Raw genomic sequence first — 70,144 nt, 5'->3', positions numbered from 1 at the left:
CAGCTGGACATGGGAAGCTTTGCTTTTATTCTACCCATGCACAACTTCCTTACAGTGAACTGCTTGGGATTTGGAATGTAAAAATACAGCAGTAAGATCACTGCATTGTTGTGACATACTGCTGCTGATGCAAAATGCTCAGGCAAAGGAAAGAAGGCTTTGATGGGATAGTTCTGCATCCCAACATGATCTAGCTGTTGGATACTTCTCTGAGACAACAGAAACATGCTACTTTCTAATGAAGCTCACATCAGAGCCTGCTGGAAAAAAATTTGGGCAGGTCAGCTCAGAATCAGTAGATGCAGATGTTAATTTCAAGGATCAGTTTCAAGGCTAAACCCTCATCATTAGCCCACACCTCTACCCTTTCCACAGTGTCTATGCCAGACAGCCACATCTGAAACAAAAACATTTCGTTCCACTTAATATCCTGTGCTTTTCCCTATACAAGACATGGGTTTGCCACTCACATCCTCCATGTGCACTGCGCTGGAGAGACAGCATCTGGAACAGCAAGGAATATCAGTAGATGGACAACAACCAACACTTAACTGCTATGACTTACATTCTAATGAAAGAAAATCCAGGAACAACACTAATTCCCAGCTAGATAATACAGAAAAGCAGCAATTCTGGCCCTGAGCTGCTTTTAACTGACCTGGATCTCATGAAGGCAAGTGAAAACTCCCATTGGAGCATTTGACCCTCAGACAGGCTAATTCCAGTTGATTGTTCCCATTTTATTTAGTTATGAAACAAGCACCAAGTCGTACACTTAAGCTTTTATAAATAATATCCCTTCATCCCCAAAAAGCCCAGGTGAGAGCTTTAGTTTTGTGACCCTTATTCTTTCATAAGAAAAAGAAATAAGCAGAAATTAATGAATACATTTTGTTGTAAATACCAGTAGAACCTATTGCAATCAAACCCAGGAAGAGGTGGGGGAGCCCAGATGGAAGAAAAAGTTAGAGTCCTTCTGACACAAGTTCCTGTCAGTGACTTGGGAAACAAACTCATACACTCAAGGGACCCAAGAGTCAAGCTCTTCTCCTGGCAGGCTGGCCAGGCTTGTGTGCATCTTTCACAGGAGGGAGAAATCAAAGCAGCTTGATGATGCTTCCTTTGAAAGACTGCATTTCCTCTCCTCCCTACAGCCTCTTAACACATTTCTGCTAGAGGGATAAGAGTGGCTGGAAATATCCCAGTGAAGCATTTAGTCAGAAGACAGATATATAGAGAGACAGAAAGCTTTCTTTAACAATACCTTTATGAGTCTAAAATGTTTTGTTTGAAACAGCTCTATGTGAATGACCTTTGGAGAAGCCTGAGGCTTTAAGCCCACAACAGCTGCCCTGACAGAGAAGACACCAGACTTCCCTGACAGCTGTAGAGCCTGGGGAGCTTCTGGATTCCTAGAAATACTGACAAGTTGTCAATTCTATCCAGTTTTGACCACAGCCAAATTTCAAAATTCCTGAAAACTGGGAGCCTTTGCTTTTAACTACTTCAGGTCTGAACTTCTAGAGGCAAAACAAGGGTTGCGACATCACCATTTCCTGTCAAGTTCAAATATTAAAATAGTACAAATTAGTCCTTCTCAGAATTGTGAGCTTACCTTCAAATCATGACGCCTAAATGAACAGATGATCTTTTCTCTTGCCTTCTGATTTGCAGATCTTTACCGTGTCAGTGGTATTTTTTGTATTAACTCTGTAAAAACATTTAACTTTCTCTTACAAAAACAAGGCAAAACTGAAATTCCTGTGCAGTAGTCTTCTGAGCGTTTCAAAGGTTAAGGATAAAAGTAGCTGCACCACCATGCTACTTGCTTCTAGATGTGACATTTTAGAGCTACAGTCCTAGTGCCAGTAGCATAAAGGACAAGCCCTTAAGATGCAGCACTATGGAGCAGCGGGTGAGAAGGAGCACAGCTGCAAGGAACAGAACTGCAGAGCACATTCCAAAGGAGGTGCAGCTCAATACGGGACCTCAGGAGAGGTAGGGAGAACAGAGTCGGTTTCTCCTCAGAAAAAAAAGGCGATGAAAACAAGAAAGGACTAAGGAATCATAGTCTAACTGAAGACAGACCTGGACTTCTCAAAGTTTTTACCTTTCCAACTGGGACAAAACTCTCTCACAGGAAGTCAGATTCTGAAAGCCTCCAATTTGTCTGCAAATACCACGTGCAATAACCAGCAACTTTTGCATGTTTCTGCACAGTTCCACAGAAATTAAGTTTCAGAAAACTGCCATTTCCTCTTCAAATATACATGCAACAGGAGCCATAACTACGGGGACTGCTGGTCACTTCACATAGCCCTAATGTCAAGACTTCCCAAGTACTGTGCTATAGGGAGTTCTCTGAGCTCCAGGGATTTCTCATCAATTCAGACATGCTTTAAAACACTGCTGTAGGACACATGACAAAGCTGCTTCTGTGGTGTCACAAGGCTGTGGGGGTCCACCAGCAGCTCTGGAAGGTGCAGGCAGCAGGCTTACCAATTTGTGCTAATTGGTCTATCCATCTCTTTAGGCGAGATCCAGCAGCAGCAGCAGCCCTATAAAGCAGCACAGCTATAACTGCAAAGCTCTGTGCCTCAGGCTGTGTGCTCCCTGCAGACTTGGCTTAATTACAGCAATGTGACAGGCTTCAACCCTGCAGTTAAATCTCTGGTCTCTGGACTTGAAAGACCATTCAGGATGTTGTGTACAGTGTGTCCCTAACAAACACACTTAGAAGCATCTTCATTTTAATTAGGAGCACCTTCCTCTAGCCTCTGCCTGCCCGGCTCTAGTTACGAAAATTCTGTATTTGACTGTATGTATTACCATAAACTGCCTTCTGCACAGCAGCATTGTCTCCTCCCCACATACTGTTCGTTGAAGAGGGTCACTTTGATTATTTAGAAAGTGGAAATCCAAACAGATACCCTCCTGAGCAGTGAGAACACCCAGCCAGGTTCCTAACCTGACTCTTGGAAATTCAACTCAGAAGCCCAAGTCAGCGGAGTAAGACAGACAGACACTCCCACCTAGTGGGGAAGGCACAGCTCTGGGTCTCTGCGACTGGAGCTGTTTCAGCTCTGCAGACTCACACACTCCTACCACAGAACCCTTTGCTTTTTGAACCAACAAGAGTAACAGCTATGACGAAAAATGAGAGCATTACTTTTAATTATTAAACAGAGGAAAAAGGCAGGTTAAGCCTACTAAGTTACCGGTACTCTTATCTCTTTCAGTATTAGACATGACTGCAAACACAACTCTTTCACTTTATAGTAGTGTAATGAATAACTTCTGCAAGGTCAATCCAACAGGCATGTAAAATATTAGCAGAATGGCACAGTGGCATTTTAAACCCACTTTGCTACCTAGAGAGAACTAAATTCTTGAATGAAAAATAAAGACAAGTAAGTCTTCAGTAAATAAAGAGGCTTTAATGTCTAGGAGAGCTCACAAGTTGTGTCACTACCAGTATTTTCTGGAGACAGTTTAGGGGTTTACTACTTTTTGGGGTTTTTAATACATGCTGTAGATAAAGGTAAAATAAAAAAGTTGTAAGGTGGCAATTAGAAGCTGGAGGGGAGAAGCTTCTTCAATGTATTTCCATTTCTGCGTGCTCAGTAAAGAAACCCACAGACCCCTACTGTTTTCCAGCAGGATGAAGGTGCCATCCTGAGGGCTCACTGGGGCTGGCCCTGGCATCACCCCCATGGCCTGCCACAGGGGCTGGCAGAAAGGCTGCAAGAGCTTAGTTTGGCTGGCCTTGAATTACTTTAATCTGCTCTGGTACAGAATGAGATACACACACTTTGTGATTCATATTAGCCTTCAAATGTCTTTTTATGGATGAGCAAAAGTCACAAACGTGCACTGCCATTTACCAGCAGCGCACTGCCCTTTTGGACCCAACCGCATGTTTCTGAAAAACATTCAGCCACCAAAATCTGCAGTGTGCAAACCGAAGTCTCTGTGAGCACCTGCAAGTATTTATTATGGGATCACCCTGATGCACCCTGTTCTTTCAGCCCATGACACATTATCATTTCCCAAGATGTGGGTTAGGTACTGCACTTTGTTGCCCTCTTGAAAATTATTCCAAGTTTTTATTTTAACATAATGTGACCTACGCACAAATTAACTGTGTCTACAAGCACGGCATCTTCCTCAGCAATATGGCTAAGCCCTGGGGTCTGTCAGGATGCAATTTTGCACCTCTTCTGTTTGGTCCAGGTCAAAGACTAATCCAGCACTGAAATTTGCAAACTCATTGCTCCTGTCACGCAAATCAAGTCTGCAAATAATCCCATGCTCATTGATGATACTCTGCACAGTTCAGGTTGGAGATGACTTAACACACAAGAGCTATTTTTACCACTGAGGTTAGGAATAGACAGAACAAACTGTTAATTTCATGTTTGACTAATGGGTCTCAGACTTGTCCACAGAGGGCATTTGAGATCAGCTGTAAGGCTTTCCATTCCTGTTTCTCAATTCATGTAGGGAGAGACAGACCTGCCCACCTCCACAGCAACCACTGCAACACTAAGTGCTACTTCTCAGCAGCAACTCTGAGTTTACTGCCTAACACAGATCAGTAAGAGGTTTATGCACTTTTACTGCCCAGTCAACAGCTTTGCTAGCACACTTGCTAAATTACAGGCACATACTCCACCTCATAGTGCCACAAGAACCACTTTTTCCAGATTTCACAGCAGTATGGAATTGAGACAGTTTAAGCAAGCTGTTACTCCAAATGAACCAGGTAAGAAGTCTTTGTCCTTTCTGGTAGATGAGTTGTCCACCAGAACACACATTAAATACTTTTCACTGCTTCACTGTCCCTACTATTATGACCTCACATAAGAAATGCAGGAAGGGGTAGGGATGACTGAAGACAGTCAATTCAGGCAGGCACAGCAACACCTATTTCCCCTTTCATTTATCTTTTCAACCTCTATGAAAGCTCTGCAGCCTGTAATGCAAAAAATGACAGGCATTTTTCTCTTCCAACTGTTTTAAAATCAAGTAATTAGACCAGATATTACTAAAAATGAGTCTCTTGTAGACAGTTATAGAAGATTCTTCTTTTGAGTTTTATTTCTTTATAGTAACAGTAGCACATATTTCCACTTAGGTATTTTAGTGCAACAAGGAAATCCATAAAGCTTCAGCAAGGTGACCTATGTTTCTATATGCAATGGAACAGACTAAAGTGCCTCCCTTTGTTGCACAACAGTTTAAAGCTTCAGAACTCTAAGTAAATACCTTTCACAGAATTAAACAAGCAGACACTTTGCTTGATTATGAAATGCTTTTGTTGGATGAGTGAAGTGCTTTCTGCAGTAGAACAATTCATTTGTAAGCCACAGGCACTACTATAAGAGTGGTATCAGAGTAGAACTGGTGACATTTTAGTAGTCTGTGCAAGAATTCCACTCTACTTTTTGCAAGTTGCATATCTTGAAGATACATTCTCCCAGTTGATCACATTCCAGATGGCTTTCAAATAATCAGGTCGAACATTTTTATACTGAAGATAATAAGCATGTTCCCATACGTCAATGCCTAGCAAAGGAATGAGACCTGTGGAAAAAAGAGGATAAATTTTGTAAATATATGAAAACACACTTTACATGTAGAGTTTTATATTGCATCTTCAAGTTGTACCCAGTTTTTAAGTCTTAATCTGCAGGAAGACAAAGTGCTCTGCAGCACACCGGTCCTTATTGCAGTATTTTACAAAACTGTGCTCACACACACACACACACTGCATAAACTCAAAAGCGCTGGTTTGGGTAAACACATCTATAAGTATTCTGGAACTGTCTTGAAGACATACTCGAAACCAGATGAAGTCATTTTTGAAAGGTTTCTATCTTTTGCACACATATGCAAGCACTTTAATGAAAATTACATTATAAAGGTTTCTTGCTATGCCAGCTTGCTTCCAATATTTTAATTACAGGCTATTTGTTAAGTGCCTAATTACCTCCTTGCTTTTTTGCTATAATACCCTTGTCACTGAATTTTTAATGGTAAATTTTCACAGGAGGGAGGGTGAAATTCACCCCCATTACAATCTATGTCCCTATACTAAATCTTTAATTTATTTTCACCCTACTGATAGGCAATACACAGTCTGCTGGCAATAACATAAAATTCCTTGCCATTCTCTATGAATTCTGCAGAACATGTTTTAAAGGCATCTGCAAAATAATTTGGACAAACTGACACTACAGGCAGATTCTTACTGGTCATGAGCTCTTCTCTCTATGACGGGTGTCCAGCCTGCCGCTACCACTTCCATGTCTCTCTAAGGAAGTAAGAGTATCTCGGAGAGAGATCACTGCCAGTACTATGCTGCTTGTCCAGCTGTAACACTTAACTACATCATAGACTAATTTGGTTGACACTCATTATAAAGGAAGGGCAAAATTACTCTTATAAAGGAAGCAAATTATAAGACTCTATTTTAAACTCAGCCTAGATAGGAACAAGAGTTATGATGTTCATCTTCCCCTCTCCTGTTGTCTGGCCCCCACTGACAGTGCTGTGAATAGCTCCTCTGCCAGAGGAAAAAAAATCTGAAGGCAAGAGGCTTTAATGTTGCTTGATATGTGTAAGTTATTCCAGTTACTCGAAATTCCAAGGAAGCTGAAGCTAAAATATTCTGCAAGCAAAAAGCACTTTCACAATATGGCACATCTATCTTCCCTTGGACTAGAAGGACATTTAATCTCTCTGCTCTTCACACTTTTTAAGTCCTGCTTTACAAATGCTGCTCTAAAAACTAAGTTTTCACTTCTGCTAGAAGAGACATGTGGTTTTTCAGATCTATTTATCCATCAATCTCTTCTCAACATTGTCCACAAACCACTTTTCAGATGTCATACACTTGCCTATCAAAGCTACAGAAGCAATGGGGAAGGAAATAAACCTGACCTGTTGTTCCTTGCAAAGGGTCTTGATTTGCACAAGCTGCTATCTGTAGGCGCCCCTGCTCCTTGTTATAGCCAAGCCACCCCCAGCCTGATCCTTGAACACCAACTGATACAGCTGTCAGCTTCTCCTTGAAGTTTGCAAAGGAACCAAAGTCACGCTTGATGGCTTCCATCAATTCTCCTTTAACAGAAAAAAAAAGCACAGAAAGATCACAGGCATATAAACCTCAATCAAAACCTCCGAAGTTTATCACAACAGCTTTTGTAAGATCTGTACTAAAGGGCCTTTACCTTCAATTGCAGGTCACTTTAGGTAATCAGTACTCCAAGGGGATTCCTTCCTTTAGGCTTTAACTGCTAAACTATCCCTATCCAAACTGGAGTGTAACTCCAGCCACTAGGCTGAGTGGGTCTGCAGCACATTTCTTCCCTTTCTGTGAACCGAGTACACATGGCAATTTAATTAGCATGGCTTTGTACAACTATTTTCTCTTAAGAAGGTGGCAAGGGCATATACAGCAGTAGCCAGGTATTTTGCAGTGTATACATAATCAACTCTAGAAATTAAAAATACTTTGTACACTACTCATTTTTTTATCCTTTTGGCTTACATCCAAACCCCACCCCCCCACCGAATACCTCAGAATTTTGCTAATTGTGAAAAATAAAGATCCTTTAGACCCCTTCAAAGAGAGAAAAGATCATAAATTCTACCTGTTAATTAAAACTAATGCAATAAACCACTGTAACATGCACTAACCTTTAGGTTCCCCTCCTCCATTAGGAGAAAGGTTTGTCCAGAAGATGGTGTGATTGATATGACCCCCACCATTGAATTTCAGTGCAGGTTGAAGTGACACCTGAGTTGTAACATCACCTAAGGATACAGAAAACAAAAATACATAAATAAAAACATTATAATCACCACAACAGGCGGTAAGTTTCTACTAGGCCTCCACTGATATCCAGAATCTTTCTACAACATCTAACTTACAAATGGAAAACCTAAGGTTTGTACTATTATGCATGTTTTAGACAGTCACAGACAAACTCTGTTAAAGATTTGTTATCTTTGACCTTTTTTTATGCTGTAATAAGAAATCTGCAATATTGCAACTATCAGGCAGCCCATACTAGACAATTAAGACCTACTGCCATTCTACAGCAGAATAAAGCAACACGGACAGACAGAACTTTTTGAGGATGTAAACTTTTTGCACATGTAAATTTGCAAACTAAGCATTTTTAAACTTCTTAAAACAATTTACAGGGCAAATAGCTTCTGCTTGAAAAAAGCCATTAAGTACAGTGAGCACATACAAAAAATGTTCTTCTCCTTCCTATCTTTTGTTTCATTTGGGGTTTTTTTGGAGAGAGGTACTCACAGAAAAGTGATCCAAATCATTTTACTACACATGACAGAATTCTGCATCTGAAACCAAGATCGAACAGCTCTGTACTTCCTCTTGCTCCACAAAATGCTGTATTCCTGGAAGAAGTCACTGGTGTTTTGTGTCTCTGAACAGTGTTGCACCACTTCAATACAAGTCTTTTCATTACTATTTTGGCTTTTAAAAACACTGAAGCATTTAAAACATTTTTAAAGCTTTTTCCACCACTCCAATACATTCTTTAGTAAGAAATCAGTGGGGGACCTGTTTTCTCCACTCTCAAGACTGAGTGGTAGAAATCTTCTGAGTCACCTCAACAACACAGACATGAAGACAATCCTCAAAGAAGTAGTACACCTCAAAGCAGTAGCACATCTATTACTAGGGTTTTAATTCAGGATTCCATTTTCTCAGCATTTCCTCAAAACCTTCATAGAGGGGTGCAGCACTGAAACAAAGCATCCAATGCTGTGTTTGGAAAAACATTATTTGCTGGATTTAGGTATCAGATTAAGGATAAGAAGTCTCTCATGGCCACTCAGATGGCATCTTTGAGACATTTGCCCTGAATTTTGCATGCCTTAATGACACTTTAAAGTTCATCCAGAGCACACAACATATAGCAAGCCAGAAATCAAAAAGTAACTTAGAAAGCCTTTAATATGTTCATAACTCTTTACTCCACCACTTCTTAGAAGAACTCACTCCTCAGGACCACTAGAAACCAGAGATGGCATTTCACCATTGTCCTTAAACAGTATTTGTGCTGCTGAACTTTGCACTGGAAAAAAAAAAGGCAATTGAAAAGGAGTAACTTGCCCTTCAGCTACAGCAAAAGTATACTGGAATTTATTGGTATAGAATCCATGGACAATTCAGTAAACCAAGACAAGAAGCGCAAAGGTGCTCAAGAGAATAGTCAGCTCAGTTTCTCAGCTTAAGTAATTTGTTTCCTTGTAAGACTGCAATCACAGGTCACATGATGGTCAAAGGAGAGCAGGGAAAACTATGGTAAGTTTTCAATGAAAATAAGATTCAAGTTAATATACTTCAGTTAGCAAATCTTACACATTTTGATGGGCCAGTGTCAGGACCAGATTATGCTGAAACAAAGTCCTGCACTGTCACAGAAATGTATATTAATTTTCAAATGAACTGACAATGTAAGCCAACAGGATGGCTTTGAGTTTTCTACGCAAATATAGATTAATGAAGAACATGTTAAAGATAATCTGAAGAGAATACTTTACTTTCTGCTGCTGAACAAGAGACACTGACTAGGTTCTAGTCAGTGTCACTATTAGATAGTGATCAGATGTGCTGTGTAACCCAACACTGATACAGAGCCCAGGAAGATTTTTGACTGTGCTCAGTTTTAGCATGAAAAAATAACGACAATATTGACAGAATGAGGTGGCAGTTCTGACTTTGCCCTGGTCTTAGAATCTTTTCTAATGAGGGTGAAAATACTGCACATGGTATACTGAGATACCAATTAGGAAAAAACCAAATTCACAAACTGCACAATCACGAATATCCCAAGTACTTATTTGTCTGCTTTGGTGTGAATGACTACAACCAGTAGGTAATCCATTTGGAAAATAATCTCTGCAGAATCCTTAAGGAAAAATTAATCTCTACCTCCAAGTGATGAGATGCTATCAAAAGCTGTAATTCCTAAAAAATAACTCAAAGGATCCACAACACTGCAGATGCTTCTGATAACCATAAATTCTGCCTCCACTAGTGGCTGAAGCTTTTGTCATTTAACAGCATCAGTAACAGAAGCAGCAGACACACTATCTTCTTATACTTCAGGCTCCCTCCCCATTGTGTTTGCACTAATTACATCTCCAGAATACACCTTTCCTGGATCTGCTACTGGCAGGGAAAGGCAGCAGTCAGTCTTGATCACCAGATTCTTAATTGAATCTCATTAGTTCATTAATTCAGACTGTAAAACTTATTTTTAGGTTCACTGAGGTACTTGAAAAGCCCCATTCTCCATTCAAATACACTGGCAATTAATTATCAAGAGACAGGTGGTTCAGGTTTACTCAGTTATCAGCAATTCTCACTTTCACCCAAGTCCAAGCAGTTAAATTCCACTGTGAAACCACCCGGCAAGCAGACAGAAGTGAGTCTATACAGTAATTATTTCTTTGAGATAAATTGATACCTTTTAAGAAGGTCATCACAACAGCAAAAAAACCCAGAAAATATTCCACCTTATTAAAAAGAATACATGTTATTTCACACACCTTTATCAGTCCAACTGAAAGACTCAAAGTCTGGAAAAAACACGTCTCATGTTTCAACATAGCTCTGCTACACCTGCAAAGTTTTTGCAAAAGGCAGCGTATCTCAAATTTTGGGATCGTAACAAAAAAATCCATGATGGTTTCCTGCATATTTTCATGTCTCACATGGTCTTGTCACCTACAAAACCCCTAAATTTGACCCAGTGATATAACTGACACCCAAATTCAGGTCTCTGCACTGTGTTATATACATTAACTGCACGTTTGTCTTACCTCAACTTGTAGGCAACCGTGATTATTTAGCAAGACTGAGCAGAGCATCTGATGTGAAAACTATCACTGCATGCAAATTTCACTTTATCTAACTTTGCTAATAACCTTTTATTGCAAACTACTTGTTCAGCAAAATGACTGCAATTTCCTACAGACTCGGTCTTTGTTCGGTTCAAGTTACTAATGGAGTATGGACTAAATCCACAACAATCAATAAATCTTCTAGTTTTACAGCACTACAGAGAACAAAATTCATGCTTTTTACTTACATTTGATTTCCAATTATCAGCACCACTGAAGCTACAATAAAAGATTTTCCCCTAACAATATTGCAATGGCATAATCCAAAACTTTTAAAAGAACATATCTCACTTCTTTTTTTATTTTGTTCTTCTGAATCATCTACGCCAATTAGCTTCCATCTCACCTGCAGATTGCAGAGATACAAACCTTTTGCCAGTGCCTCTTTGTACTTCTCCTCGACAACGTTCAGGTTGTTCACGTAGGTGGCATGATGCTTGCTGTGGTGCAGCTGCATGATCTCTGCATTAATATGAGGTTCCAGAGCAGCATAGTCATATGGCAAATCAGGAAGAGTGTGCTTTTGCCTAGAAACCAAGCACCCCAAGGGTGCTACCCACTTGGCACTGCTTCTAGAAAACAAAACAAAACAAAAAAAAAACCAGAAGGAAATAGTCTTACTCAGTAAAATTTAGGCTTTACCAGTGAAATAGACTGCATACACTTCTATTCTGATCAGCTGTTTTAAGTACCTGGGGTGATATCTTAGCCAAAGTAATCAAATTTCCATTTCTCAAGAGTTCAAAGCAAGCATGCTTTGCAGCTTAACTGCAAAGATGAATTCACACAAAGGTCACATATACAGGGCTTTACACTGTGAAGCTGTTGCTTCTCAAGCCGAGCCTCCAGGCCACCGCAAAGACTCATGTATCCTCCCAAGCACGCACGGGAGGGAAAAACAGGAATAGCAATGAAAAGCCAGTAGTAACCTGATGGCATTCAAAGCTTCACCTAATCTTTATTGATTAAAACCAGAAGCAAAGACGTCGCCTAAGCGTCCTTCCCTCGCTATCGACAAGGTCCGTGCACTGTGAAGTAAAGACGCTAAAAAACCTGCACAGTCACCGGGTTCCCAGGACTGAATCTCTCCAGCATTTGCATGGACACGTGTTTCCCTATCCCCATAGGGGGTACCGGGAAACCACAAGGGGCGTCACAGCCGCGATGCCCCGATGGCACAGACAACGCGCAGGCTGCGTTACCCTTCCTAACACCTCGCACTTGTCATGCGACACGACAAGGGCCACGACGAGAGGAGAATCGCCGGGCCGGCAGGACGGTCAGCTCTGAGGCCCGCCGTCGTACTGCTGGTGACCTTGACCTAAGCCAGGGACACGCCGCGAGCAAAGCCCTGGGGACCCTGGAGAGCGGTCGAGTGCCGCGACCCCGGCCAGCAGAACCAAGAGGGTCTGGCAGCACCGTGTCAGGCCGCCAGAGCTCCTCGGCGGACGGCGCGGGCAGAACCTGCAAGCGCTCAAGGACGACCGCCAGGAGCCCCCGCAAGGGCGGCGCCGACCCGGCGGGGCAGCCGGCAGCAGCGCGACCTCCCTGCGTGCGAAATGGCGCGGGGCACACACCGAGGGGCGAGAAGACGACCCTCCCGCCGCCTCCTCCCCCGCTCCCGCCGTCCCGTCCCCGGCTCGGCGGCGGAGGGCGAGGGCGGTGCGGCCGCCGCCTCTCGGAGCGGGGCTCTGCCCAGCCCCGCGCCTTCCCCGGCGCGGCGCGGCTCTCACCTGCTCGCGGCGGCAAAGCGGCACAACATGGCGGCGTCTGCAGCCGGCGCGGCTCTCACGGCGCAGCCGCGGCCCCGGCCGCGGGGGCTGGGCCCGGCCCAGCCGCAGGTGACGCACCCCGCGCTCACGTCGGCCTTCGAACTGGGGCAAATGCCGCGTTTTAGCGATGGGAGTAGCTCGTCCTTAGGAACGGCACGGCTCTAGAATCGTTATCGTAAAACTCAGGCCCGCCGTAGCTCCAGCCGAGGCAAGGCTGCCTCGGCGCCCCGACGAAACAGATAAAATGCCGCCCGGTGCCTGTGCCCCCGCCAGGACACAGCGGCACGGCAGAGTTCGGCTTCGAAAGCCTGCCGCGCAATGACACCGTTCTGGCAGCATAGTGACGGCGCCGGCAGCACTGACGCTACTGTTTCAGCTTTTTGGTCTGCGACTTGCTTTTGTTGGTTCATTGCTGATCTTTTACCCATTTTTTGGGCATCTTGTTTTCCCCAAACACGAGCTTTCCTGCACGTAGCAATTCAGCGGCCTCTGTTGCTCGTGAAAATCCTCTACCCAATTCACTGCAAATGAGTCCAAAGACCCATTAAAAACTGGCTCCCCAGCGAGGTCAGGGAGAAGCCCGTCCCTCACAGTTAGGAGGCACTCTGCAGACAAGACAAATATTAGGTAAAATTTAAATTGTACGGGATTGATCTCTGCTACCACAAAACTTTTCGTTCTTCATACTTTGTCTTCCTAAATAAATACATCTAGCCTTAAGATCTTACAGCACCCACATTTACCAGGCTATAAAAATTCAAATGACAAAAATTCAGTGGGGGCTAAGCCTGAACACTTTTGTTGAGAATAAATAACCTCATCTTGACAGTTGTGAAGAACTCCACCTGGAAAGACCCACAAAGGGAATCCCAGCTCCCTGGAAGACACAGCGCTTCCATCCCTCACTTCTCCAGGCATCCTAGAAAGGAACAGTAATTTAGTTTCTCTGATGAGCCAGCGGTGCTCTTGCGGGAATCTGAGCGGTGAGAATAGCTGCTTTAGCAGCAGCTAAGATATAAGGCAAATTGTCCAAAATCAGCAAGTTGTGTCTTCATCCCCGACTACTGAAAATACATTCAGCAAGATATATACATTATATCTAATTTTAAAGATTAATATACTGTATTTACTGGATCAATGTCGTTTTTTGTTAAAACAAACCAACTACAAGTCAGGATTATTAAGTGTCATAATACACCCACCAACAGCCTGGCAAAACCAGGAATATTACAGGCTTTTTGTAATTAGTATTTGCATATGCAGTATTACACTGCAGTTCACTAATGCTTGTAGCAAGTGTTACATGAAAGCAAGTAAATTATGTAATTATATTATTAATTTTATTAAGTGGCACAGTTGCTGGGTTGCTTTCATTTCAGGGGGAAAAAAAAAATCATACAAAGTAATCCAGGCTGCTTATTTAGAAGACACCTTCTAAGCAGAGGATGACAAAGGGAATGGCTTGTCTTACACGATTTTTTTTTTCCTAAAAAATTAAGTTAAAGTCTGATGGTATAATTTGTATTTCTGATTTTGTTTTTTACTATTTAAAAGCAACATACCGCTCTTGAGAAAATAAAAACCTCTTGTAAAGATATTTTTAAAGTCATGAATGTCCTGTAATGTTTGACTGGTTTAAGTAAAAAGTCATCACCACCTGAGAACTATGCCTTTTAATGACCAGAGATTTCCTCACAAGGCTTTCTACCATCTGATCACATGAAGCCTGATTACTGTATTGTGTTATCAGCATTTGAAGCTTCTTACAAAATACTGCATTTTACCATGTACAGGATCCAGGATGGACATATATCTACATGCTACATAAGCAAGCAATATGATAAGATCAAATAAAATTCATCATCATCAGGGACTTCTGTGATCTAAAAATTCCTTTGGGTGCCAGATGCCAGTACCATTTCTGTATAGGTGTTTGTCACTTCCCTTTCATGCATTGAACCATTCAACTGCCATTTTTTCAGGCAATAAGGCCTGAAGCAACAATCAAAAAGCAACGAGGTATCACAATGGAATTTATACTTCCAGTGACCACTATCAAGTGATTTTAGAACATTGATGTGAATCCTATGAAATTAAAATAGTGGTGCTAGCTATGGACTAGCATGTTTCTAATACAGACAAGCATACCTGGTAGCATTTTAATTACATCCATTTGTCTTGGACAATATTACTGCAGATACTAATTTATGCCACTTAAAAATGCTACCACAGAAGCCCTTCTACAAGAACTTACTGTAACTGTAAATTTAAACAAAGTCAAGTGTGCTCTAGAACTTTTGAGAAATACTCCTTTCAAACAAGTCTGCTTCCACAGCAAATTGCAAAGCAGTTAAGCTATTTCTTATTTTAGTAGCTACATATGGATTCATTTTATTAGTCATCTGGTAATTACAAGACTCATAGGTAGAAAAATGTTTCAACTGGAATTAAGTCCACACTAAAATACACCACTAAGTACTTTTGTCTTACCTTGAATACTGCTTTTTCATCTTCTTGCTCATGTGCTACCAACACTAAACTAGTAAAGGGAAAATAAACACCAGAAATCCACAGCTCATTGCTACTGAGCAATAAAAGCATATTTAATTAAAGGCAATTCTTTCATTCTCCGCACCTGTTAAGAAATCAGTTTCCTCAGGCAGGCATTTAAAAACAAAGTTATCCTGTTCAAAAGGATGAACTGCTAATTCCTTATGTTTTTTAGTTTAATTTGTGCATTTACCTGTTAGGTACTTCAAGCTTTTGGATTTGGCTTGTTTTTTAGGTTTTTTTTGTGATCATTAATAAAACCAGGTAAACTCTACAGTTTACTTTTATTAACTTCTTTCCACCTTCCCCCCATCCCCACCCTTTTTCTGCCAATAAGGACAAAACCTTTGGAACAAGCACTATCAGGCAGTCTTGAAATTAGTACTAGTACACACCTACAACTTCATATATTGGGCATATGCTGTATCAGAGAGGAGTGACACAGATACAAACTCAACTCAAAAGCAAGGACTATAAATACACCGCATACAAATAAGCCGTGTAAGCCAATGCAGAACAATGAGGAAATTACATTATTAAAAGTTTTTATTTAGGTTTGGTCAGTACAGGTAAGATAATATTGGAGTCACAGAGCAATATGCATCAACAGGATACAACAGTTCTTAAAAACTGAGTAACTATGCACACAATTCATAAACATTCGGTCACCTAAGGAGAAAATGCACAGATGTATGGTGGGAAAAACTGTAATTAACACTGAAACTACTACAGGACTCCTTCAGTAAGTCCATCTTTTTAGTGATAAAACTACTGTACTGGGCAAACTTGGCAGTCAAACCCACAGCTATTATGACAAATCTTGAAGGTGGTGTTAAGTATAACAGTATGAGTAAGAATGCCCTTACACAGCACAGGTTTCTAGATATACACAGATTTGTACAGACATCATTTATGTTATACTTTATGGAAATAATTTCCATTTCAACTTCACATTAACTCATATAAAAATAACTTGAGCTACACAAACATCCTTTTAGCAACATTCAACGTAATTAACTGTTAAAATTTCCAAAGTGGCAGAGGTATTGAAGCAGAAAGAAACCCACAAAAAGGCAAAATTGTGACAAGTATGCACTAATTTAAACGGCTTCTGGACAGTATCCTCTCCCAAATTCAATGACACTGTATAAAAATTTTGCAGAAAAATGTTACAAAACTGAACCCTGCACATTTACACTGGAGTCCAAACCATTCTGGACATGACGAGAACCCACAGTTCTGTTACCTTTCATGCTCACTGTTTTCTCCTCTTGAGGATCATGATTGGAGTCTGTGTCATTTGAGTGGTGAGTGAGAGAGTTTTCACTGCCAGTGGGAGAGTCTACACTTTCATACCCAGTACTGAGCTGGTTTATGTAGCTACCACTTCCTCTACCAGTTCTATCTTCAGAGTGGTTGGATAGCTTATTACCATTCCCTGGAGAAGCCGGGAAGTCATCTTCCGTGCCGCTACCCTCCCTATAAAATCCAGGCCCAGACGTCCGCTGATGGGAGGAGCTGCCATTGCTTGGTCCGTTTGCCAGGCGGCTGCAGTCTTTGCCCGCAGCCTCTCCCTGCTCTGTGGGCTCAGAGGATGGAGTCCTGCTGGTGCCTGGGTTGGAGGCCTGGGACTGCTGCTGCTGGTACTGTGCCAACTGCTGGCGAGTCTCCTTCAACTGCTGCTGAAGAACTAGAATGGTACTCTGCATACCCTCTACCTCCTCATCAAGCTGGATGATGAAGTCATTCAATTCTATATAAAGAAAACACATTTGTTGCAAACACTTAATAGCCCATATTTTATATCTCAGACAAGAAATTAAAACCCCGTAACTCAACATTTTATGCGAAAATTTTTCAATGAACTATTTCTCAGCCATCAGGTATGCACTGGTTTTAATACTCTGCCTCTGAAGGAGAAAATGCTTAACAACTGTGGTATCTCCCTACTTTCTATACTGCCATTGAAAATATGGGAGAAAATTTAACTTCTGGGCAAGAAAGAAAGATATTCAGGAAAAAGCTCAATCGCAGTAATTAATATTTTGCAAGTATATCCTATTGTGTCTACTTTTACTCAAGTATTAATTGCTGGCAGAAATACCTTAAAAGTGACCATGAACCATATCCATATGTAACAAGTCTGAGTTACTGCAAAACTCAATTCAGTAGCCAAAAGTAGTAGTTTTTAAATCATATTTCAAGGAAGTTTCAATTCTTACTGTGTTTAATCCTTTAAATCCTCCAAGAGAGGACACAAAAAGACCTTCTTACCAACAGAGTATTAGCTAATTTCACTGCATGTTTTAATATTTATGTATCAGAAAAAGGTTTTTACAATTAGTATTGCATTCTGGAACAAAACAAATGTGACCCCAAAACAGTATAAGAAACACTGATTCAGTCTTCAGTTCAACTGCACCATCAGTATGCCAGAGGAAATAAAATGCAAACTGATTAATATTGACACAGTTTTTTTAAAAAGTGTTCTTGCTGCTACAGAAAACAATCATTAGGAAAACTCTCACTGCAGGAGTACCATCATCTTGATTCATATATGGGGAAGAAGCAACTCAGTGCTGGATATTACTACATTCAAAAGCAGTAATCTTTAATGAATGTCTACACTTGCTTCAATCATGTACTTGGTAAATTTTGCTGAAGTGCATTATCAAAACAGTAGTTACTATTCCCACAAAATGACACTATACTATCATTGACTTTAAGCGTTCTAGTTATTTTATACTGCTACTTTCTCAGAGAGATGGAAATATAACTGGGGGAAGATCTATTCTTAAAAATGCAGGACATCTCAGACTTAGATGGGATGCCATATCAAGTTTCTGGTATCCTACAATCTTCAGATGTAAAACAAACAAAAAGATATTCAGGTCTATGTGATGTCTATATAGGTTATATCCCCAAGGATAACCTATATAGGTTATATTCAGATAACCTAATCTAACATTCTATGAAGAGCCACTGACACTATGCAGAATTCAAGACTGAAGACTTTTAAACCTTCATTTTCCCCTCCATTTAAATTATGCAAGAGGTCAGAGTTTTTAGATCATTTCAATTTAGGTTTACAGTATCACAAAATTTTGACTATAAACATGATGAGACATGTTCATTCATCTGAGTTACCAAAGGAAAAAAAAATCAGATTTTCATATTCTTGGTTGATTTTTTCAAATAAATTCAAATGAGTCAGAGTTAACAAGAAGCTTTCTGTTCTCAGTGCATGCCTAGGCTTTATGTTAACAGCTTTCATCTTACCAATAATGTGTGCAGTCTGAACATTCGCTGTTAAATTGCAAGACTTACAGTACAAAAATCTCGATTTCAAACACTGCATGACTGGAGCTGCAAATCCCACCAGTTCCCCCAAAGTTAAAGTTTTTTTTTGTTTTTAACCAAGACTAATTACTATTGTCATATTTTACTCAATACTGCCCTTTCATTCTGGCAAAGGTGATTTTGTATTATGAGTATCATCACAAAATTCAACTTGCAGAAGTGCAAGGTAACTTCTATTTTTGTTAAAAAATCCCTTACCATCCTGACTGCTTTTAAGTTCCTCACTATATTTCTTCTGTAAAGCCAATTCTGCCTCAAGCTGTGCAATACGTCCTTGGGACAGCTGCCTTCCAAGCTCTTGATTCTCCTGGATAAGCATTCGACACTTCGCCATTAACTTTTTCCCTGTTTGGCTGCAAAGGAAAGAGCCATCTATCACAAAGTGAATATAAAGCCTTCAGTTATCTTCCTCAATCACAATTACAGACATAAAGGAGATATGATTTCTGCATGTCACAATTCAAGGAACATTATGCCTCAACATAATTGTCATAGCAGAAAGTCTCCCTATAGTTACCACGTGCTGTTCCAACGCCTGATGATCTTCTGTCGCTGTCCCACAAAGTGGAAGGCAAGTTTTATTACTGAAAATATGAATAAGCATATTGCACTTTTTTAATACCAACATCTGGATTATCAGTATGCACAATTTTGCATGTGCCAATTCCTAATGGAGTTAAATATTTGATTAAAGATGTGTTTTGCAATTCAAAAGATCAAGGACTGCATAGAAACTACACAAGCAAATTATAAGCAAAATCATTCCCCATTTGTTGTAGTAATGAAATTTAACAACTGAATTTGGCTGAAGAAAAGTTGCTTGGGGGAAATAATAAATCTAATGTTCATTTTTCATACTGATGACTGCTTTTCTTTAAGAGGTTTAAACATTCATTTAAATGCTGTCCAGGTACTCGTTTAAAAAATTAGATGTCTATTTTTCAACTCAACTTATATGTCTGACAGTCACATGCACAGTCTGCTTCATGATCTCTATGGTCAGCATTTCTTAAGTACATCTTGTATAGTGAAGAGGAATGAAAATGTAACTGAACACTGGAAGGACATCAAAGAAGGGGTATATTATCTATCTACTTCCTTTAAAATGACAGATTTCAGATCATAAGTAATGATGATTAGGACATTCAGTTTCTGAAAGAAATGTGAAACAGGTAGGAACTGACAAGATTTTCTTTACTAAATGGGTAGCATTGCACATCTTTAATCTTCATGATAAAAATCTCATTGTAAAGCATTATAGGAAGTAGTATGCAAATTAATATAGAGGCAATACAGCTGACTCCATGAAAGAAAAAAATTAAAGTCCTTTAGGACTCTTAAGTCTGCCAAGTCAGGATAGCATCCTCAAACAGTTCTCCTTTTAATAGGCTCAGCACCATAATGAAGCTGTCTTCTTTTCTACAGAAGTGTAACCTCTGCCAAAACCCCCAAACTTTAACAGTTTTATTGTTAATTCAATAGCAAGACTTGCATTACTTTTCAAGACCAAGGTGGTCATTTAATTTTTTGTATGCTTTTAAACAAGTGACAAATACTGAAAAAAACCTGAGGATTAAAAAAGTTGAGGAGGAAATATCTACTACAATCACAGCCACAGTTCTCTGCTGCAACCAAAATACAAGAATTTAAAACAGCAATTTCCTTATCAACTACCTTCTGAGCACTCAAGCTTTAAACAACTTTTAAGTTCTCTGCCAACTCTGCCCCATTTAACATTTTTCAACTGACTTTCCCAAATCTTTCAGATGGGCTGCTCCAGAAGGAATCTGGCTGTGTAAAGTCCTGGAGGCCTGAAAATCTGCTAAAGGCAGCAGCCTGTTTTCTTTCTTGATGTGATGTCCAATGCCAGGTCCTTGAAGTTTAAATTGTGCCAACCTAATACAGTCCAAGTCGCACATTTAAGATGCAAGTTTCCTTAGAGATGTTCATTCTGTGCAAAGCAGGACCACTTTGGAGATAACCAATGTGACAGATCCCAAAAGTTATTAGGCAGACATGATTTTTAGCCATTTGCAAATTCCTGTTACTGTATTCATCATCACTACAAATAGAAAAAGTTTACAATGCTTAAGTCATTAAAAGCTTTTCTCTTCACAAACCAACATCAACTGAAGAATCAGCAAGTTCTGGTTACCTTGAAATTGGGACAATTTTTAGAATCCCATTAATATCTTCAGGTTAACTCCTGCCAAAATGTAAAATATTTATTACCTGTATAGAAATTTGCATAGTTACCTATAATGCTATTTCTTTCCATCAAAATTTTTCCAGATGTTCTGAACTAGTAGAAAATAACCCTTGCAATTTACAAAAAAGACAACACATTCAAGAACATTAAATACATTAACTACTAAAATAATTCCTATGAACTGTAAAACTAAGTTTAGCATTGTTTTCACAAATCCTCTTGAACATACATGCAACAAAACCTGTAAGAATGTAAGTGGTTAAATTTCAGAAGACTAAAGTTTGTTGTACTAGGCTTACTGCAAAATGACATTTCAACTAATTATTATTCCAAGTTTATACTCTGCTTAATGATGATTAAAATGGCTTAGCATAGCCATTCCTTTGACTACATGCCCTTTTATTTCCCCCTCCAGAGATCAGCAATGTTTTTGCTGCACAGTCTTATCTACATTAAGGTCCAGAACTAGCTCTGCTTAGGGCTGCAGTTAATGTGTTAACCACCCCAAGAACATCAGTTTAAGATCTGAATAGGGCCATTGCCTCTTTCAAGAACTAGGCCAGATGCCATGAAATGAGTAGTTGTGTACAAGGATGGATAATTAAAACAACTGGGGGAGGGGGCCCAAGATGCAAAGGGAATGAAAAAAAAACCCTACAATATTTTACATGAGCCAATTTCTTCACCTTTCAAGAAATAAAAACCAGTAAAATCTTAACCCAGTTAACAAAGCCTCGATTATTTACCAGGAAATAACTCTAACTTCCTATATGCCAGCCACTGCATGTATAAATTATGCACATTCACACCACTGACTTAAAATTCTATGATGCAAATTAGGGTACGTTGTAGCTACAGAAATAACATTTTCATTTGACACTTGGGTTTGAAAGGAAGTGGCAAGTTACTTGTCTCTCCTCTGTTGTACTCACACGTTCAGAGGCTGAGGACTTCATAAAACACCCAACCTGTATCTAAATGTATTAAATAACTTTTTGAACGCCAAGTTAGAAACAAGCAATCTGCATGGCATGCTTCTTTCAACACATTGTAGTAAGCTTTACAAATGGCTTGGTAACACATTAACAATTTATTAATGTAAGTCTTACCTCTGTTTTGATGCTAGATCAATAAAATCTTAGATACTGCTATAGCAAAATCATTCCAGATGTATCACTTTTTAAAAGGTAAAGTTTTTCTGTGGATTTTTCTTTTGGTGTTAAGTCATTACTCATGCAAAAAAAAATAAACCTGCATAAGTATACTACTCTTTGATCGCGTATTAATCATCTGAAGCACAAACAGTTAAAGATACTTCCAAGTCAAAATTATGTAATGGCATCTTAAAGTCAGCAAAACTGTTAGAATACATCACCTCTGTGACAGCTGAATGTCTCTTTTTAGTTTAAAAAATTCATTTTTAAATTGAGTCATATAACGTTGCCCAAGTGTTTTGAAAAATCAACACCTCAGATTACTAAATAGAACACTGTTTGCTACGGGAAAAAACAAACACACAAATGCTACACCAAATCTACATTTTGCTTTACAGACCTTACACGTGTACTCCCAACTGTCCCAGATCGCTACTCTTACAAGTAACTTGGGACAACAGAACAGAGGCATCAAGAGAAGAGCAAAAACTCCTTCACTGAATCCACCAAAGAAAATGCATGCATTTAAGGGTGTTTTTTTTTTTTGTTAAAATACTGACTTCTTTTTCAGCGAAGGAGACAATGCAGAAATAACAACCTGTTCAATTTTTGTTCATCCCAGGAGTTTCACGATACAACAGTATAACCAGAAGTGTTCCTTGAACTAGGTATTACAACTATTTCAAGGCACATTTTATAGAGAAGCACAATACAAAAAACCCCAGGTGTACAACGGAATAAAAACACCCCACCAACACTGAAGACAGTTGCCATCATGTGCCTTCTGTATTAAGCATTTGAGATCAGTTCTTAGAATGAAGATCGAAAAATTCTCGTTTCTGCATGAAAACATGCAGTGAAATTCTTATCACAACCAGTTTTTCTTATACACGCTAGTTGTGATCAAATATATATTGCTTCAAACAATTTTAAACCTGCATTTAGATGGAACGTACATTTTTGTACAGTCCTAATTTTGAGGCGTCCACAGTATTACCAACCATCCAGAAAAACAGTTCATTATTTAGCAACAGTGACTTAAGGCTGCATCAAGTGCTAGAGCGCCCAAAGGCTAAACAGTCAAATATGTACACTACCACTGTTGTGATATCAAATAGCACTCTCATGGCTATTCAAAACGGGTTAGCAAGTAAACTCTTAAATGCAAAATTCACCTCATCGAGTTTTGACCCAGCAGTTCAGTGAACAAGCAGGAAGTCCACAGTCTTATTGGCAAAACTGACTTACAGTGTCTCTAAGTCACTAGGCTCAAGGTTAAGAGCGAAGCATATTCCACTTCTACATTTTACGGGAATTTTACATGTTCAATTCATGATTTATAATCTCTAGGTTCTCTCTCCTCCAAACTGTCTGTAGACACAGTGTGCCACAGACTTAAGACTTCTGTTTCTCCCTCTATTTTCTTCAAATAGAACAATTTTGCAAATGTCTACATGTTCTAGAAAAGATTTTTTTCGAAGATGGCCATTTCTTCAGAACAGTCCGACGCTGTCAGGCCTCTGAAGCAAAGGGGAGAAAAAAGCTGAAACACAAGGCTCATCTGGTAAGTTTTACATTAAGCATTACAAGCTGGACAGTATAAGAATGTGGCTTTTGCCTCAAAACGTCTGAGTCTTGGTGTGGAAACGAGTACTTGGCTGTCCCACCATAGCATTCTCGTAGTGGGACTGTCAGGGAAGTCTTGACTGGGGAGTATTTGTTTTGTTTACCTATCAGGCGTAAATTTCCAGGCACTCAGTTCATTTTGGGCTTGTTCCAGTTTGTCTTTAGTCTGTTCCAGTTCACCTTTCATTTTTAGGAAAAACAAGTTGATGGCTGGGTCTACCATTGTTGATCGCAGTTGGGCAACACTAGGCTGCTGGACTTGCTTGAGGTACTGAATCTGATTCTGCATAAAATAAGAAAAAAAGACTGTTATTCATACAATATTTAAGAAAAATTTTAAGTCATTTCAATACCAGTATTTACTCCAAAGTTAACATCAAGGCAGCTTGCCTTCTTTCAGACTGTAACCCAAAAAACACAGGATAAAAATCACTTGTGCACACAGATTGCCCTCCAGATGCCAAGATTATTTTCTACATGTCAATTTGTATTTGCCAGAGCAATATCTGGAGCATTAGAATGCTCCCTTTCTTTTGTATCTGCCTGCACTCCTTCTGGGGAACAAAGAGCATTCTTCAGGGAAAGAATTATCTGCTTAAAACAGACAGTTAATTCCCACTTAAGTTCAGTGGAAGTTATTAATGAACATTACAGTGAAACGTGACAAGAAATATTTACAAGCAAATAAAAAGGGTTTTAGAACCTTCTAAGGTTTTCTGCAACTGCAATAGTCACTTATGATGCAAGATTGTCTATCTCTAAAAAAAAAATTTAGAAATATTAACAGCAATTAAAACAGATTTTGGTTGGATTTTATTCTCTTTGCAAAAACCACAACCCAAAGGAGTTACAATTTTATATGTTTAAAACACTTGCAATAGTCAAAATTTCAGAAGTATTAACTGAGAGGTTTTCTTTTAAATATAGTATTGATTACTAAAAACAAATGTAAATTAATAGTATTAACTTTAAAAGTTTCTTCAATTTCAATCCCATCACAACAGATGTATCTTATATTTCACGAAAAGTATGTGTTTAGAACTCTGTTAATCACCAATACTGCATCAGCCTGCACAGAATGTGTTGATTTTTAAATTCAATTTATTATGCTCCCTTTATCACACACATTTCTTCATCAGCAAGAGGTGAACTGAATCACACGATGTTGAAAGACATTAACTGGAAGTCAGGTGCTTTGTTTCCCATGCAGGCAGTCCTACAATCAGACTTGAGAGCAGGAGTTTAATTGACAAACCCTAAAGGGAAAGAATCCCCCTGCACTCTCTCATTTCCTTGGGACACACAGCACCGCCAGCAGCACTGACAGCTTAACCGTGTTCCTGTACATGCAGTTACTCTCTTACAGGATCTATACACAACAGTGGTGAAGAGGAAGTACAGAAATCCTGTGTACATGCAGTGTGCAATAGCAATCTCAGTCACTTCTAAATTGAGTATAATATGTTTTAATTTATATACTGTTAAGTAGTAAAAAATTCTGGATTTTATTTCAAGTAAGTGCTTTCAAAGGTACTGGAATAACTGAAGTATTTCTTTGACAAATTTGATATTATAAAAATAAAATTACTTAGCTACTTAAAACTGTATCATCACACTTTAAATTTAAATAGACAAAGTTCTACGTACACAGAAAAAATATAAAGGGAATAAAGCACTGCATATAAATATTTTCAAGAAATAAAGAATTCAAGAACCCACATACAATGTGGGCAATGCAACTTGAAACAGGAAATCTCGATTTAAGGTTACGCTAACATTTCTTGGATGGCATTTTACCTCTCGGGTCCTTTGCCTCACTGAATGCAAAATATATCGCTCACTGAATAAAGACCAATTTTAGTCATTGTTATTGATGTATATTTTCTATCCACTCTGTTTTTTTATTCTTCTGCTACTGAAGTATTTCAACAACCTGTCAATTCTTTGTGATGAAGAGCTCATAGACAGTAAAATGGACAACTTCACCTCAACATATTTCAGAAATATAATCATAATACAGCAACATTGTTCCAAATCCATTTTTAAAGAGCCATCACTAACTGGGTGGGGGGAGGAAAAGGCCATATTCTTTGTCTTACCAAGGCCCATATTCCTTCCACTGTAAATCTAAAAACCGTAACAGATTCCCTGCATCACTAGTGCACACAATGGCTGCCGCTGCTCCTCAGTCACACCAGAAATGCACTCAGCCAATGCTGTGCAATGCCAGTTATTTGACAATCTCATTGGGGTCTCTCCAGCCCACACTCCTGAGCCCAGCAGATGGCACCTGCACAGGACTTCAGCTCAACCATCGTTTCTAAAGCAGTAATGCAGAAAAAAAAAAACTTACTTAATCTTAACAATCCTTGCTCATTCCCTCCCTAAACTTGAAAGACCATTCTTTCCCTCCACTTTTTCCAACTTATATCTTCTCAATTCCTCCACAAGTGCTTTCTCCAGTTGTTAACTCCAGAGTTCTCATCTGTCAGGCATTTCATCCATGAAGACCTAACAACCTCCTCCCAGTATGACCTGCTCCCAAAGCAAGCCCAAATGTCTTCCCCTTTCTGCCAATTTCCTATTACGTTTGTCTTTCTGCTCAGCCAGTCCAAACCTCACATTCTGGCTCCCTCTAATCACTTTCTGGTATGAGTCACCTCCCATTGATATTCCAGGTGGTAAGGGTTAGGGAGCAGGAGAGTTTGCCTACAGTCAGGACCAACTTCAGGCTACAGCTGAACATACAGGAATAGTCATGTCCAATGCCAGACCCCAGGGGAATGCCCACTCTAACACCTGAAATGCCTAGAGACTGTTCATATTCCCAAACATGAAAGCACACACCATCTGGTATTTTTCAAAAGCCCATCAGATGGACAACCAGAAGTAATTTTCACACAGAATAAAAATCTTGCTATCAGCTTTCTTCTCTGTTCTAACCCAAGGCAGGAGAGCACTGAAAGCAGTCTATTTAGAGGACATCAGGCTGTGTGAGGTTTTGTTCATGTGGATTTTTATTATTTTGTTAAAGACAGACAATAACATTTTCAATCCCCCTAGTTCTCACAGTCTTGGAAACAGCTGCATGCTTTCAGCTGAAATCATCCAAAGATAGCTACAAAGAACAGACACTCTAAACATGATGAATTTACAAAACAGATCACAGGTGCCTGAGAGAAAGTGTAAGCAACCTAAGTCAGATCAACTGTATATCCTACTTATAAGGAAGGAATAAAGTGCACAACTAAGAAGAGAAAAAACATAACAGAGCTGTAACCTAAACCACAAGAGTAATGACTACCTAGTGCTACAGTCCAATTGTACCCACAGAAAGTTCCACTCATTGTTATCTGTTCCATGAAAAACATATTTGAGCAGCAAGTATTTCCAAATGTCTACCCACTTATTGACTCTCCGTAACTGTGCAGTAGCCTGGAAGGAGGTTAAGGCCTTTCCCTGAAGTGGCATTAACTTGACCAGCACCTCTGTCAGAAATCAAGCTTTATGTAGAAACCATAGCCAGTACCTTAACCACACATCCCTAAGAACAGCAACCTCTTCTAGAGGGCTGCTCCTGGGGGAAGGTAGCTCGAGGCTGCTGCTGACAACAGGGCACACAGGATGTTAAATGCCTGAACTTCAAGGTAGCCCTTAGTGACCCTGAAACCACAGAGTAACTTTGCAGCACCTGCCACAGACTTATACTAAGCTGCTGGCACTGAAGAAATGCATGTATTCTCCTGCTAGACTCAGCACAGAGCACTAGAGAGAATGGAGCTATGCACTCCCCTCCCATCTTGTTTCTTCAAAAACAGCACTGACACACAATAAGGGCAACAATTCTGCTACTGCTACTCTGATATGCACACCTACACTTTCAAGATGACAACTGGTGACTTTCATAAGCTGAAAACACTCTAAAAAGCTACTATTTTAAAAAAGGGTGAAAATTAAAATACCAAAATAGATTTAATCACACCCTATTTTAAAACAGAGCTAGTGTACTTTAAGCAAGGTGTTCTACACAAGTGATCAGGAAACTCAGTCTTTGCCAACTATTAGCAGCTGAATATGGTATGGTATTAATTTTTTAACCATTTAAATTTGAAAGTGTTAAGTTTGTAAGAATAAAATGTCCCAAAAACACATCTGTAGTTTTTCAAGAAACTAGACACCATAAATACTCAGTCTTTCTAATTAAAATGTGACAGGAAACACTGAAGGCTTACATATAACTGTTACTGGTATATTTCACATGTAAGTGTGAATTATAAAAAATGGTTAACTATAATAAAAATATGGAAAAATTATTTTATGGATTAAAATCAGGCATGTCAAGTAACATCATATGATGAATACCTTATCAAATGATTTAGCAACCTGTAGCTTAGCTTTGCATCTTATCCAACATGACGTATTTTTCTACTGTTACTCTAGTGGAAAAAATACTCTCTAGTAATACAAAGCCAAGCAGTCCTTCAGACCTTCTTGAAACTATGCACATTTTTAAGCTTCAAAATACCTAACGGTGCCCATGTCTCCGTTATACACCTCCAGTGTATCCATTTTACAACTCTTCTTCAAGGATGCATCTTCCTACCTCCATATACTGTGGAGGTTACATCCTCAGTGTTATTCTTGAGTCAAGAGCAGAAGAAATATAAGCCACCTGAGTGTGTGGGCACGTGTCCATTTTTTTGTTTCTTTTTGGTAGGTTGTTAACCGCTCTTGTTTCTTTTTTAAAGTACACTGAAAATAAAAGCTCTTCAGAAGTTCTTCTAAACAGATGTTCTGGAAAGATTATGCAGCTATAAACATCTAACAAACTGCAGCCAAAACCCCTATAGTCTTCATGATATTCAAATCATTCATGATAGTCAAATTCAAAGCATTAAATACTTGAAGTTTGTAACTTCAAGGGAGGAAGAAAGGCAAATATAGTACACACAAATTTGGTTTTGGTGAAAAAATAATAGTTCTTTTTATTTATTTTCAGTATTTACTGCTTTAGCTATATGCTAAGAAGTTCAAAAGAAAAAAAAACTGTTATTACTGCTGTTCCACATAGCAGAATTTATCAGTAAAACTTCACAAGTGAAGCAGGACCAATACAGTAGCCTCACAACTAGGGAAGTGTTGCGGTACTGTACCAGAACAGATCTTCACTGGCATCGTGGCCTGCGTTAGCAGAGTGCTGCCAACAGGCTGAGGGAGGTGATCCTTCCTCTCACTTGACACTGGTGAGATATCTGGGGTACTGGGTCCAGATCTGGACACCTCAGTACAAGAGAGACACACACATATTAGGGTGAGCCCAATGAAGGGCTGTGAGGCTGATTAAGGGTTTGGAGAATGTGATACACAAGCAGAGGCTGAGAGTGTTAGGGCTGCTCAAATCTGGAAAAGACTCAGGAAATGTTACCAATGTGCATAAATACCTGATGGGGAGTAAAGAAAGCAAAGCCAATGCTTCTATGCTGAAAGCATAGAAGGTGATGGGCACAAAGTGAAACACAGAAGTTCCACTTAAACATAAGAACACACATTCTGCTGTGTCAGTGTCTCAACACTGGCAGAGGTCACCAAAGAGTTCAGCAGTCTTCATCTCAGGAGATGCTCAAAAGCCAGTAGTGTGCAGTCCTGAGTAACCTGGTCCAACTGACCCTGCTGTGAACAGGCAGGCTGGACTAGACTAGAAACTGCAAGTCTCTTCCAACCTCAATGTTTCTGGGCTTCGTTTTTTGGCACTGCAAAGTAAGGTTAATCCCCTTTATTTTTTTCCCATTTATAACACTGTGAACTGAAGTGATCTTATGGTCTTAAGAGCAGTGAAAACACTGTACAGAGTTCAGTCACACTACTATACCTGACTGCTCTGAAAAACTCCAGGCAAAAAATAAAGGAAGATTTAAAAAGCAAAGGAAAGCTACAAAACTAGTTATTAGTTTTGCACAGAGCTTGTATTTTTCATAAGAGAAGCTCTGAAGAGTATATTACCAAAACTAGCAATAAGCTTTTTACAACCCTTTCAGAAACTTCCAGATTCAAGCAGAATGAAACTTATGTTAAGAAGGTAATCCAATATGAGACAGTTTCCAAGAAACCAAAACTAAACACAGATGTAAAAGTCACAGAAATGAAGGAGCGAGAAACAAAGATAAACAAAATATGTATTCAGAACAGTAGAAATTAAGCATATCTGGCAAATTTCAAAAGAGCTTTGAATAAGTCAGTAGCAACTTCACCTATCCAGCCAAACAGAGGCTTATAAATAGGTTTACGTTGTTATCCAAATGCAATATAAGTGTCAGCCTAAAAACTCCTAAATGAAACCAAATAAATTCAATTGTATCCTTACATTTTCATTTGTTCCTGACTCTAATGATTCTCAGAAGTAGCATTTTTGTGCATATGCACCATAGATAAATGCCAGAAGAGAGTAAGCATGGCACATGCAAGAATTAGCTTGGTTTGAAGTAAACCAAGTTTCAATCAAAACTGCTGCTGAAAATGAACAGGAATAACTAATATTAAAAAAACCTCTGAACTTTTAAGATGTGATCTTTACTAATTCAATTAAACTACCCTGATGTGTCTTTAAACACAGAAAATGTGATGGTGTAGATACACAAAAAACACGTAGCATAGCACATAGGTACTGTCTCAACAGCTGATGTTGATGCAAAAGTTTGAACACACTTATCCTTTCTAAATACTTACAGTACACTCTTGCATCTCCTGTTCCTTAGTTGCCAGCCTCATGACCAGAATATTTTCTCTTCGGGCAGACTCTTGCTGTTGCTGTTTCAGCTTCTCTTCAGATTCTCTCAGCCCCGTCACATCATTAGCTAACACAAGCAACAACACAGAGAAAGCATGTTTTATAGTACCCTCTCATAGGAAGTTTTTAAAAGATAGCTAAAAGAATATAAAAACCAAATTAATAAACAGAAGTCAGTTACACTTTTTGCAGGCATGTTTAAAACTAGTATAAACAAAAAAATGTCTAAGTATTGGAAAAGCTAAACAACAGGTGGCTTTAAAACCGTATTCCTGGTCCTTCTTTTAAGACTTACTAAAATTTTCAACACGTTTCCATGTTTATATAGGAAATCACTTCGTGCTGCAAAAATCAATCTGTAGTCTGTAAAACACTGCTGTTTATGGGCAATCCTCAAATTGGCCTCACACTCCATGAGCAAACAGTAAAACGTTCAAGAACATTCTGTCACAACTAGAATTCTGATCCATGGGCATTTAAGAAAAATTATATATAAAATACGAGAGAAAGCAGCACATTTCCAAATTGCTCAAACAAAAACACATGCAAGCAACTCAATATCAACTGTATACATCCACTCTGCTACTTGTCATATGTAAGACAATTAAAAACTGGGAAAATTTAGATTTTAATTTTTTTCCTAATTTCAGGAGAATAATCAGCTGTAAATATAAACTGAACATCACAAATTGCTTCAGGACAATGATTTCTAAATAAATCTTTGCAGATAATTCATTAACACTGACTACTATGGCCTGTACTGTTTCCAAAACTGAGAAACTAGGAATGTTGAAACAACTTATTTATCTATGTTTAGACAGTTTGAGATGTGAATGGAATCACCTGTTTCCATTTGCTGTATTTTATTCTGTCCAAAATCCAAAATATTATGAGACAGCAGTAGAAGGAGGATGTAACAACAGCAAAAGAGAGGACATCCATTTGGACTGACAGAAAAATACCCTCCAAACTCAGCGGTACTACATCTTTAAGTATTTAGACTGAAAAGGTGACTGAAAACAGGAAATATACCATCTCTAGCTGGCAAGACAACTTAAAAGTGACTTAGGATTGGCTGTTTAGTCACTCCCAGAATGTACTCATATTTTATCATTTCACAGTAGGATGTTTTCCCCATATTAACTCCCAGAAGACCAAGTTTTAATGACCATGTAACAATGACAATCCAATTTGCCTAATCAGATCAAATAATCCTTGGGGACTCATTTTAGACATTTACCTCTAAACACTGGTCCCCCTCCCAGCCTTACCATCTTGTTAGACTACTAAAAGCACAGACATCCCTGGAGTATTTCGGTAGACAGAGTTTCCTTTTCTAATGGAAAAGTTCTAAAGTACACCTATTTATGGGGTTATGCTTTGAAGCTTTCCCTTGCCCAGCAGTCTGTATCCTATAGATGCAAAAATAAGTTTTAGATAGTGGGATAAATTTGCAAGTGGAAAAGAAGTTGGTATGAAAGCTGGGAGAGGCTTTCTTTTTACAGTAGAAAAAACAGAGGCTCTTTTCCTGACAAGTAACTGACATAACAGATTGTATCTTACTTCTAGCACTTCTCAAAAGCACACATATTACTTGATCACTCTGCTTTATACATTCTGATAATTTGCACCATTTTGAAACCTGGCAAACTTACAATTAAGGTCTGTGTACTTGCCCTCCAGAGCTTGCACGTATGCTTCATATTGTTTCCACCTGTTGCAGACATAAAGAGAAAAAAAAAGAATTTCTGAAGCTCTGTTTATTAAATCAAGGCATCTCTAAGCTTTCAGAGCACACATTGATACTATCATCAGAAAATGTCAAGGGGGAATTACACAACTGCACAAAAGACAAATTCAGTTTTTAAAAGAGAGCTTTTAATTGTGGAAATAGTTAAATCTGCTTTGTATCCCAGAGGAACAAAATGGTAGTTGTGCATTACAACACTTAAAAGTGACATCTTAAAAATCAGTATTTTAGAGAAACATTAGGATCAAACACTACTTGTTTTGTTATCTTTGTAAAGTACCCTTTATACATCTTATTCTCATAGCAGAGCAAATCAAACAAAATTCTGTAACAGCAACTGTGATACAAATACAACACTAAGTATGTTACCAAGTGAACAGAAGCAGAAGTTTATCATAACGCTAGAAATGGCAGTCTAGGTTAAGCAGTTGTATCAGCTCATTCAGGTTAAAACATTCTCTGGTTATATTCATCATCCATAAGCCAAATAGTTTAATAAGTCTTTGAAAATATGTTATTTAGGAAATTTATCTGCAGTCAAAAAACATCAGTTAAAAACAGCACCATATTTTATACAAACCATCAAATCTGTAGCAAATAAAGTCTGCTGTAAAGTTTAGCATGAAATGCTTTATGAAAAAGTTTGCAGCAAGGTGTTCTGGGATTTTTAAGTAGTATTCTGCCCCTAACTATGTGTGTTCCTCATGATGGTATAACTGTACATTATAAAGAAAATTTATCTAATAGCTTACCACTATAGAAGAAGGTGTCTGTTCCCTCCTCCCAATTACCTTCTCTCCCTGATGTGTATTTTATGCCAGACTCCTCACAACTGCTCCATTTTAACTCTAACCTACACTACTACTTTAATTGAAACTATAAAATTTACCTCTAGGTAATTTAGGCCATTTAGTGAAATCAAACATTAAAGGGTTTAAAAGCATCAGAGATCTGTAACAGCAAGCAAGACCACATCACTGGGAAAAGGAAAACAGAAGCACAAGATCTCTTCCTTCAACCAACAACAAAATTTTACATCTCTTCAGCTGAACATGGCAACAGTATGAACAAACTTGCAAAGCTCTGTAGAAGAGAGCGGTAGTATTCATACTTAACCCTTAAACTAATCTCTCTGCTCTAAGTTTCACCATTTGACCATTAAAAATGCTATGTTAGCTCAGGAGATTTCAATCTCCCAGAAGTAAAACTGAAATGGCCTACTAAACAGCAAATCTAGAAAGAGATAACCTAATTTTACATTAAAAAAGGGATATGCAATAAACAGTTGGTCTTAAAATATATGGAACTACTTCACTTTTAAGTTACACCTCACAGCCCAAACCCAGTAATTCTATAAAAATCATGAGACCCCACCCCACACTCCCGTAACAGCAGCAATATACAGAGCAAGTGAAATGAGGACATTACACAAGTTGAGTAGACATGCCAGAGCACTAGCTGGGAAAAAAAGGAAAAGAACCCCCAAAATAACCACCCACAAACAGACCGTGTAGCCTATAGTCACCAAGAATGTTGCAGATAACACCTCTAAGTCACCTCTCAACAACTGCTAGTATTTAGGCAAGAACCAAACTCCTGGAAAAGAAAACCTGGTACTAGGCCATGTCATGGATTTCAAGTCATATGCCTACCAACACTTCTAGTAAATGTAACTATTCAGACATGGCATTTTGTCAAAAACCTGGTCAAGACTCTTGCTGTTCAAGCTGTTCATTGGGTCTGGCTGAGACAGAGGTAATTTTCTCCACAGCAGCCCTCACAGCACCATGCTTTTGCGCTCATAGCTAGAATGGTGTTGGTAACATACCAGTGTTTCGGCCACTGCTCTAAGTGCTCACGCATCATCAAGGCATGTTTTCCAACATTAACCCCTCACCAGTAGGCCAGGAATGGGCAAGATCTTGGGAGGAAACACAGCCAGACCCTTGACCTCCTCATCCTGCCCCAGATAACAGCTTCCAGCACACCTGTAGCAGACTAAGGCAGGTCATTGCTGAACCTGAGTGGGGGAAAAATGACAAAGGCTAAAAGGCAGATTTTTTCCTCCAATCAGTTTGCTTTCCACTCAGTATAGTAGTTTATGTCTGATGGTTCAAAATTAATAACCTGAAGAGCTTCACTGAAGTGCTACTTAGAAAGGCATTCAAGAACATACACAGGAAAACTGGGAGGACACTCCTGAATCTGTATTGCATTCAATGGATTGCTTACAGTCTCACAAGAACTGGAAGGTAACTAAGCAGCATTATGTCAGTTACTTATATCCCTTAATCCTCAAAAAATATTTAGCAGACTTTATAGAGGTAATGTGAAGCTATGAAGTCCTAAATACTTTTTCTTGAAGCACCCATTTTTTATGCTGAGCTTTGGGGTTCACAGTAAATGATAAGCAGTTAGGGCTTAAGACACGCACTGAACCCAGGCCATGCCAAAAATGACTGGCTCTAAGTCCCTGTTGACTGAAGTTTAATAAAAGCACTGTATTTCCTCAGGAATGCTTGTGTATATTGAAGGGGGTCAGTGTTTTACCAGGTACCCACTCAGCTAAACTATCAGGGCAATACTGATCAGATTTTTAGCTATGATCCACAGAGTTATTTCTTTATCATGTTCCTGGCTCTTCCTTCTCTCAGAAGCTCCTGCAGTGAAGCTAGCTACTGCATGAAAGAGGGGAAAGTTTACGATGCAACAAGTCATGAGACAAGCAGAAATTCAAGGTCAGGTCTAAAGGCTCTATGTTGGTCCTGCTCATGTTTAGTCAACAAAAGTTACAATGAACAAACCCGAATTATGCACTTTGTAGAAAAGAACAGTAAAATCGGGACTCATGGCACAGAAACTGACAACCCCCCCCATTTTTAATACATATGTATTTCATCACTGCAACTGTACAGCAATGGTGACTTTATTATCTAAAGACTAAAAGGTGATTACAGATGTCTGTCTGAAAAAGCATTTGCATCACCAAAGCACGGATCAAAAAAACACATTCCAAATCTTAAGACAATCTAGAGGTCAAAACATGCCTTTCTACATCTCAAAGTAATAGAAATGCCATTGATTAAAATATGTCTAATAATAATATTTTATTCCAGCCTACAAGTGAAGCCAGCAGTTAGTGCAATAACTGTTAGTTTTACATGAAATCACAATTAGAGGCACACTTACTAGAAATCCATAATTTGACCCCCATACGAAAAGAGTGAAAGACTGATCTATGCAAACTAATCAAATGGACATGACTAAAATGGAATTTAAATTTCCATTTCTGGGTATATTGAACAGTTATTCTCCTTAAAACCATCAAGCACCCTTTTTGAGAGCATGTTAGTTTTTCTACACACTAAGAAGATGATTCAATAGCAACATAGCTGTCTTTAGCAAATTCCCTTCTGCCTCTTCATTTACAAAGGTAAGCTGCTGACATACTGTACCTCCTTGGGTGTATTCCATCACATTCTCTCCCGAATATGTGCTGGAAATTCATCTCTTCTATGGTAGCAACTAATTATTGCAAGTTACAGAAGCTGATTACAACTGACAGCCTTTTTTTGTTTTCACTCTATCAGTCAGAAAGCAAGTGGCACAGAATCTATGCTTTGGTACTTTCACATGAATTTTATCACAGGAAGTTAAGGGCACAGCTTTGGAGACTTAGGAGTTTTCTATAAAAAGGATCACAGGCCCAAAACCACATATGAAAGAACCACTTTTTCTACTGCTTAAATATAATTTTCTTTACAACCCAAAAGACTGGATACTCAGAGGCAGACAGAAACCAGTTTTAAACATATGGAGCCAGACTGTTTACTCCATGGGACAAAAAAAAAAAATGTCACCCCAAAAGTAGCTGGCAGGATAGTTTACCCAGAAGGGAGGGTAGCTGATCACCATGTACACTAAATGTTGCATATGTAACCCCGTATTTCTACACAATTTAGTCTTTGTTCTATGAAACAGCAAAATTTACCTTAAGACCCTAGTAATACTAATAACTCAGTGCACAAGAAGCCAAGAACTATATGTTTACGAAAATGCAGAGACTACTCCAGCAGATAAACAGATGTCCCACAGAAGGCTAGTTTGGATGGCTCTTGGCTTACAAATCAGGAAATTCAGGCATACAGAGACAAGTGGCCTGGGGTGGTTTCTTTAAGCAGGTGGTCTGGGCAACAGGATTCCCTATAATTGTTCCTGTGGTGAGGCTTAAGCATTCTAAAAAGTTAAAAAGATGGCCAGGTTCTTCCCTATCAAAGTTCTAGGTGATGAAAACTTCATTTTAACATTTTTCTGTTAATATCTGAACGTGCTGAAAAGACAACTTCACGGACTGAGAAAGTGTAAAAAATAAAGAAGTAAAGAGTTGACATTTTTCTGATGTTTAAAACAACTTGCTATCTATTAAGGAATGTAAGCAATCATATCTTTTATAGTTACAAGTGAAGAAAAAAAATACTTGCACTCATGTTCTACAAAATACTATTAAGGATTTTGCCTCTTGGCAAAATGTATTCCCTCTCAAACTACAAATATTTGAGACAAGAGGAGAACTTTACAGAAGAGATGCATTATGAAACAAATAAAACTGTTTTTCAGAATAAGAATGCTAAAAGACAATGAAAGAGTAAATTCACACATCTTCCACTGGAAGTTCACTAAAATGTTGAGATAAAAAAAGACTTTTTACATTACCTTAGGATAAGCTCATCTCTAGGTAAAACCTTAAAATCTGCTTCACTAAGGCGAACCTATGAAGCAAAAATAAAAGCATAACTTATCAAGCTGTCCTGATTACCTGGAAGGGTGAAGTCCTAAGTAATTTTACACATACCTTCTTTGGGAGAGGTTCTTCATTCGTCATTGTGAACTCTGAAGGGAGAGGAAAAAAGGAGTTTTATTTAGTGTAAACAGAACACTGAACAAGTCAGAAACTTATACTTCTAGCCTTAATTGTTTTGGTTTGCAATATTACACCACTGAAATATTGGTTCTACACAATGCAGCACCAGAGTACAAAATAACACGGTGACATGTTTGCTCCTGTAATCTAAATATTCTCAGATGCATTTTTTTCTAAAAGTTACCTCAAAGTTTCTATTTATATCTAAAAAACCAATCAGTAATCAACCCTTCCTATTTAACTAATCAAAAGCACCCAACTTTGTATCAAACTGACATTTAGTATGTGTTTACATCTACATAACATTGTATTTTAAAAGGAAAATGATAATCAGGGTCTGACTAAAGCAATTTATACTAGTGCTCCTCCTCTTTGGAATAAAAGAGAATAGTTTGTGAACATTACAACATGTTCTTGCAAGTACTTATTCTCTTAAGATTCAAATAAAAAGGAAGTATTGTTATTTTAAAACCCGTGCAAATATTCTCAGGAAAAGTAGGATGCAAAATAAATGGCTTAGATAGGCCATCAAACTGAATTCCTCTGGTGCATACAGAGTACAAGAGGACTGCATTTTGCTAGATTAAATATTCACACTTCCCTGAGTTACAGAACATCCTTCCCTATCTCTAAAGAGTAATACACAGTATTTTCTACAACTATGATTATGTAAGAAATACTGAATTCCTAAATCTTACAGGCATTCAAGTAATAATGAATGCATGCTGGAGGCATGCATCTTTGCAATATGCTTTCCAGTGGAAAAGTTGCATATAAAATTAAGAGTTGATAAGCTCGTAAAGCTACTACTGCACATGTAGCAGGGAAAGGATGTGTCAACTCCTTGGTTGTGAACACTTAGTTTTAAAGAAACAATGCTCTTAAGGAGTAGATATTCTATTTTCTCAATTATTTTTATGAATTATCTTAGTATTTTCACAATGACACTCAATGAACCAATTTAACTTTTCCAAATCCTAAAACTGTTGGTCAGTAAGACAAGCAAATACATTCCAATGAAACTGGATGTTTTCAACCTGCACTAGCTGACACCACTGACAACTTACACAGCACCCTACCAAACAAGGTCCTGGCTAGCAACAAACAAACTAACACTCGCACTCCCTTCCTATAATAAATACTGACATTAGAACCCACAGAAAGAAAACATTCAGTAGAAGCATCTCACTAATGAATGGCAGCTTCCTGTTGCTACGCTTAGTAACACACAGGCACCTAAGTGCTTCCCTAAACTAAGAAGTCACACCCCCTTCACTCCCGCTCACAAGGCGTATTCTGCTTGAACTTCTGCATGCAGCTCCTTATTTGAAACTGCTTTACCAAAAACATAACTCAAATATAAAATACAAGCATAAGAGGCTGCTGATACAAATTGCCAGTGGCCAATTCAATCATTCAGAGTAACCCGAGATTGCAAAAGGATCGCTTGTGACCCCTGTATTTAGGCTGCCTACCTTCCCCACTAATTTTTCCAAAGATTTTTTAGAGTTTTTAATTCCTTTGGAGTTTGGAAGTAGTCTTGAAGATCCCAGCTACTGTTAAGTTCCTGACAGAGAGTAACATGCTTTTCAGATGTCTCACACAACTACAGCTAACACTGATTAAATGTTGCACACATGTCAAATCATGCGTGTTCCCGAAAAAATACCAGAAGCACACAAATACCAAAAAACGTGCATTACCCCAAAGACCTGTCTTGTAACCCCTGCTGCAGCATACAGCAACTATAAACATATGACTGCTGTCACAATCATGACTACAAGAAATCAAAGGTAGATGCTCCATCCAAAGGTCGCCAAATGTTGCATCTCCAGACCTCACACAAAATTCCAGCACCAGACCAGGCTACTCTAACCTCTACACCCAGCACATCACCGTTTACAAAACCACCTCTTGCTTTCAGACAAGAGCATGAAAGACTGAAGTTATGGGCCACTGCATTACAGAAGTCCCTGCCTTACTGCCACCTATTATTACTTGCTATGATAGAACGACACATGCGCCAAAAATATTCTATAGGTTATTCTGGACAAGTTAGGTTGATAAAATCTACAGATAAACACTTAGTGCTCTTTCCACACATATGAATTTCACCTTGCTACTGCCCTGCAACAGCTTTTTGGGAACCCGGACTAACTTAGCAGAAGCTTAAACACTTCTTACTGCTGTATACTGCTATCCTCGTGCTCCATGTTTCTCAGAAACAGCAGCAGCGCCAGGCTGGCTACAGCAACTGCCCCAGCGATTTGCCTTAGTTTTCTGTTAACAGGTGAACCTGTATGCTACAGACAACAACCGCAACTGAAATGTTCATTCTTTAAACCTAATGCAGTAACTTCTCAAGCACTGTGCATCAAGAGATGCTTCTTATCACTCGGCTCTCCTCTAGAAGAGATCATCTCTCTCCTACCCCTACTATCAGAAATATCTTGCAAGAACATGGTGAAGTGTCACTTTCTACAATAAAAATAATCAATGTAAACAACATTCCTGCATAACTGACTGGAATTAACACAATTGTATTTTGTGATTTATATTATGAACAGCTTAACTGTACTATCCTAACTAAGCACTTTCATGATTTTGCAGAAACAGCGGCTGCCACACACCACTCCTGCATATCTGCTCCTGGCAACAAGCAACACAACACCATACTCCATACTTAGAACAACAATGTCACAGGCACTACAAGAATTTTTAGAAAAACTCAATGTTTTAGGCTTCTATGGCAGTTTCAGTTAAAAGAAATGTGAAATGAGGAAAGTACATTTTAATTTTAGTAACTGATACAAGCCCACACACCTTTTCCTACAACATTTATAAAACATGGGATTTAAAAACTTTTTAAAAAAACCTCAATGAGCAAAAGTAATTGAATCAGGTACGAGGCTTTACTTGTTATATGCAAACCGAGAGTTATTTTAATGATACCAAGAAAGAGTTCCATGGGGAAAACCCCAGTATGGGCTCCCAGCTCCCAAAATACTTATGTGTGTGCATATATAAAAAACCATGAAATTTACAGAATCCCAGAATCGTTAGGGGTGGAAGGCACCTCTGGAGATTACATAGGCCAACACCCCGTCCCCACCAAGGCAGGTGACACAGGAACGCGTCCAGGTGGGTTCTGATAGTCTCCAGAGAGGGAGACTTCATGACCTGCCTGGGCAGCTGTCCCGAATGAGTGTGCTTGAGATTGCTCAAAAATTTCTCAGATCACACTGCAGCCTGGAAGGAGGTTAAGGTGGAATGCACCACCACAGCAGCCTGTTCCAGTGCTCTGCCGCCCTCAGTGTCAAGAGGTTCTTCCTCATGTTGAGGCGAAACTTCTTATGTTTTAGTTTATGGCCACTGACCCTCGTCCTGCCGCTGGGTACCACTGAAAAAGAGCCTGGCACCCTTCACTTTAAGACAGCAGCCGCCTTTAGGATATTTGTACGTATGGATGACAGCCCCTCTCAGTCTTCTCTTTCCTAGAGTAAACAGGCCCAGCTCACGCAGTGTTTCCTCACAACAGAAACATCCAGACCCCAAATCATCTTTGTGGCCCTCCCCTGGACCCCCTCCAGTAGCTCCTTGTCTTTCTTGTACTAAGGAGCCTTCTAACGCTTAGAAAGAAAAGCCTCACAGTAGCCCCGTAACTGCTCAGCCCTCACACTCGCCTCAGCAACCGCGGGGGTCCCGCCCCCCCGCCGCAGCCGCAGGTGTTTGACAGACCCAGCTGCCGCGGCCGCCCCCCAGCCCAGGCAGTGCCCGCCCCGCCGCCCTCGCTCCTCTCCCACGAGGGAAGCGACAAACGCGGATCCCGCGGCCGGGGGTGCGCCGGCCACCCAAGGCAGGGGGAGGAGGATCCGGGCCGCGCAGCCAGGCCGGGCTTTGGGGCCTCGTACAAAATGGCTCTAAGTGCTTCCGCTCCTCCCCCCCACCCCGCGCCCGAGGTGAGGGATGGAGGCGCCTCTGGGGTTCGGCACTCCGGGACCCCGGGCTGCCCGGTCCGTCCGTCCCGCTGGGGCGGAGCGCTCGCACGGCCACTCACCTCCCGCCTGCGGCGCGGAGGCCCCGCGCCCCTCGCACGCCGCTTGCCTGGGCCGCGCTCTGCCTCACATCGAGCAGGGGCGAAACGCCGCCACCTCCACGTCTGCCGCCACCAGCTCCGCGGGCGCCGCCGCCACCAGCTCCGCAGCCAGGACGGCCGCACCCCCCCACCCCCGCCCGAGCTCCCCCGCACGCCGCTCCCGCCCGCTCTTTATTTGCGGGTTCTCTGCGCTACAAAATGGCGCCCAGGGAGGAAATGAGCGCCCGCCCCGCCCCGCGGTCGGTGGCTGCGCGCGCAGCTGGCGTGGGGGGCGGCGGCGAGGAGCGGTTCCGCAGCGGTGCAGGGCCGCGGCGCCGGTACCTCGGCCCGCCTGGAGGGCGGCCGCTGCGGGGGATCGCCGCTCGTCCCGCTGGGAAGCGGTGGTTCCCGCGGGTTATCAGAGCGCCGGTTTAAAGCCCGCCGGCCGAACGGACCGCGCAGCACCCCACGGATACGAGCGCTGCGCGGCTCCTGCCGGTGGGGGGTGCCGCTGTCCGGCGGGATGGGGCGAGCGCCGCCCGTCTCCCGCCAAACCGGCTGAGGGGAGCGGGACCCGGCGCCTCCTGGGAAGAGCGCTTGGCGCCTTCCCGGAAGGCTGGTGGAGAAGATGGGATCTCTGGAAAGGAAAACTGCGTGCAGCGGTAAATAAAGTGCAGGATGGGTGCCGGGTTTCTTAGCGTGACTGCCGGCGCTGTCAGCCCGCCGGCCGCCGCTCGGCCGCGTCGGTGCGAGTCAGTGTCCTCAGTGTCCTCAGCCACTAATGAAAGATACAGGATTTAAATTCCAACTGCTTCCAAAGGAGTGAAACATCAGTTTCCGTGTTAGGGAATAGAAACCAATAAAGTTTGTCCTTCGTTGCGGTCTAGCACTGAGCTGGTACTTTAAAATAAAGTTTATCCTTCTTATTCTCCGTGATTTCACAAGCTGTGCTGTTGGGTAAATACTTTTGCCTTTTTGTCGGCAAAGTCATAAAGCTGCTGTAGACTAAATCAGTCTGTCACCTGGGTGGCACAGATGAAATTGATTGTCACTCACTATGTCAGTGCTGAAGGTGCTCCAGAAATCTCTCCTGACTCTTACTGGTAGCAGAAACAATATAATCACTACAGAATATAACCCAATACACGTGGTCTCATACCCACATGTATGTGTGTATATGAATACAAAGATTTTTCATTGAGAACTTAAAACATTTAAAAACCACGCTATCACTGATTTGACGTAGCTACCTGAGGTAGGGTGGTAAGGTGACCACAAGGAGAAGGGACCTGAATAAATGCCTTTGAAATCTTACCTCATTTGAAAGTGAAAAGAGACACACTGCGATTAGTGTGCAGTTACCTGCTCCTGCTTTTCTTCAAGATATTTGTTTAAGCATTCAAGATACCAATTAACAGATGAAGCCATCCCAGGATATGGCAGCATGAGAGATGCACGTTAGTGTAGCCCTTAATAAGAACATTAATGTAGCAAATTGACTTGATTTTGTCATGTGCAAGCGTAGACATTACAATACTAAAATGGATATAAACCAAGCAGGAGAAGAAATCAGAACATTTTCTACATAAAATAGATGCAGACATACACTCAGGGCAGCTTCTATTCTGTGTATAACATACCTAACATTTTCTGTGTATCAGTGGTGATTTAACTCAAGATCTCCCAGTACTTTGTCTAGAGTTTGGCCACTTTTTGTTATGTTCAGAAACCAAACATCCTTTGTGTCTCCTTCGTGGTACAGATAAATGTCTAGCTCAGATACCCTCTAAGTTGTGGGATGGTAAACCTTCCACAATTGTTTGTGTTCATGAGCACATAGAAAGTATTCCTGCATTTTTTATCCCTTGTCAGCACCTAGTTATTTTAAATTTATCTTTACTAGTGTAGATTATATTTGTGGGAAATATGCTAGCTGAGCAAGAGGCAGGCAGCCAGGGACATGTAGAGATAAGTGGAATCAGCCTGCAGAGCATAATATTCTGGGCTGCCTTCCTTCTGTACTTTCAAGTTGGTAAGTGTATTATCAGACTACACCTATAATTTTTGTTTAGGGAAATAATGGCAACAGTTTGGTAACCATTCTTCTGATACCTTTGTGAAGAGGACATTTAACTGAAATACTCTTTTGTTCTGTTTGCACATCACATTACACAGTGAGAACTAGCCTGGGACTTTTTGGATCAAACATGTCAACACCTGCCTTGGGTTGCGTTTACAGTGCGGTAACTGGAGTAAATTAGCTTTTCAAGTAATAGGTGGTGTTATAACCCCTAGCAGCAGCATTGGTCTTTGGATGAGAGGGAACATCAACACAAAAGCCAAATTCATATACTGATTCACCTATAATGATAAAATGGACTAGGAACCAGATTATGAATGAGTGGGCAGCACAGCTCACCAGGTTTTAGGTTCCTTGAATGATGGTGTGTTACTCATTAACTTAATTATCCATTAACTGTATGGCTCCTCCTTGGTTTTACAGGCTCAGTTCTGGGTTTCTATTCCACCCTTTGGTTTCACAAGGAAACCCTGTGGACCAACACAAATACCACAATGTTTCCCAGCTCTGAGGGATGCTATTTGTCCCTGGGGAAGGCAGGCTCTGAGGGAAAATGCTTCCTAGTGTAAAACAGTCTTAAAATAATTAGTCTGCAGGTCAGGAAAATGAGGAATTAGGGGGAAAATTACATGAAGCATTTTTTAAAAGTAAAAATGAAATTTTGTTTGGAGTACCATACATCCTCTTGGCATTTTAAAGCACCTTGAAATATCAGGAACTAAAGAAAGGCCATTCGGCTCTTGCAAAGGCTGTCCTTGACTTGCAAGGACAAGAGATGGAGCAAGGCAAACCCGTGGTACATCTGCAGCAGAGAATGAGCTCTCAGACACACTGGAAAAGGCTGCTGCAGCCTACAGGTGTGGGAGAAAGATAAAATCTATGGATTGCACTGAGAGGAAAGTGTTACAGAGACAGTCCTTCAGGTAACTACTAGGTAAAGATCTAGCCTGCAGAAAGCCCAAATTTGACATCAGAGGACTCTCTCTTTTAGAGAAGCTGCCTGAATGCTAGGCTGCAGGCTTAATGCTGTCTTTATATCCCCTGCTAACATGCTTTTATAGGTCTCAGTGGAATTTTCACCTATTCTTCTTACATCTTCATAGCAAGAAATAAATAGACTTCTTCAGAAAGCTCTTGCAATAATTACTTTTTATTTAACAGCAACATATATATATAGTGAGTGAACACCAGAGCCTGTCCTGAAGACATCCCCAGAATGATAATCCATCCAGATACAGTTACAACCAAATGGTGACTCAAATTCATTTTTGGAGAAGCTTGATAAATACTGCAAGCTTGCATTTGGAGTGCAGGTGTGCATATAGTTGCTAAGGATATAAGCCCAGGTGTTTACTCTACTTTTTTTTTTTGTAAACCATAGAAAGGCCAAGAGAGTTTCAGTAGTGCAAACGTTTTCCTGTCTGAGGGGAAGACTACATTTTTAAATTAATCACCAATTCGATTACAAACATACCCTTACAAAAATGGATTCAAGGAAAACATAGATTGTTCTTAACACAGCCAAGGACATTTTATTGCCTTGATTTCCAAGGACCCTGTCAGTCAGGTGGGAGATTGAGAAATTTTAGAAAATGTAGCTCTTTACCTCACTGGGAAAACAGTGTGTCTGTCTGTTTTTAAAACATGCCTTATGTGCTGAACCTACTCATAGACAACTGAATGTCAGTCCACTGCTAAGAAAATCTGGAAAAAGAATTGATTGTCTTTCTACACATGAAGAAAGGTCTTAAAGTACTAAAGGCATCCAGGAAGCCTGAATTCCCATAGCAGATGGGAATTCAACAGTACCAATATTTGTGTATAAGACTTTATAGACTAAAGAATTTGCTGTTACAGGAAAGTTGTGAAATCTGTTTAAAAATTAGAATTATCTCATATTGAGATTTATTAATTTAAAGTAATTGGATTTTGTTTGGTTATTTTTCCTTTAAGAGCTGCAGCTTAGTTTTTATTAAAATCACATACCCAACAAACCTTTTTTTGCAAATATTCATTGACCAAGTGTCAGATTTAAGGAAAAAAAATCAAGGGCTTTGCATTATGGTAACAATACTGATCTTTTAAAAGGTCAGATTTAGAAAAAACTTATCTAGCAGGAGAGTAAATCAGTGAACACTGAAATCCTCTAACTTTTCATCTATTTCTAATAAAACTGAGCCACCATTAGCAAATGAAAATGCAAAGATCTTTGCACCTTGAGTATTTCAAGGAAGGCACTTATCCATTTGACTGTGTTTATAGCAAAGTAGTAAATAAACTTTGTGCAACTGATGACAGGTAAGATTTCTGTTCTGAATTGATTACTTCATTTCCCAGAGTTTAGATTTCTGAGAAATGGCAAAATGTACCAGCACAGGGCAGTAGTTTGTTATTGAGTATTATGCTGCTCATTAACTACATTGAATTTAAAAGCACAGCTGCCTACTCCCATTCAGGAGTGGTTTTTTCTGCATTTAAATGACTTAACTTTGATCTGTACCATGCATGTTTCATAATTATTTGCCTTTGTGCAATTGCTACATTATTTTGCTATGTCACGTGCCCCTTTTGTCCATTTGGATCTCAACCCTGGACACCATCCCAGCAGAGTTAAATAGAATACTGCAAACCTGATAGACATACCAAGATAAAATTAATCTCTGTTGGTTTTGGGTGCTCCAACCTCACAGCCTGGTTTGTCACTAATGTTGAGCTGCAAAACTGTTCTGCTGGTTGGGGCTGAGAGCAAAGGTGCAGCAGGTCAGCTCACTGGGGTGAGTCTGAAGGCCTAAGGCTGCTTCATATTTGAACTTTTTCTGTCTGCTCGTGAACTGTGGGGAGGGAAGGGGCTGAAGCCTCACTTTATGTTAAATTCAATATTTGTAAAGTTTTAAATTCAAAGGAATCCTGTTCATAAGGCTTACTTCAGGTGTAGCGTCAGTTGTGGACTTTGAACACCTGCTGACATTTAATCTGAGCTCATCTCACATTATTGACTTTGTATTTCCATCAATGGCCTTAAGTTGTAATCAGTCAAATGTTGCATTAAGAATGGCATATTGGTATATGGTACAGCTGATAAATGAGATTACTTGGTGCTGCCCTCATATGTCTGTTACTCACTCTCTACTGAATTTTGAAAAAGTGCAGGGACTACATTCAGTCATGCAGGGTTGCTCAGGAACTGTACAATATTTTTCTAAAACAATCACTGTATCGCTTCAAATCCTACATTCCTACGTTTTGCTTTTATGTTAGTTCTACTACTTGCTTAGTGACAGCCTTTTGAAAAGACACAAAACATGTTTTCCCCCTCCAGATTTAATCTTACACTTTTGGCGGTGTTATCAGCTGCTCTGAGTGCACAGCATCATTAAAGAAAAGCAGTGGTGCATGCATGTTGCCAGTTAATGCACCCTTTAATGCATCATCTGGTACATCAGTTTGCCTAAGCATTTAGCTGTCTGTGGGGTTTTCCAGCAATTTCCTTTCCTGAAGATATCTGAGGGGATTCATCTCTTGCTGAAAGCTGAAAACCCCTAAGTAACTGAAGAACACATGGTTTTCTGCTTTGGCCTTATCCTTCACAAAGACCAAAATACCTAAAAGGAGGAATGTATTTTGAGTGTTGGAGTCCCGCAGCATGATTTAACAGAGTTATTGGTGAAATCTAGGCCAATCTTGCTTTCCATAGCTGAAGTAGGATTTTTCCCCTATCTAGTAATGCTGTAGTTTTTTAGATTTTAAAAGAAGAATAGAGGCTGATAGGAGTCAGAAGAAGCCAGCTCAGGTATCATAGTGCTCCTGTTGCTCGTTGTGCCCACACAGAAGGTTCAGATACATTTTGTGGATGCAGATTTAATACTGCCGTGTTCAGATTAGCCAACATGCAGGATGTGACCTCAGGTGTACTGGTGGATTCAGTGCATATATAACCACATTTATGTTTGCAGGTGTTTGTCATCACATGCTGTGTTTTTTTTTAGGACTTAATTTATATTTCTAACCATCTTCTTGGCCTTCAGATGCACATTCAATGCAGTGCTTTGGCTGGCATGTCCCTTAGGCCAGGTATCCGTGAATGAGGAAGGAAGGGGTAAGGACTGAAGATCAAGGCTGTGCAATAGACCAGTTATTTCAGCCCGTGTAAAATTTTTTGTTCAACTTTTGTTAGTTGCTTTGACTTTCTTGGTTCCTCCCTTTATTCTATCCCTTATTCCTCCAGATATGTTAATAGTATTGCTTCCCACCTCGCATCCCTAGGCTTCCCACCTACATTTCCCCGCAGAGAAACATTCCTGCCTGCCCGTCTGGCCGTGGGTTGCGGCCACTGCTGCAGCCGCCTCCTCTCCTTCCAGCTCCCTGGCTGCCAGGAGCTCCTGCGGCCAACGCCGCGTCCTTCCAGCCTACCTCACCTTTCATCAAGTGATGCCTTGCAGCATCGCTTCCCGCGGAACAGCCTGGGAACAGCCCCCTGCTTGCCTCTTTCCTCAGCTCAGGCAGGAACAGCTTCTGGGCCAGCGGCACAGCACTGCCTATACACATATATATATATATATATATATATGTTTATTTATTTATTTATTTATTTATATGTCAGGCTTCTGCTGAAAGTAGGACAAATATTTAAAATCATTAAATTATTAAATTATAAATTTTAATGTTAAAATATTTAAAAACATTTAAAGGGTGTTGGTAATCTCTGCGCATCAGTTGCTGAGCAGATCAAACCAGCAATAGGCAGTTTTGTATAGTTTTATTCAAATTATTATTCTTTGTCCCTGCTCACGCAGATCCTAAGAAGAGCCGTCATGAAATAAACGGACTGTCCTTAAAGCCACAATTTGACAAGAGAGCACTTGACCGGCACGCTTTATTTTGTAGATAAATAATACAGACGCAGCTGGCAGGCGGCACTGCGCAGGTACCGGGTGTGCGAGCGGGGGGCACGGGCAAGTGCCCGACCCCGGCAGCCCCGGCCTGCCGGGCGGAGCCGCTGCTCTCGGCTGGGCAGGGAAGGGGAAGGAAGGGAAGGGGCTGGGAAGGAATCAGCCACGGCCACGCATCGATCGCGCCAGGGGGCGGCCCGGCACGCCACCGCCCGCCCGGCCCCCGCGCGGTCCTCAGGTGCCCAGCGACGAATCCCCTGCTCGGGCTCCGTCCTCCCGCCCCGCCCGGCGGCGGGCGAGGGGCGGGACCGGCGCCGACTCCGTGTTCGCTCCGGCCGCGGTCGCCGCTCCGCTCGGGCTCTCGCCGCTCCGCTCCGCTCCGCGCCCGCCGCCGCTGCTGCCGCCATGAGCGCGGATCCCGTCGTCTTCGTGTCCGCCGCCAGGACCGCCGTGGGTGAGAGGCAGCGGCGGGTGGCGGATGCTCCCGCCGGGGCCGGGCGGGTGTCCGGGTGCTGAGCGAGCTGAGCTCTCTCTGTGTCCCCCCTCCCAGGGTCCTTCAACGGCGGGCTGTCGTCGCTCCCCGCGCACGAGCTGGGCGCCGCCACCATCCGGGAGGTGCTGCGCCGGGCCGGGCTGGCCCCCGAGGAGGTGTCGGAGGTGATCCTGGGGCAGGTCCTCACCGCAGGTACGGGCCGGCGGCGGGACCGCTCCGCCCGCGGCCGGGCGCTCCCTCTCCGCGGCAGCATCTCTTCGGTGTTGTCCCGTTGAAACGGCTCAGGTTTCACCTTCCAGGGCGTAATCCCTTGCCATTGGGAACACGGTTCCCTAACAAAGGACTTGAGAGGCATCGTGGCTACTTCTCTCTGGGTGACCGAAAGGATGGGCTTTTGGAAAGGATGTTGTAGGAGATGGTTTGGGTTTTTTTTAAATCCCTGAAGTAGCCAACAGTGTATGTATGAATACAAGTTTCTTTGTTACAGCATCCTTCTCCCCTTGATCATCCCAGCTGCTAAATTTAACATCCTAAGTAATGATAACTCTGAGATTTTAAGAGCTAGGCCTGCATTTGTGTTTATCTGCAGGACCTGCAAGATCTTTTGATGCCATTTGTTTGGAGACAAATATTTGGATTTAATGAAAATGTAACTGGCAGGGAATTGTTTGTTTTAAACTTGCTCCTGTTTTTTCCAGGGTAATGTTTAACCGGTAGAATCATAGGCAGCTTTGTATTTTAAACATGGAGGAAGGAAATATATCTTTTTGTCTTAAAGATGATTCAGATTCCTGTGTATTCTCAGCTTGCTGAATGATGTGCTTTCCTTGTCCTTTTCTTTGTGTATAAAGAGCTTTTGCCTCGGGAGAGGCAGATGAAAACTGTTTTCTTTGAATATAGTGCTCCTATTATCTCCATCAAGATCACAACAAAGACTGGAAGCTTTCAGGTCCATCTGCATAGTTGTGCTTTTGGTTTCCATATGCACTTTCAGGGAAAGTTAACTGCTGGTGATGTGCAAAAGATGTCAAAAAGAAACTCTTCAGAAAGTAGCAATTTAAATGATTTCTCATCCTACACATACAACAGGCTAGGGCTGATCTGAAGTAGTGTTTCCTCTGACCTGGCATCAAAAGCAGAGTTGTAGATGTAAAACTATCAGTAGCAGGTATTTATTGATCAATATAAATGAGAGAGGTTATCTTTCATAGATGACTGCTGGGCACTTTTCTACCCACCAGCTAAAAGTAGGAGTGTGCTCTAAATTTTTGTGGAATCGGGGTATTGTGAACAGTGACACGGCAGACGTATGTGTTTTTAAGAACAGACAAAAGCAAAATGCTGCCTGCTCTCACAGGTGCTGGCCAGAACCCCGTCCGGCAGGCCAGCGTGGCTGCGGGAATCCCGTACTCCGTGCCCGCCTGGAGCTGCCAGATGATCTGCGGGTCGGGCTTGAAGGCGGTGTGTCTGGCTGCTCAGTCCATACTGATGGGAGACTCCAGCATCGTGGTCGCAGGGGGCATGGAAAGTATGAGCAAGGTAAAGCAGAGGGTTAGACTCACATTGCGCTGACGTGCTGGGAGCAAAGAGCCCGATGTTGAAACCCTGTGTTTCCAGGCTGGCACCTGGAGGCAGATCGAAAGGGTCGCTGTGCTTGCGAGTGAATTTGCATGTGCAACAGTTGACTTCAGTAGCACACTTCTTTTAAAAAAAGACTTCATACTGCAGCTACTGAAAAGATGCCCTGCAAACACACACTGCCTTTAAAATTCCATTGTCATTTCCATCTAGCCCTGTTGTGGTGAATGATTTTCCTGTGACATATCACAATAGACGGGATTTTTGTATTGCAAGAAGCCCAGAGAAGGAATAACTGAAAATGTTATTGTTTGCCAAGCACTTAGAGTTTGGAAAGAAAGCAAAGCAGTTTTATTTCAAGGTGTTCATCCCAAGGCTGTATTCAGGAATGGGTCTGAGCTGGTGATCTGACTCCCAAGAAGTGGATGGCCTCTTCTGCCAGGGCTCAGCTGGCTGTGCTGAAAGTGATTGGGAACTACCTGGAGCAGGCTAGTAGGATGGGAGAGCTACAGCCATGTGGCCCAGGAATGATAGATTTGGTCTGTGGAGAGGAAACAACACTTGCAGTGCAGTGATCTGTTACCAGGGGAATGCACAGGCCAAATGGCACGCCAGCTGTCAGGCTCTGGAGGGACAGGCAGAGCGGGCAGCTGGAGAAACTGCCAGGATTTGCCAGGAAACTGCCAGGAACTGCCAGCCCAGCCACCGGGCAGCGGTCTGTCTCTGCAGTGGTCTGTCTGAATTTGTACTGGAGATGAAAACATGTCACTCCTTTCAAAATACGCTTTTGCAGGCTCCTCACGTCATTCACATGCGAGCTGGGGTCAAAATGGGAGAGGCTTCCTTGCAGGACACCATAATCCTTGATGGCCTTACAGATGCTTTTTATCAGTATCATATGGGCATAACAGGTAAGTGATGACAGTCCATAAAATGAAATGGTCAACTGAAAGAAATTTCCACTGGCAGGAAATTTCAGAAATCTGAAGTTACAAATAACGTGTTTCAGGCTGTTCTTATGTTGTAGTCATGAAAATGAAAGAAAGAAATACGTAATATTGAAAGGTATTGAAGGCATTTTCTATTTTGTTTGTAAAGCTGCTGCTTTAGGTTTCTCTTCTGTCTGAGCTAATCTCTCTGCATCTCTTCTACATCTGAGAAATTTAATTTCAGAAAAAATAGAAATAAAATAATCCCTGTATGTAACTGGGGCCTTCAGCAGCACAGATTTACGGTGGGGGGGAGTTATGTAAAGTGTCCTGTGGATATGTGTGGTTCTGCAGCTTCAGGTTATTGCACCCTGGTTGGGATGGTCAGCCAAGTGCTTTTCCAAACCCTCCTTATGAAACAGAGTGACTTCAGAACTGTTCCCTTTCCTCAAGTGGCTGTAGAGAGATCTGAGCATAGTACTTCAGAGAAGCAATAAACTACAAAAGCTTGTTTGCATTTGTATTTAATTTGATGGTATCATCTGGGAGGAGATTCCACACAGAAATTTTCATCCTCGAGTGAAAATACAGTAGAAAATCATGAGTAAACAAAATGAGGAAATTGGAATGAAAATGGTTCAACAAACTCAGCTGCTTGCTACAGCAAGCATTAATGATTACATTTGTGCTTGCAATTTTGCAACTTAAAATTTTGGCATTTCTTGATGGTGGTTTGCATTTTGTTCACATTTCAGCTGAAAATGTGGCCAAGAAGTGGCAAGTCAGCAGAGGGGAACAAGACCAACTTGCTGTACAGTCACAAAACAGGGCAGAGGCAGCACAGAAAGCTGGCTATTTTACAAAAGAAATTGTTCCTGTTCTTGTTCCTTCTAAAAAAGGTAGGTGTGAATGGAAAGTGAGAGCTGATTTTAAGGAAAAAATCTTATTTTCTGCTATGTCTCCTGTAATCAGTGGATGGTTTCCCACATACACAGCCTTTTTGTAAGCATGTAGCCTGTTTCTCTCTTTTTCAGCTTTCAGTGGTTATATTTTAAATGAGAGAGAAGCAATGCAAATGTGGAATATCTTAGTGTAGCTTTCTGCAAATAGTAATAGTGTGTTTTATTGTAGATAGAATAACAACCTAGACAAAGCACTGACTTAACATAGGCTTGGATATGGTACCAAAATCAGTGGTTTTTATTTTCTAAAGACTCCTGCTGCACTAAACTTGAAACAGTCGTATTGATCTGGCAAACGTTGCCCACCTAGTAAAATACAGAGTGACAATAATTAGGGTTACTAGTTGATATGTAGTCAGGTTACATATAATGGTATGTTTCTCTTTAGATTTGTGAAGGATATAAACAGACCTATTACAATGCTTGAGCCAAGGTCTGTTTCTAGAGCAGGGGGATTCCCCAGCTCCTTGTGAGGTAGATGCAAAAACTGAATTTTCCAAAAAGAAATCAAGAATCAGTTCTTCAACTGATTCCATTGAACAGACCCTGCAGAAAAAGTCCTGGCATTAGGCTGGCTACAAACTATTTCATGATATCAGTTTAGATGATAATATTCAATGACACTTGACTATTCTTCATAACAAGATTACCAGAAGTATCATTTGAAATACAGCCTTCTGCTTTCTGAAAGAGAAGATATTGGGTTAGGAACAGCAAGAACAATACTGACTTTCGCACAGACAGCTAGTGTTTGTCTTAGAAAACCTGAGCTGTCTGCCCTGCTAGAAGGAGCTGCCATTTGTTAAACTGCCTCGAGTTGGCAGCTGTCTCTAGCTTAAGAATGCCTTGTTGGTTGAAAGGAATATGGTGTATATTCCCACTCAGCATGTTGTTTTTGCCATCTCTCTGTTTGAGATGTGTTTGTGTGATTAGACACTCTTGTGAGCATAATGCTCTGTTTTGCAGGTCCTATAGAAGTTAAAACAGATGAACACCCTCGACATGGGAGCAACCTGGAAACAATAGCAAAGTTAAAACCCTGTTTCCTGACAGATGGAACTGGGACAGTAACAGCAGCTAATGCTTCAGGTTGGTCCATCTGGCTTAAATGAAATGGAAAAGAACAGTAGCTGCTTGTGGCTCAAGGCAGAGTCTCTGCGCGGGGTGTGGCTGCTGTGTGTTCACTGCTTTGCAGGAAATGGCAATGTGTTTGACAACAAATGTAGAACTCCATTTTAGATGTGGTGGAGGATTTCTTTACAGAGTTGTCTTTTGTTTCCTTGTTTTCTATAAAACAGTACAAGAGTTTGGACAATAACAGCAGCATTTGATAGGCTGGAATATTTCCTTTTAAAACTAAGGGTTTCTGATACTGCAGGTTTGGACAGTGGAAAACTTAATGATTCATGAAAATGTTACTCCTGTGGGACTGCCATAAGCAGCTTTTAAACATCTTCATGTGTCCTTATGCTGCCCCTTCCAAAGCCCGCCTAGCAAGTCTGATGTACTTCTTTTTCAGATTGTACTTTGATTCTTCCACCTTCTGCTTTCCAAATAGAATCACAAATGTGTCACATTTACAGCAATATAGTATCAAGTATTTATGGCAGATAACAGACTTGGCTGGTATGAGCAGTACTGACCTAAACCAGTAAATTGTGATTTTATCTAAGCATGAGATAGTGGTACAGTACAAACCATAAAGTCCAACAAATACATACAAGCTGTTTGTTATTCCACAGGTTTAAATGATGGGGCTGCAGCTGTTCTTCTAATGAAGAAATCGGAAGCTGCTAGGAGAGGTCTTATGCCTTTGGCTCGGATTGTATCTTGGGCTCAGACAGGTATCGATCCATCTATTATGGGAGTAGGGCCCATTTCAGCAATAAGGAAAGCTGTAAGTAATCACTTATCTATGTATTCATGATGCTAAAACTCTTGGTTTTAATTGCTTTTTGTTTTCTGGCCATGTCTTGGTTTTGCCCAGTTCTAAAGAAAACATAGTAGGAAAAAAGTAAACTATGTGAAAAACAGACTCAAAATAGTGTAGTATATAAGATTAGGAATCCTAGTGCTACTAGGCTAGTACCTACTTGCTGGAAAAAGAAAACAAATGCATCTGTGTATAAATGGACTTCAGAGCATAAACTAGCCAGGTTTGTGAAGGGTACTTAGATAACCTAGGAGGCTAAAGATCCAATTTCAGGCATATGTGTAACTAACCTAATTCAGTGATATAGTTCTGATGCTGAGGTTAATTTTCAGATCATTGCCTGAATGTATTTGCAATAGTGCAACACTGAGGGAAGGGCCACTGAGTGCCATCTGCATTAGCAAATGGGACGGTGCCCTTTGTGTTTCAGTTTGGCCTGCAAAAAGCTTGGAGCTTACAAATTGGATACCTTTCAGGTGTAACTAAACAGGAAGGTGCATTCCAAAACGACATCTAACGTGCTCAGAGCATTACTGCACCCACTGATGTGCTGTGTTCAGTCCACAGGACAAGGTTCTCAATACCCACCTCTGGGCAGCCCTGCTGGTACCACACTGCTTGTTAATACATCCATAACCCATGGCAACCCCAGCTGATTATTTGTTAAAGCTTACCTATGAAAAGAGCTAAAACAGATTTGCTTTAATGTTCCTTATTTTTTAATACTGTGTAAAGGCCTTATTTTGTTCACCTCTGAAATGTCCTGGTGATGTGGGTCTGACTTGAATTCTCTTAAGCTCTGTGGCTTTTGACAAGAAAATCAGAACTGTAATGCTAAAGCTTTTTCTTACCAGATCTCAAACTGTTCTATTAAATGAAGGGTGCAGTAACTTCATAGAAATTTACAGTTTTAGTATAAACTGTGGGACAGACAACTTGTACCTATAACTGTATACATTCTATGAAAAGGGCACACTACTTCATAGAGCATGATCCTAATAACACTGAGGTCATGGCTTCAATCCCTTTATGGGCCATTTACTTAAGAGTTGGACTTGATGATCCTCATGGGTCCCTTCCAGCTCACAGTATTTTGTGATTCTGTGATTAAACTTTGTTATGTGTGTTATCAAATGTTCACACCCTCCATGAATTATGTTCATCATTTCAGAATTTTACAGTAGCACTTTACAGTAAGAGAATGACTATGTTATATATTTAAGTGTTACAATAACATTGTGTATCCCAATCTTTTACCAGAAGAATGGGATACTCCTTACTGTCTATTTTATCTAGTAGAAAAAGGCTCTCCTCCTTGACTGTAGCCTCAGAGGTGCACCAGTCTGACTAGCCTAGGTTGTGAAATATCAATAGTGATGATTCTGCTGATGAAGTATTGCTGTTGGAAACAGTGTGAGTGGAAGCAAAAACTTACATGTGTGAAACATGCCTAAGCCTGTACCAGAGTAGGCGATTGCATCACAAGTTTCTCAAGTGAAAACATGAGCCAAACCATCTTCCACAACAGTCACCTGTGAAAAGCTTAAAGTGCCAGCTTTCAATGTAAAGGCCGGGGAGACTGGACAAATCAAATGTGGCACTGATCACTAATGGTTGACACCTCACTATTTCCCGTGTAGAAGTCACTGTTAATAGAGACTCCCTAATGGAGTCAGAGTATGTCCTAAAAAATTGCTTTTAATCTCTTAAAGCATGCTTCTGAATCCAGTGCTTGTTGTAGTAAGGGCACCAGGTATAATTTGATTCTCACAATTGCACCACCACTGCTACAATGTGTAAAATTAGTCAAGATTTTTACGAGAAGCCAGCATTATTACAGCTCATTGTCCTGACCTGTCTGACACTGAAGCCTGTAGTCTTCAAGAATTCTGTCATCAACACTGGCTATAAAAAATTGTTTTCCTTCAAGTTTTTTAAAGTGGTAGCTTCAAATAATGCAATTTACATCTTATGAGAAGCTTCCTCTGGTGCTAAGGAAGAGCTAAAAGATAATAAGGACCTATTTGCACTGTTTTCTCAGACTGACAAAGCTGGCTGGACTCTGGACCAAGTTGACCTGTTTGAAATTAATGAAGCCTTTGCATCACTATCTGTTGCAATAGCAAAAGAACTGAAAGTAAATCCAGAAAAGGTAATGATTTGTAGGATGGCAATAGTTTGCCTCCTGTAATTCAAACTTGTCCCATACTGTGCATGTGAATTGTAAGGATGAGCACAGCTCTCTTGCAATCCCTTTGGTGTAAGCAAACAGGGTGGGAGCCCCTGCAGGCATTTCCTCACACTGCTCTGTCCGCTGGCTTTGCTAGCAGTTTCCCAGCTGAACAAGTTCCGGTGTTGTTGCAGTGGATTTTTATGAAAATCTAGGCAACTGCTCAAGCATACTTAATTCAGAGTTTGAAATTGCTGCTGCAGTTATATTTGCCACAGCATTCTTTCAGCGATGGCAAAAAGCATGGGTATTATTCTCCCCCCCCTAAATTCACCTCTTATTACCAACTATTGCATTCATATGCACTTTCTTGTATGAAGTGATGTTTGGGGTTTCAAGCTCACAAATAATTAAGGGCTAGATCCCAGTGAAGTAAGTTATGTTGAAAATTTGCTAAGCCAGATAAATGTTCTTGACTATGTTGGCTTTTTTTTTTAGATCAATATACAAGGTGGAGCTATTGCTCTTGGCCACCCTCTGGGCGCCTCTGGTTGTCGCATCCTTGTAACTCTTCTACATGCACTGGAACGAACTGGTGGAAAACGTGGTGTTGCTGCTCTCTGTATAGGAGGAGGAATGGGAATAGCCATGTGCGTTGAGAGATAAATGTGAGAGAATTAATAAACAGCTAGCATGAACTAGCTTTGAAACATTTTACTAATAAACTTGTAATAACATTTTAACAGCTCACTTTTTTTTGTTTTGCCTAAAAGTAAATAAGTTTACACCATTACTTTTTCACACTCAATCACTGATTTGACAAAGAGGTCAGTGGTTACTGCAGGCACACTAGTTGTTACCACACACTAGAGCCTAAATTCTCACTGCAAGGACCAAGCTTGCTTCCAAAAATTAAGTTTGTTCACAAGAAAATAGCAGCAACATTCAACCACTTGTTTTATTAACATTTTAGTTATAAGAGTGGGAAGTGTAAGTGAAACAAACATAAATAAAGCCTAAGTTATTCTTCAAGTGCTCCAGACTGAACTGCATCCTCATAGCACCCTCCTCTCTCTTCTTTAGTTTCAGGGTGCAGTTTAATAAGGTCATCAATTCGAAGAATAGTAATTGCAGCTTCTGTTGCAAACTTGAGGCTCTTAGTTTTGACCATGGTTGGTTCAAAGACACCAGCTTGTTTGTTATCACGAGGTTTTCCATTGATCAAGTCAAGACCAATCCTGCAAAGAAGGAATGCTGTCAGATGGAGAGGGAGATACAGCAGAAATACAGCTGAGAGTATGCTGGGTAGCTACTACTTCATGACAGCAATACATACACATGACTGAAGGGCAGGGGCAAAGGAGTTCACTGATAACATACTTTTTTTTTTTTTTTTTGTCTATGCAAATCACGGTTCAGTAAACTGGGTGAACAATTTTCCATCTAGGTCACCAATCCACATAACTTTTACCAGCCTTCCACCAGACAGATACTTGCCATTTCAGATTTTTGCGATCTGGGTTAACTTGAGCCTCATTGTGGAATGCTCTCAACTTTGCAACAAGATCTGTGGCATCCTGAGCTGCATTTACTGCCAATGTATTTGGAATTACTAAGAGGGATCTTGCAAATTCTGCTATTGCAAGTTGTTCACGTGATCCCTAGAAAGAGGAAAAAAGTTTTTAAACCGATAGCTACAACAAGAGAGGAAAAAATACAGCCACAATCAAGAACAGCACTAATAGGTAGGAGTTTTCACATGCAAAACCTGTGTTTGGGTCAAAAAAACATAGAATCTAATTATAAGAGAAAGAACTCATATCCTTCATTTTAAAGAACCATCTTAGATTCTGTAACATGATTAGGTTTTCATGAACCACAGAAATGACTTGTAGTAGATGAACAACGCTTGGAGATTCATGGTGCAAGTCTAACACATACACACCATTGCTTCTTTGTATAAGACTTACCATGCTGGTTGCATAATTTTCAAGATATATTGAAAGTGCTGCCTCTACAGCACCACCACCTGGGACAACAGACTTGGATTCCAAAACCCTTTTGACAACACAGAGAGCATCATGTATAGATCGTTCCATTTCATCACACATGAAGTCATTGGCTCCTCGCAAGATAATTGATGCTGAAGTACGAGCCTTTGTACTATGAAAAAAAGGAATCAGAAGTCAGCTGTGTTGGATGGAATCGATATTAAAATTATTCATGGCAATTTTTTTTCTTCTAAAGCAGAGTTCAGTTGAGCCTCATTATTTTAACATTTAAAAGAAAATCTTAACACTTATGTCTCCTTGCAGGATACATATATTGTAACTTAGTCAAAAGTTTAATTTCTAACATGCATGCATCCAATTTGAATTTTAGTCTTTTAAAGAAAGCTACCTGTCAAAGTGACATGACAAGATGTTTTCCCATCAAAGAGGGGAAAGCATACTTGGATAGTAAGAAAGACCCCTTTTGCACAGCCCTCAAGTAAGTTAATGACTGTCAATATTACAGAAAAGGCTGTCACATGGAGCTGACACACAAGTGCCATAGGCAGAGTGTCATTCATGCTCAAATGACACCACAGGAACATCAACACCCAGGAGACATATTGAAGCAGTGGAAAAGTTATTATCCAAAGTATGCTCTCGTTAAATGAATTGATATTTAAGTCTTAAGGTACCAGACAGCAGTGACAGCAGTGCAAGTGAACACTGTCTTTCACTACAAACAGAAAGATTTAGCTCACACCTCTTTATTCAGATGAAATTACTCAGATGGTACCTATTTCCCTTTACCATCTCTAAAGGGAAGCCAGTTTAGAAACATTTTTTTATAAGCAAAAATTTAAGTAAAACTGCCTAGCAACCTGATTGTCTCATATACTGCAGTTCACAAAATGTATCCAGCTCCAGCAAAATAGATTAAATACTGATACTTTCACCTCTAATTTGCACTGGATTTGTGTATAACTATTTTCCCATGTGTATAACAACTCCAACCACTCAGATAGTATGAAGTAAATAAATGGAATTTTATCTCAAACGTAGTAGAGAACACATACAACATTGAGTATTTTTAGAAGGATCCTTACTTCTTGATTAAAATCAGCTCATCGTCACAGATTCTCTCTTGAATCACTTCCTCTGCCTGTCCCAGCATTAATGCCTCAAAACTCTCCTCACCTTCAAGGTTTGCAAGGGTTGAACATATGGTTGCTTTAACAAACAAAAAAGTGAAGTTAGCATTCAATTCCTGCACATCATCCTTTGTCCACTTCCCAGAATAGATGTACAGAAAGAAAAGCAGAAATAAAAGCTATGTTGAATATATTTTTCTTAAACAACACTTCAAGTTCTCAGGCTGCAATTCAGTATTTCTGTTTATAACTGATAAACTGACTGCTTCTTTTGTTTAACTTTACAGCACTTCTTTTTTCACAGCCAGTACAAGTTCCCATGCTTTACCACAATTAAAACATTTTCTTCCAAATTTAAGGAGGGATAAAAATATATACAGGCCCAGATTTTTTTGAAAGTATGATTTAGTGATTTAGGAGTTCTTCATCTTGAACTATCTAAACAATGTACTTAACTGTCTAAACAGAGGCTTATGAATGCATGCATAATAAGGACTTCTAAATAAACATAGATTATGGCTCCTATTTCCACAAAAGGCCAGTCTTCACAGTGCAAGGCAGCTTCTTCTCCCACTGTAAATCTTCAACAATCAAGTCTTACAATACTGCTACTTTGACAAAGGTCACTTAAAAGCTAAAAAGAAGTGGCTCAGCTTTACTCATCCTGATGTTGAATGTTAAGAAGTTGTATTTTAAAAACAAGTCAACAAAAACCTTAACAACAGCTTCTACTTTGAAGAATGCTTTTATAAACCAGTTATTCTTACATAGACATACCTCCTGATGCCTTAGCAATCCGCTTAAGGTCCTTTTTTACGACTCTTCGTACTGCCATAGCTCCAGCATCAACAAAGTATTTCAGACACATATCATCAATACCTCCAGTGGTGAGAATAACATTGGCACCAGTGGCCAGAATCTTCTGGATTCTTTCTTTGGTAATATCTGACTCTCTGCAAAGATTAATGTCAAACTTATAAAAAGATATTAAAAAATATACCATCACATCTTGTCAGCCAACTTCCTGAAACTTTAATGCAGAGCTCTGCAAGAACAGACCACTGCGCAAACATACGTGCATTTCTTGAAAACTGACTTAATACTAGTTCTGCCTCCAGAAGTGAAGGCTTCTTCCATTACCATTTGGTATTGGTGGGAAATGTTAACATTCAAAACATTTTTTACCTCTTGCACTCAGCCAAAATTACACTGAGCCACCTCAACTGAAGAGACCAAACCAAGCCTGTGAAACCCCACTGCCTCAGTTATTCAAGCTTTCACACACCTCTGCCTTATCTGGTCCAGCTTCTCAGGGTCTGAGATAACAACCTGAACACCAAGCTTCATTTTTGCTTTCTGCAGGCTGAAGTCAAGGCATGCAATCTTTGCATTAACTATTCTCTTGGTCATACCTGATGAGGAAAAATAAGCAAGAAGGATTTCATCAAATTGATTTAACAGCACATATAGTTAGCATTAATAAATTAAAATTAACCTTACTTTCACATTTCAGATTTCTACTGTTTGCTTCTCCACCTTCAGTTCTACCCTACTGCAGAAAAATGCCAATCGAGACTTTCCTGTGTTATCTTTTTACATACCCTGTCCCTAAAATGTGAATGACCATGACAATCTGACCTATCAGTCTCACATCCTCTAAGTCACCTAATCACAGCACAGTTCTGCTAAATGGAACAGTTCCCCACAAACCTGGCAGCGGTTCCCCACAAGAGAAGCGTTTAAGTTCCACCAAACCACAATGCTACCTTGCTGAGACTGATCTAGGGAAACTACAGCAACTCACCAATACTCTGGAGCCTGCTAGCTGGCAGGCTCTAGTCCAAGAAACACTGATGAAGTGCAGTATTTTCTGTTCTTGTTTAATTGTTCTGGAACTGAAAACCCACCTGATTTGCAATGAACACAGAGCGACACAGAAAGATGAAGAGGACTGAGCTGACACAAAAGATTTCTGGAACACAGCCTGTTCTTACCCTGAGAGCCCACCACACAGTTCAGAGCATAACCGTTCACAAGAATGCTCTCTTTCTGGCTGCGGCCATGGGCCTTCAGAACATTAACCGAGTTGATGGGGTACCGAGCCTGACCCTTCTGGTCTGTGTATTTAACTGCCAGTGCAGCATCCACCACCATGTTAGCAAAGAAATCACCGTCACTGAAAGGCTGTTAAGGTTTAAACTGAAGAAGAAAACTAGTATTATACTTAAGGGAAAAAAAAAAAAACAACCAACAAAACAAACCATGAACAGAAATAACTGACAGTACCCAAACTAAGTTTCCAAAAAAGAGCTTTATAAAAACATGTAAGTACTAGCTCTCCTTACCATTGTCTTAAAGGAAAGAGTTATTCTAAAAGCTGAAACAGTGGTAGGAAATTATGGGAGACTAGTATGAAACCTGCATTTTATGTACCTTTTATTGATAAAGAAAAATACGTATCTCCTAGGTCAGTCTGCACAAAACCTAAAAATGCAGGTTTTTCTGTGCCCATGGAGTAAAATTCAACTTTCTTTCCTGATTCGCTCCCACATACTTCTGTAACACATTCTTCTATTCACACAACTCTTTATCTAGTCTCCCTAAGAAGCAAAGCAATTGTTAGGAAACAATACCCTTTAAAAGCTATCATGATGTGCCAACCCAGATTTAAATAAATTGGGAAGAGTTTGAACACGCTTTCCCATGCCAGGTCACAATACCTGTAAAATGCCTGTTATAAACACAACAGCTTCAATACTGTGTCATGTTCACAAAAACTGCTGCCAAGGATACTCTAGCCTAGCTACTGAAGCTCTCTTATCAACCACTTTCACTTCACTCACTTGATCAATTTAAAGGATACACTCCTATAATTTTCGAGGACATTGATGTTTTAGCAGCATTAATTAGGCAGTCCCTGCCCAACTCATCCGTGTTAATAACAAGATTTTCATTGATGTAGCGAACAGCCTCCCTGTAAAATAAAGACAAATACACTGGGTAAAGAACCACCCCCACAAAAAGAGAAAAAGTTACATGTTTTCAGCTCTTCTAAATGTTACCTCAAAGAACAAAGGGATAAAATCAATTGCTCTCCAAGGACAGTAACGTGGCTGTCATTCCTTTACATGATTACAGAAATGCAATTTAAAAAAAAAGAAAACCCAGAAGAAAATCCAACCCAAACCAACCAAAACCCCAGCACCCCTGCAAAAAACCAACATATTCGACTGCAGTCACAAAATGCTGAAATTCAACTGTATCAGTTTCTTACTTGCAGGCAAGCCTGTATCCACCAATAATGGAGGTAGGATGAATTTTCTGTTTCACCAACTCATCCGCATTTTTGAGAAGTTCTGCAGCAATAATTACCTGTTTGAAATACAAACACTAAATATGTGCATTCCACATAAGAAAGTAACTACCTTGTGCAACAGAGAACTAAAACCAGTTTCTGAGAGCTATCTAATTCCAACTTCCATCAAGGTATCTAAAGTCTCAGGCAAGTTTTCAACACTCAGTATCCTTGTTTGTACTTCAGGTCCTGCAGTTGTTAAAAATTAAAAACCTAAATTCAGCCTCTATGACCAACCTTCAAGACAGGAAAAATCAATAATGAAACAGAGGTGATCCAATTCCCTTCCAGAGTACCACTTTTCATATGGAAACTAGCATCTATGAAAAATACCAAATCTAAGCACTGATTTTTTAATATATCTGCATGTAAAACTTGCTACATACCACCGAGGTGGTCCCATCACCAACTTCTTTGTCCTGCAGGTCTGCCAACTCACAAAGGACTTTTGCAGCAGGATGTTCCACTTCTAGCAGTTTCAGAATGGTTGCACCATCATTAGTAATGGTCACGTCCTAATTTTCAGAAATCAAATGTGCATATAAGGTATATTTCTATTACACTTTCACTGCTGCGTTTCAAAATGATCATACAAAACAAAAATAATTGTTCTTTGCAATTACCCATAAAATAACTACTCATAATAAAAATTCCCTGCTTCTTTTTAACAAGGAGTCCTATTCTAGCAACAGAAATTTTACCAGTGCAGAATCTGCACCTTCTTTTGATCAGGAAAGCCTTTATATTACAGAAACTAATCAAACATTTTGCAAATACTGGATAAGTAGTCATGTAATGACTTCCCTCCAACACAGTATTTTATTACATTAGCCTAGAAAATGACAAACTTTCTTCAATTGCTTGAAATATTTTAAAATACAAAATACCGCTTAAAATTTTGTTATGATTTTTTTCTGTTATTTCTCCTGATGTGGAGACTAGGATATACAAGTCAGCACCTGTTAAACCTGACTTAAATGGTGAAATTCACTTCTTGCAATCTGACCTGTGTTTTAAGTGGTTACAAGGACTTACCTACAGAAATTAAACAACTGTAACACATACATTACCACCACAATAGATGAAACTAAAACGATGTAACACACATCACACAACACTCATTTTTACCACAGTTCTCCTACCCCTCTCTGGATAAAACAGGCACATGCACATTAGGCCTATGAAGCACATTAAATGGAAGCACTTTTACACAGGAAAACGAGTCCTCCTGACACTTCTTAATGTTAAAGTAACATTACTTACCCCAATATCATCCACCAGCATCTTATCCAGACCAACTGGCCCAAGAGAACTCTTCACAATATTGGCAATAGCAGATGCAGCAGTAACTGAATGAACGAAAGGAGTAAGAAAAAAAAATTTTGTGTTCCCAGCTTTAGGATGATTCTCAGGTTTATAAGAAACAGTGCCAAAACCCCACAAATCAGGAATCTGACAACAAGTGATCTAATCTAGTATTATGTTTCAGCCTATCTAACCTGAAGCTTTACCTTACTTTGGTAGGCTTGCTGCTATTAAAAAAATACAATCTGCACCAATCCTCACTCTTCCCTCCTAGCTGGTTTAGCTAGCTAACCTGGCAAAACTGACTGACCCGAAAAAGAATGCTTTCTCTGCTGTCCGTGTAAGATGGAGGACAGGACTGAGGTCAGAGCTGCAGTGGTGTTAAGACTAGGAGGGGATGGTCGCACTGCTGCTTTTGACTGCAGTGCCACAAGACTTCACTCTCATTTAGTCGTCGGTTCTGGGCAGGCAGAGAACAGCGGCATCACCACACATTGATCAGTAAAACATCTTTTGGTCCTTATCAGGACTGTGACTAAAACAAAACATTTACTTCTGCGACAAAGTCACCGAAAAGTGACTTTTGAGTCACTTCTAAAACAACACAAAGCCTCTAAAACACTGGCTCATTTAAAGGTTGTTCTGCCATTTTCATATAGGAAAAAGATACAATCAACCTTTTCCTTCAGACCATGGCAAGTTTTTATCTATCCCACAAGCATAGCCACTTAATCTAGAAATTGAAAAAGTGGTAGTTAAATGGGAACAGTTATAACTCAGAGACCTTCAAACAACACAACCATTTCTTTTGCTTAGGAGGATTAACGGCAGCTTTCTGGACGAAATAATGTTGTACCAAAGGTGCCATTATCACCTGGAATCTCACTCGTGAATTAAGGCAAGGCTCGTGAATTTGAAGTAGTTGCCTAAAGTACCGTTAGAGCTACAGAAAAGAATCTCAATTTGATCGGGAAGCAAGTTTTGGCTTCTTCCTTTGTCTTTTGTCTACTCAGATTCCGAGATCGGTCTCGGAACTTGCAGCCTTCCCCCAGGACTGGGGGTACAATCCTGAGCAACGGGTAACGCGGTTCAGAACCACAGCTACAGACACGCATTTCGAGGGTGCTCCCCACTTTCCGAGGCAGGTTATTCCCTGTGCTGGGCAGCGGGGACCTCCCCCAGCAGAATTCCCCGCAGGCCTGGCAGGCTCAGGCCCTACGCGGTCGGGACGGGGCAGAGCGACCCCCGTGCAGCAGCAGCCGCCCCGGCCCGGTGTTTGCTGCTACCAAGGGACGGAGGGCGGGGGAGGCGGGATCGCGTCGCCACTCAGACTCCTGCAAGCGGCGCGGGATGGCGTGTGCTCCTCTTCCGCCTCCCTCCCTCCCTCCATCCTTCCTTTATTCCCTCCCTGCCGGCAGCAGCGGCCCGGGACGGAAGGAATCTGTCGAGAGGAGCGGCAGTTCCCGGGCAGACCGGGGCGGGTGAGCACATGGCAGGGGTGACCATGGCCGCGCCATGTTCGCTCCTTGCTGCCCCTCCCTTCCCCCCCCGCTCCCCCGGCCCTCGCCGGGGCGCGCCGCCGTTACCGTTTTGCGTGCGGACCGTGTCACCGCTGGTCCGCTCGCCGAACACGGCCAGGGGCCCCTCCATGGCCGACATCTTCCCGCCCGGGCGCGGCGCCACACGCACAGGGAAGGGACGGGCGGGCGCGGCGAGGCAGGATGGCCGGGGCGGCGCGAGGCACGCTGGGAACGCGCCCCGCTGCGCGAGGGGCGGTGGGGCGGGGCAGGCCCCGCGGGGGGCGGGGCCGCTTCCCGAGCCTGCCCAATCCCGGGGCGCGGCACTGCCCGGCCTCGAGCCGCGATTGGCGGGCGCAGCTGAACAAAGGAGCCGCGAGACGGTAGGCGGGGCCGGGGGGGGCTCTTCACGAGCTTCTAGAAGGTGTCGCGGGCCTGGGCGCGCAGGCGCGTGGAGGCCCGCGGGCGGCGGGGCAAGGAGCGGGCGTGGGAATGGCGCCCGCTGCCCAGCACTGGGAAAGACCCGGCTTCCCAAAGTGGGGACCTCGGCATGCGTGGCGGTAACTGTGCTTCTCAAACACGTTACCCATTGCTCGGGATTGTACCCCGATTCCTGGGGAAAGGCTGCAAAGAGACCCGAGACCAATCGAGGGTTCTGAGATGGCAAAAGATGAAGAAGCTGAAAACCTGCTTCCTGGAGAAACTGAGATTCAAGCTAATACTTTCGGCAAAACACTTTTAATGAGAATTAGCCTAAGTCGTGAATGTGATTGCACTTGATAATGGCACCATTGCCTTGTTTGAAGGTCTCTGAGCTCTAACTGTTCCCGTTATCCAATTATCCAATATCCCGTTATTCGGTGGCCAAGTTAAGTGGTGATGGTTGTAGGATAGGGGAAAAACTTGCTACAGTCTGAGGGTAAACCTCAGGGAGCGACGGGGAGATGGGGAACCTGCAAGGCTCAGGATGAGCATGTAATGATTCGTAGGGCATGATGCAAACACACTTCTTGTATTTTGACAAACAGTACCCTGTGTGGCCGGGAGCGACCTCAACCGCCTGGCTCCTGTGGCAGTGTCCAGAGTTCCTCTGGCAGGTGCTGCCCAGGGTCTCATCAGGCCTTCATCCTCCTTTCAACACAATTTTCTCTCAGATGGCTCATTAAAAGCATTTTCGGGAGTACAGCAGTTAAATACAGCTCCAAAGTAATGTTCCTGCGCGGTCATGCTTGCAGGAGGATGCTTTGAGAAGGCAGAGCTCTGCTGTACCCGTGTGCTGCAGGAGCGGGTGGAAAGAAGCCTAAAACAGGATGACGGTAGCTCCCGAAACACCTGCCGCTGCTTTTACCCGCTCCCCTTTCCTTTCCGCGCCTTGATCCCTCTTCCTTACATCCGTCCGAGGAAAAGCCGACCCGGTTCTGGAGGCCGGTATTTCCTAAAGCCCCTTTTCCACGGGGAAAAGTTAAAACATGATCCATCGAGTCAGGGCGGCGTTTTTTGCTCTGTGTTGTGAGACGCGAGTGCCACACAGGCGCCCTTCCCCGGGGAGCCGGCGCGGCTCAGCGGCGGCCCCGCGCTCGCCGTTTCCGCCTGACCCCGCCGGCGGCGGGCGGAATTCCCGCGGCCGCTTCCGCGGGAAGCGCCGCCCCTCGCGCATGGCGGCGCCCGGGTGTCCCTGAGCGGAGGGAGGGGAGTGGCGGCTGCCCGGGGCTGTGGCGGGTCCGGCTCCCCATGGCGCTCAGCAGCCGCCTGCTGCCGGCGGCCGGCGGGCTCCGTGCAGCGGGTAAGCCCAGGGCGCGCCGTGCCGGCCTTTCCCGGAGCCGCCGCCGCGCTCCCGGGGCCATCCGGCGGCCGGGTGTCCTGGTGGTGCTGCCGTGCCACGGATGAAGGGTTTATACCTTGTTATGTGGTAGCGCTGTCTCTGGTTTCTTGTGTACTTCGCTGTCAGTGTTTTGTAAAGCTTTGGACCTAGGGATCTCCTAGTCACGCGTGAGTTTGTATTTTATTTACGAGTTTAGAAACGCTAGCATACTTGCAGTTCATCTCATAAATTGAGGAAACAGGTCGAGGTCATTCATCTGTTAGGTGCTTAAAAAAATAAAAGCAAGACTTCTGTAAGCTGTGTTATTCTGTACTGTGTCCATTCTACTGTCTGCACTATGTGTTTTTTTAATCTGTGGTGGTTTTTTAATCTGCTCTCCCCTCAAAGGTCTTCGTTTTGCATCAACTACAGCCAGTCTCAAAACTGAGACTGAAGTGGACACAAGTGAAAATGAAGTAGTTGCCCCAAATTTCACTAACAGAAATCCTCGGAACTTGGAGCAGATGGCCCTGGCCAGGAAGGAGCGTGGCTGGAAGACAACGTGGCCAAAGCGCGAGTTCTGGCACAGGTGAGTCAAGAAATTACTGCCAGAAGTGGAGTCTCCAAAAGAAAAAAAAAAAACAAACAAAAACAAACCAAAACCAACAAAACAACCCCCAGAAACCCACATACAAAACATGTGTTTTGGGTTGCTGAATCAGTTAGCACATTAGTGTTTCTTATCAGCAGGCATCTTCTGTTTTGAGACAAGAGTGGACTACTAGCATGTGAAAGCATACGTGGTCAAGATTTTTCCATCTATTGTTAAGGCAACAGTAATGTTGCTTAAGCAACATCTTTTTAACTCAGGATTCTCTCACTCCTGTGCTTACCTAGCTTCATGGTTTCATTTGAGGCACCATAATAGTCTGTTTAGGGTTGTTTTATGTTTGTGGGTTTTGTTTTATTTTAATTTACTTGTCCTCTGGAAAATAAGTTAATTTTAAGCTGGCATTTCAAAGTCTTTAATTTGTTCTTGCGGTTCCCTCATATATATGTTCCACACTGTGCAGGTGTACAATGCTTGGTTTGGAGTGGGTGCTGGTCCAAGGCAATGTAGGACTGTGGCCCTGAGTAACTGATGAGAAATTGCTCTTGGAATTTCACTCTTCTGAGCTAGCAGTAGGAGTTGTGTGAGTCGACACAGGCAGGCAGCTGGAAGGACCACAAAACTGGCTGAAATGCAAACAGTACGCTTAATTTCATTACCTTGCTAACTAAAGGATCCCAAAGCAGCACCCAGGTGGAGACATAGGCAGGAATCCAGGCATCGTTAGGCCTAGTCTGTGCAGGTGGTGAGCCTGCTGTTGGCACCCATTTATTAGGGGCATTTTAGGTTTACCATCATGCTATGGTCTCCCCTGTGATTTTTATGATCTCTGAGCTTTGATCTTCTGTCTTTCAAAATAGGGAGCTCAAGCATGTCCATGAGAGAGCCTCCAAGGCTCTTCAAACACCCATGTTATCTCTACGCAGAGCTTCTATTTCTCAAAACAGTGAGGATAAACAGCAGTAGGCATAATACGTGGGGTTTCCCACTATGTTATCCTCCAGGATTTGGCATTCCCAGCTGCAAGGTCACGCCTCTTCCTCCTCCTCCATTTTTCTGCTTTTAACCTTTTCCTCCCAACATGAGTCATATTTTGTGTCTTAATAAGCATAATGCGTAACAGAATGTAATAGAATGTAATATATTAATACATTCCATTTTATTTTATAAAGAGACTAATTTAAGCGTTTGACTCTGTTCTCTGGAAAAGACATTATAATCCTGTGTTACTTTCCTGCACTCAGATTACGGCTTGAGCGGACACAGAATTACGTGGAAGCCTTTGTCGAGCGCTCCAACGGGGATGTTGTGGTATCTGCCTCTACCCGAGAGTGGGCCATAAAGAGACACTTGTACAGTCCCAAGGGAGTAGCTGCATGTAAAAACCTTGGCCGTGTAATGGCACAGCGCTGTTTGGAAGCAGGAATCAACTTTGTGAACTTTAAAGCCATTATCCCCTGGGAACACCATTGTGACTCGGCAAGTATCCATCTACTTATTCCTTTGGCCCTTCTTTCCTTTTTAGGCATTAATTTTACTTCTCTTCACCTTTAATTTTGCTACGTGGCTTGACAATCCCTCCTTGCAACACTCAGAAGGGCTTTGACAAGCTGCAGTTGCTGGTATTAGGCTTCCATGAGGCTGTTAACCTCTGCCCCTCATATAACATGTTCCCACTGATATTTAAGTCCTGCTGGCTTTCTTTTGTATTTATTTGTGTTTATCTTTTACGCAAGATTCAGGAATTTGAGAAAGCTATGGAGGAGGGTGGTGTTGTTCTGCAGGAGCCACGAAGAATCTACCGGTAAAATGGAGACCAGTGGGAAGACTTTCCAAGGAACAAGGATCACTTCTTTATGTTTGTGTACTGGCAGAGGGAAGGTCCAGATCTGGAAAAAGTTGGAATGTGTCATCTTATAATAAAATATTTTCAAATAGATAGAAGTGTGTCATATTCTTTATTCTAAAATGATCAACACCTTTAAGGGTAGAATAAACTTACTTAGTTCAGCCTGATAGAATTTATTAATAATTCAACGTTTTTAAAATATATTTTATTTTTAATATTTGATTTCGTTTGTTCCAGGCTGAACTCTGGAAATGCTTTGATATTTGATCCCTGTACACTGCCAGTCTAAGCTAGCAAAGTGTAGTCATTACATAAATGTTTGAGAACTGTGATAAAGTAATGCGCAAAGTATTAGTGAAAATATTAAACTCCCCCAACTC

The 70,144-nt window shown here is 41.1% G+C and overlaps 5 protein-coding genes and 1 non-coding gene across 7 annotated transcripts; 2 read left to right on the top strand and 4 right to left on the bottom strand.

The window, feature by feature from the left end:
• Window positions 1–5,072: 5,072 nt before the first annotated feature.
• SOD2 (superoxide dismutase 2) lies at window positions 5,073–12,809 on the bottom strand. Its single transcript, XM_068184554.1, has 5 exons — window positions 12,684–12,809; window positions 11,320–11,522; window positions 7,705–7,821; window positions 6,946–7,125; window positions 5,073–5,586 (listed from the first exon to the last, which is right to left on the bottom strand). The coding sequence occupies exons 1-5, from the start codon at window positions 12,710–12,712 to the stop codon at window positions 5,441–5,443; spliced, it is 675 nt and encodes a 224-aa protein (XP_068040655.1). The 5' UTR covers window positions 12,713–12,809; the 3' UTR covers window positions 5,073–5,440.
• A 2,991-nt stretch (window positions 12,810–15,800) lies between these two features.
• Window positions 15,801–41,378, bottom strand: WTAP (WT1 associated protein). Its single transcript, XM_068184555.1, has 8 exons — window positions 41,134–41,378; window positions 37,008–37,045; window positions 36,869–36,924; window positions 32,061–32,119; window positions 30,345–30,472; window positions 23,726–23,904; window positions 18,831–18,985; window positions 15,801–17,025 (listed from the first exon to the last, which is right to left on the bottom strand). Exons 2-8 carry the CDS (start codon window positions 37,035–37,037, stop codon window positions 16,442–16,444), a joined length of 1,191 nt encoding a protein of 396 aa, XP_068040656.1. The 5' UTR covers window positions 37,038–37,045; window positions 41,134–41,378; the 3' UTR covers window positions 15,801–16,441.
• A 7,028-nt stretch (window positions 41,379–48,406) lies between these two features.
• ACAT2 (acetyl-CoA acetyltransferase 2) lies at window positions 48,407–56,932 on the top strand. Its single transcript, XM_068184564.1, has 9 exons — window positions 48,407–48,574; window positions 48,671–48,805; window positions 49,971–50,152; window positions 50,985–51,102; window positions 51,876–52,019; window positions 53,049–53,171; window positions 53,825–53,979; window positions 56,057–56,167; window positions 56,684–56,932. The coding sequence occupies exons 1-9, from the start codon at window positions 48,526–48,528 to the stop codon at window positions 56,849–56,851; spliced, it is 1,185 nt and encodes a 394-aa protein (XP_068040665.1). The 5' UTR covers window positions 48,407–48,525; the 3' UTR covers window positions 56,852–56,932.
• Window positions 56,933–57,118: 186 nt separating this feature from the next.
• On the bottom strand, window positions 57,119–65,745 carry TCP1 (t-complex 1). The gene is made up of 12 exons (XM_068184559.1): window positions 65,574–65,745; window positions 63,946–64,031; window positions 63,069–63,197; window positions 62,602–62,699; window positions 62,191–62,301; window positions 61,322–61,503; window positions 60,613–60,739; window positions 60,105–60,280; window positions 59,283–59,406; window positions 58,156–58,348; window positions 57,683–57,846; window positions 57,119–57,423 (listed from the first exon to the last, which is right to left on the bottom strand). The coding sequence occupies exons 1-12, from the start codon at window positions 65,644–65,646 to the stop codon at window positions 57,207–57,209; spliced, it is 1,680 nt and encodes a 559-aa protein (XP_068040660.1). The 5' UTR covers window positions 65,647–65,745; the 3' UTR covers window positions 57,119–57,206.
• LOC137472040 (small nucleolar RNA SNORA29) lies at window positions 64,619–64,754 on the bottom strand. Its single transcript, XR_010997995.1, has one exon. It is a non-coding gene; the product is annotated as a small nucleolar RNA SNORA29 (small nucleolar RNA).
• Window positions 65,746–67,117: 1,372 nt separating the features above from the next.
• MRPL18 (mitochondrial ribosomal protein L18) lies at window positions 67,118–69,859 on the top strand. Of its 2 annotated transcripts, XM_068184566.1 has the most exons (4): window positions 67,118–67,287; window positions 67,714–67,894; window positions 69,160–69,394; window positions 69,652–69,859. In XM_068184566.1, exons 1-4 carry the CDS (start codon window positions 67,236–67,238, stop codon window positions 69,721–69,723), a joined length of 540 nt encoding a protein of 179 aa, XP_068040667.1. In that variant the 5' UTR covers window positions 67,118–67,235; the 3' UTR covers window positions 69,724–69,859. The 2 variants fall into 2 exon arrangements, with proteins under 2 accessions (XP_068040667.1, XP_068040666.1); XM_068184565.1 differs by having other exon boundaries at window positions 69,160–69,859.
• The last annotated feature ends 285 nt before the right edge of the window (window positions 69,860–70,144 follow it).

This window comes from Anomalospiza imberbis, chromosome 3 (genome assembly GCF_031753505.1).
Source record: "Anomalospiza imberbis isolate Cuckoo-Finch-1a 21T00152 chromosome 3, ASM3175350v1, whole genome shotgun sequence".
Taxonomy (NCBI): domain Eukaryota; kingdom Metazoa; phylum Chordata; class Aves; order Passeriformes; family Viduidae; genus Anomalospiza; species Anomalospiza imberbis.
Note: the sequence above shows the minus strand (reverse complement) of the source record. Positions and strands in the feature narration are given on the sequence as shown.

Excerpts from the sequence above, each read along its gene's own strand:
- SOD2 (XM_068184554.1), bottom strand. The coding sequence starts at position 12,712 with ATGTTGTGCCGCTTTGCCGCCGCGAGCAG. Across the intron at positions 11,523-12,683 it reads CGCTTTGCCGCCGCGAGCAG|AAGCAGTGCCAAGTGGGTAG; the intron begins GTGAGAGCCGCG and ends TTTGTTTTCTAG. Across the intron at positions 5,587-6,945 it reads CCCTTTGCAAGGAACAACAG|GTCTCATTCCTTTGCTAGGC; the intron begins GTCAGGTTTATT and ends TTTTTTCCACAG.
- WTAP (XM_068184555.1), bottom strand. The coding sequence starts at position 37,037 with ATGACGAATGAAGAACCTCTCCCAAAGAAG. Across the intron at positions 30,473-32,060 it reads CAAGTACACAGACCTTAATT|CTAATGATGTGACGGGGCTG; the intron begins GTAAGTTTGCCA and ends TGCTTGTGTTAG. Across the intron at positions 18,986-23,725 it reads TGGAAATTTACGCCTGATAG|CCAAACAGGGAAAAAGTTAA; the intron begins GTAAACAAAACA and ends TTTCCTTTGCAG.
- ACAT2 (XM_068184564.1), top strand. The coding sequence starts at position 48,526 with ATGAGCGCGGATCCCGTCGTCTTCGTGTCCGCCGCCAGGACCGCCGTG. Across the intron at positions 52,020-53,048 it reads TCTTGTTCCTTCTAAAAAAG|GTCCTATAGAAGTTAAAACA; the intron begins GTAGGTGTGAAT and ends TCTGTTTTGCAG. Across the intron at positions 53,172-53,824 it reads AACAGCAGCTAATGCTTCAG|GTTTAAATGATGGGGCTGCA; the intron begins GTTGGTCCATCT and ends GTTATTCCACAG.
- TCP1 (XM_068184559.1), bottom strand. The coding sequence starts at position 65,646 with ATGTCGGCCATGGAGGGGCCCCTGGCCGTGTTCGGCGAGCGGACCAGC. Across the intron at positions 61,504-62,190 it reads TCCTCGAAAATTATAGGAGT|TGACGGTGATTTCTTTGCTA; the intron begins GTATCCTTTAAA and ends ACAGCCTTTCAG. Across the intron at positions 57,847-58,155 it reads AAAATTATGCAACCAGCATG|GGATCACGTGAACAACTTGC; the intron begins GTAAGTCTTATA and ends TCCTCTTTCTAG.
- MRPL18 (XM_068184565.1), top strand. The coding sequence starts at position 67,236 with ATGGCGCTCAGCAGCCGCCTGCTGCCGGCGGCCGGCGGGCTCCGTGCA. Across the intron at positions 67,288-67,713 it reads CGGCGGGCTCCGTGCAGCGG|GTCTTCGTTTTGCATCAACT; the intron begins GTAAGCCCAGGG and ends CTCCCCTCAAAG. Across the intron at positions 67,895-69,159 it reads AAGCGCGAGTTCTGGCACAG|ATTACGGCTTGAGCGGACAC; the intron begins GTGAGTCAAGAA and ends TCCTGCACTCAG.